Raw genomic sequence first — 72,089 nt, 5'->3', positions numbered from 1 at the left:
CGTGTTTAATCTTGGTGTGCAAATATAGAATTAGAAAGTCGAAAGTCTTTTTACCCCATGGGTAGTCTATGTATTTTCCCATTTCAACTAATTCAAAGTATCTGCTATCAATTACAATAGTTGTTGGTTCTTTAGAAAGGATAAACGAATGTAAGTAGAATAATATTGTCACGCTCCGAGCTACACCCTGGACGTGCCCAACATTCAATGACCATGACTGCCTTGAACGGATCCTTGACCTGACTTGCTTAACTCAGCGGAAGACCTAACTCAATATAATAAGACATTCTCATAAAGTAACTCGAATTAAATAACATGTCCAATATGACACTAAAGTCTCATAGCAAACTATCTGCAATACAAAGAAGAAACTCAAAACTAAACTGTCTGACTGTCTAACTGTCTATGAAGACTTTATAATACTAAGATGGATGTTGGAGCAGACCCCACAACATCCTATAAAAGAAAGATTGAAAAGCATGTAAATGTGTCCTCCAAAATGCAAGGAGTCTCACCACTGACTCCGAGTGCTCAGCTGGATCAACGAGGCGCTGGATAATGCTGATCCTAGTTACCTGCGTATGCATCATGATACGATGCAGGCCAACTGACATCAGTATATTGAATGAACGAGTATGCGAGTTGGAATGCTAACAACAACTTGAGCTTGAAACACTATTTGTTGCTCGACTCATGAATAACTTGACTTAATATAAAACAATAAAACATATGCAATATATAAAAGCTTGTAAAAACAATGACAAACACTTAGTTCATTAAAGAAATGCAATAACAAATTTACTTTACTTATATATGAAGTAAATATAGTTTATGTGGGAGATTCTCTAACCAATAACCACCACTATGAGCCTAAGTGGTGATACAATGTCTTACCCACGCTGTCAAAACGATCATTATACTTTGTTGTTGCATAGAACTACATAACTTACTGGATCCACTAGCTTAACTTACGTGATCATCTAAAAAGTATGACCCATTAATACCCATGATGACTACATGATTTTCCTGGAGACTTGAGTTAATATGAACTATCATCCCCAAATTGGTGCTCAATACACTTCCAAAATGTACTTTAGCTCATGTGTTTTTAAAACAACTTCTTTCCTTGGGTCGAGATAATTGCTCAACACTTAGCTTTAAAAAGCTCTCTTGGAACCAGTGTTCCCTTTTTATTATTCAAAACTCTTTAGGAACTCTTAGTTTCCTCTTAACTTAAATGTCAAAATATTTATAAACTCTTAGGGAATACTTATTTCCCTTATAACTTTTGAGAAATGAACTCAAATATTAGGGAATAGTTAGTTCTCTTACATTTCTTTTAGGGAAGATCTTCAACTCTTTGCTCTTTACTTAACTCAAAACTTGAGCCTTAAAACAACTCTTAAAACGTTTATTAAAGACTCTTGAATTTAAGAACTTTGCTTTGACTTACTTCTTAACTTCTAGACTTAACTCTTAACTCCTTTAAATTTAATATTAACTTTCCTTGAATAAAATTATGAATTCAAAGTTATGATGCATGTTTTTGGTGATTCCTAGGTGTTTAGAAACCATTTGAAGCAATTAGAATCACTAGGGAGTGTTAATATACCGTAGAAGGATTTAAAAAGGCTAAACTAGAAAGCTGGACGAAAAATGTTGATTTAGGTGCATCCGGGGTGCGCCGCGCTAGCCCCAAATGATTGGGGCTCATTTTGGGCGCACTGCACGTGCCCTTCCTAGCCTTCCTGGCGGTATGGGGGGCACCTGGTGAGTTTCAACTCATCTTCTAGTCTTAAATCCTGTAAACCTCCATAGTTCTTTTCACAAACTCTTAGTATCATTAATACATCCAATACTTAATATACTTAACTCGAAAATTACGAATCAACTTCAATGGACATTCAAACAACTCATCCAACAGGAATTCAACAAAACTCACTTCTTAACATGTAAACAATTCTAACACCTAAGAACTGAAGCAAGTTTGTTGTGTGGATGAATTAACCCAACAGAAAAGATCTCACATAACTCAATAGGGATCACCCCCAACGAATTCTACTTGCAAATCATTGGTGTTCTTGGTGAATCCTTTACTTTTCTCCCTTTTCTTCTCCTTTTCTCTCTTCACGAAGCCCTAAGCATAAAGTTTAATTATCTAATTTGAACTAAAACTTGTTTCAAACCAAATAAGTTCCTAAAATGAAATAGGAAATTAATTAGTTAAAAGAGTAGTCTTCCCTTTCTTAAATTCGGATTGGGACCTTTCTCAATCCAATAGCCCAACTTTCGATAGGCATATATCCCTCATACCATATCGAAAATGCGCAAACTCAGTGGCATTGGAAAGATCTCTCCAATTACTTCCCAACCATATCAAGAATTACCTCTAACTCATATAGGAGTTATGGCTGTTTGAAAATGACCAAAACTCACTTTCTTAACGTAGGAATTTTTTTTTGATTTTTCCATTTCTTTCCAAAAGTGATTATTTTTAGTTTCTTAGATTATTCAGAATAGGGCCTAAAATTCCCTCGAAGTTGGAAATTGTACAAAATTATACTCCATCCACCTATTGGCTCCAAATGTAACGACCTGTTTAGTCGTTTTGAGCAACAGATGTTATTTCTGGAAAACTGGTGAGATGACGGATCCCACGACGGACCGTCATGGGCACGACGGACCGTCGAGGGGGTCTCGTATCAAAACACTTAGAAATTCTGAAAAATGGGTAATGAAATCGACTCTCTGAACTTCGTAACGGAATGGCAGGACGGACCGTCACAGACTCTTCAGAGAATTGAGTCTCTGAACTTTGTGACGGAGCAGCAGGACGGACCGTTGCAGGCACGACGGGCTGTCACAGGCTGCATAATCCCAGGCTGGGTCGGATTTCTTTAAATGTTTTAAGGGACGTTTTTGACTATTCCTGCTTTAATTATAAAGTTAGTGGGTTAATGTTAATAAGTCTAATTACTTGGGGGTTAAAAGAGGTAACCTTAAGTTAATTAGTGGGTTATTATTGCCATCTTTTATTCTTAATTATATGCTAATTAGGATAAAAGAAGGAGGGTTTTGAATAAGAAAAATAGAAAGAGCAAAGATAGAGAGAGAGGATCGAATGAGAAGAGGAAAACACAAAGCTTTGGGGAATTTGCTTGCTTGATCACTAATCTTAGGTGGAGGTAGGTTATGGTTTTTATACTATTCGTAGTAAACTCTTAATAGCGAATGATATGTATGGGTAGTATTGTAAACCCTTCTATATGCTTAATTGTATGCTTTCCTGAATGTGATTATGTAATTGTGATAAAATAAGCATGATGAAGCTATTGAATCCTAAATCTTGAGAAACCCTGATCTACTTTGTTAATGATGATGCCTTAGTGTAAAAGAAGTCTTGATGAACGAAAGTTGTGAGATTAGGGGATCGGGTGCCACGTTCCGGTACCAGGATAGTATATGAGGATCGGAGTGTCACGTTCCGACACCAGGATAGAATATGGATCGGGTGCCACGTTCCGGTACCAGGATAGTATATGAGGATCGGAGTGTCACGTCCGACACCAGGATAGTATATGGATCGGGTGCCACGTTCCGGTACCAGGATAGTATATGAGGATCAGAATGTCACGTTCCGACACCAGGATAGTATATGGATCGGGTGCCATGTTCCGGTACCAGGATAGAATATGGATCGTGTGTCACGTTCTGACACCAGGATAGAATGAGGATCGGAGTGTCACGTCCCGACACCAGGATAGTATATGAGGAGCGGAGTGTCACGTACCGACACGAGAGGAATAAAGATAATGAATCTTGAAAGATGTAATATACTCAATCTAATGAACCTAATTCCCAAATGAGTATGATGAGGAGGCGTGAGTCCTCATTGATGTGCTTGGTGTTGTAACCAAGGGTTATGGTAATTGTAAATGCTGCATGCTAAGGATATTAGTTGATTTTATGATGTTACCTGATATATACTGTTTTCTATTTTGAGTTGTCCAATGATACCTACTCAGTACTTGTGTTTGTACTGACCCCTACTTGTATTTATTTTCTTTGTTAATTGTGGAGTGCAGCAAACGTACCGTCGTCTTCAACTCAACCGCAACTCTAGCCAGTCTTCATTACCCCGGATTTCAGGGTGAGCTAACGCTTCTAGCTTGGACTGGATCTTCTTCTTCATGTCTTGATGCCTTGAAGTTCCGGCATGGACTAGCTGTTTATGTATTTTAGCTTCTTAGATACTCTTAGATTTAGTAATTTGAAGTAGATGTTCTTGTGATGATGACTTCCAGATTTTGGGGATAATAATAGTTGTTGAGTTTTTAGAAGTTATTGAATTGGTTTTTATTAATGAGTTTAAGTCTTCCGCATTACTTTCTGTTGATATTATTTTGAAATGTTAAGGTTTAGATTGGTTGGTTCGCTCACATAGGAGGATAAGTGTGGGTGCCAGTCGCGGCTCGATTTGGGTCGTAACAAACTTGGTATCAGAGCATTAGATTCGTTGGTCTCATCACACAAGAAAGAGTCTAGTAGAGTCTTAAGGAACGGTAGGGGGACGCCTTTACTTTTCTTTGAGAGGCTATAAGGCTTTAGGAAAATTCCATTCTTCTTTCTTTCTTTCGTGCTATTACTTGGATCCAATTGGTATCTAGGTGATACAAATTGGTATCTGACCATCTTCACTCTATTTCGCAGATGGTTAGAACTAGAGCAACAACCGCGCCAACATCAACATCAGCAAGACAAGATGCCTCTGAGCAAGACACTGAGACTGTAGCTCGAAGAGGAGCAGTGGCAAGAGGCCGCGGTAGAGGTTGCGGGAGGACGTCCTCTAGAGGAAGAGGACGAGCACCTAGCCCATCTGGTACTAGGGCGGTGACTCCTCCACCGACTGAGGAAGTAGTAAGAGAGGGTGAGGAAGGGGAGAATGAACAAGTGCAGAATGAGGAAATGCCACCCCAACCTACCCCAGAGATGATCAATCAGGTTCTTGCTTATCTTAGCGGGTTATCTGATCAAGGCCAAGCACCTCCAGTGTTTTCTGCACCAGTACCTCAGGCTTCGGAGGTACAACATGCGGTTACTGTGGCTCCCCGCATGAATGCCTCATTGGGAATAGGCACGTTTCCTCGTCTGACTACAGGGCCTATAATGACAAATGATCAACATGAACTTTTCAGTAAGTTCTTGAAATTGAAACCTCCAGTCTTCAAGGGTGCTGAATCTGAGGATGCCTATGATTTTCTGGTTGACTGTCATGAGCTACTACACAAGATGGGTATAGTAGAATGGTTTGGTGTTGAGTTTGTGACTTATCAGTTTCAAGGGAACGCCAAAATATGGTGGCAGTCGCATGTTGAGTGTCAACCAACAGAGGCACCACCTATGACTTGGGCATCATTCTCTAGCTTGTTTATGGAGAAGTATATCCCCCGGACTTTGAGGGATAGGAAAAGAGATGAATTCTTGAGCCTAGAGCAAGGTAGGATGTCGGTTACTTCATATGAGGCTAAGTTTCGTGCACTTTCCACATATGCCACTCAGCTTTGTTTCAGTACACAAGAGCGGATTTGCCGTTTTGTGAAGGGGTTGAGATCAGAGTTGCGAATTTCAGCCTTACAGGTAGCGGCTACAGCGAAATCCTTTCAAGAAGTGGTAGACTTCGTGATAGAGGTGGAGGGAGTGAAGCCAGATGACTTCACCATGGCATCGACATCAAAAAGGTTTCGAAAGGGAGGTGAGTTTAATGGTTCTTACTCTAGAGGACAGGGTTCAGGAGGTTACTCAGTCCGACCAATTCAGTCTTCACTACAGACTGTAGTTGGGGGTCCACCTCAGACCGGTCAACACTTCTCTGAGAGACCTATGCTTGAATCCAGAGAGTGTTATGGATGTGGGGAGATTGGACACATTATGAGGTATTGTCCAAAACAGAGCTACAGACCTCCAAATGTTAGAGGTAGAGGTGGTTATGGAAGAGGCCGTCATTTTGGAGGACGCGGTGGTCGAGGTAATGGTGGTCACCAAAATGGCCGGGGTGATAAGCAAAATGGATCCACTACATCACAACATGGTAGGGGCAACAGACAGACAGGTGAGAGGGCCCATTGTTACGCTTTCCCTGGGCGATCTGAGGCGGAGACATCGGATGCTGTCATCACAGGTAATCTTTCAGTTTGTGATTGCATGGCTTCTGTATTGTTTGATCCTGGATCCACATTTTCTTGTGTATCTTCCTCATTTGCTAATGATCTTAATTTACCTTGTGAATTGCTTGACATGCCTATTCGAGTTTCTACCCTGGTGGGTGAGTCTGTGATAGTTGAAAAAGTATATAGGTCTTGTTTGGTGACTTTTGTGGGGAGTAATACTTATGTAGACTTGGTTATCTTAGAAATGGTTGATTTTGATGTAATTCTGGGTATGACTTGGCTTTCCCCAAATTTTGCGATCTTGGATTGTAATGCTAAAACTGTGACGTTAGACAAGCCTGGGACAGATCCGTTAGTGTGGGAGGGCGACTACACTTCCAATACGGTTCGTGTCATCTCCTTTTTTCGTGCTAAGAAAATGATTAGTAAAGGTTGTTTAGCGTTCTTGGCACATCTCAGGGATGATACTACCCAAGTACCTCCAATTGAGTCGGTTTCGATAGTTCGTGAGTTTTTAGATGTGTTTCCTGCAGACCTTCTTGGTATGCCACCGGATAGAGATATTGACTTCTGCATTGATCTTGAATCGGGTTCTCGCCCCATTTCTATACCCCCTTATAGAATGGCTCCCGCGGAGTTAAGAGAGTTAAAGGCCCAACTTCAAGAGTTGCTAAGCAAAGGCTTTATTAGACCAAGTGCATCTCCTTGGGGTGCTCCGGTATTATTTGTGAAGAAAAAGGATGGGAGTTTTCGGATGTGCATAGACTACAGACAGTTGAACAAGGTAACTATAAAGAACAAATATCCCATTCCTCGCATCGATGATTTGTTCGACCAGTTACAAGGTGCTTGTGTTTTCTCTAAGATTGACTTGAGATCCGGTTATCATCAATTGAAAATACGAGCAACGGATGTGCCAAAGACTGCTTTTCAGACCAGGTATGGGCATTACGAATTTGTAGTGATGTCTTTTGGTCTTACGAATGCCCCTGCTGCTTTCATGAGCTTGATGAACGAGATTTTTAAACCATATCTGGATCTCTTTGTGATCGTATTTATTGATGATATACTGATATACTCAAAGAGCAAGAAAGAACACGAGGAGCATTTGAGAATGGTATTGGAAATGTTGAGGGAGAAAAAGCTTTATGCCAAATTCTCCAAGTGTGAGTTTTGGCTAGATTCAGTGTCCTTCTTGGGGCACGTGGTGTCTAAGGATGGAGTGATGGTGGATCCTTCTAAGATTGAGACAGTGAAGAATTGGGTAAGACCTACTAATGTGTCAGAAATAAGGAGCTTTGTTGGTTTAGCGAGCTATTACCGCCGATTTTTCAAGGGATTCTCTTCCATTGCTTCCCAATTGACGAACTTGACTAAGCAGAATGTTCCATTTGTATGGTCAGACGAGTGACTCATCATCTATACGGTGATTTGGAACACTTCTCAAGAATGAGGTGAATCTATCCCAAAAACTACTAACTGACTCTCCTAGTTGTGCCACAAAGTTGTTCACTCTGTCTTTGTGGTTTAATTTCTTGGAGACCGGATAGTAGCGTGCTAAGAAGACATCCCTTAGTTAGTGCCAAGTGACGATTCAGTTGTATGGGAGATCAGTGAACCACATAGCAGCCTCTCCCATCAGTGAGATAGGAAACACTCTGAGACCTATTACATCTAAATCCAAATCAGGCCTCCCTATACAACTTTTACACACTGCCCTTACCTTAGTTATATGTGCATGTGGATCCTCAGAAGGTAGCCCAAAAACAAACCTCTGGCAGTGAGCATTTGCATCAGGCTACTAGTTACCACAATGGTGTGTCCTGTGGGTAGAGGGGGCAAGACAAGTGGCCTATTCGAGTCTGCTATGTTATCATACCCTCTATAGTATGCTTGGGGCCATGGAACGGGATTTTTTCCCCTCTGTTGATGTTCACCCGGAGCATCGGGTAACATCTGACCATGAACATCAATCGGAGCTGCGATGTTCTGGTTCGGATCCGCATCATTTATTCCAAAGTTTCAATTCATATTACGCAGTGTACGCTCTAACTCGTGATCGTAGGGAAAAAAGGGTTCTCTTCCTCTTCGTGTATTTGGCATACAAGGAGGATAGTTCTGAAATGAAATAAAAAACAATAAAACAAAGTAAAATTAAGAAAATATCAACTAAACTATAGTAATAAGTTCAAGTTAATCTAAAAGCTAGATTCCCCGGCAGCGGCGCCAAAATTTGATATGCTCAAACTTACTTCTCAAATAAGAAGTAAAGCGGTTGTGTCAAGTAAATAACCCAACTAGTGAGGTTGGGATCGTTCCCACGAGGAAAATAGTCTAGACTTAACTTCAACCTGTTATTACTATTGTTTGGTCAATGAATTCCTTGGAAACTAAAAACAATAAAGGGGGGTTTCTATTTCTAAATGAGTAAAATTAATTAACAAACTTGACAAAGACACTAAACAACTTTGAATGTTGGATTTTAATCAATTAATCAAAGTAACTAGGGTTTACGTGTTCCCCACAGGTTCATAACTTGATAACTCCAACTATAACAATTCTTTCCTATTATCTTGCATGCAAAGTGATAAGTTATGTATTTCTAAATCCTTGGTCCGGCATCTAGAAAATCTCACTCCGCACCTTGGTCCGGCTACGTGTGTTGCTTTCCTAACCCTTATCCTTACCTCATATTAAGCATCGTATTCGATATTTGACTAAGTTCTTACCTCGTACCAATCAATACTAGCCTATTAGATAGTATACACTAAATCTATGTTAATAATTCTTTTCCTATTATCTACCTCTTTGGTCCGGCAAGTAGCATTAAGGCTTGTTCTAACGTTGGTCATCCGTTAAAAGGACTTCTAAGCGGAAGAATTATTAATACATGCAAGACACTATTCTAGAATTGTTATTTTAGTTAGGATTTATCTCATTATTTGCCTATGGTTCCCACAACCCTAGTTATGGAGTTTAGTTACTCATAGCCATAAACACAATATTCAAATATAGTAGATAAGAATTCATGTACTTACTTCATTAGCAACACACGTAGCCAAAGTTTGCTTGATTAATCTCCAAAAATCACTTGCAAGAATCTCAAAGTAATCAATAATCTCACAAAAAGTTAATGATTATCAAGAATCTCACAATACAATGTTTACCACTACGGAGTTTAACAATCTAAGAGTCTTACAATACGGAGTCTAACAATAAGGAGTCTAACCTCAAAAACGAGGTTTTTCGAACTATTTATAAAAAAACAAAAACCTAATTAAATAAGGATTCTAATTGCTGGAAATCTGCCAAAACGCGGCTGGGTCGACGGACCTCGCGACGGACCGTTGTGGTCACGACGGACCGTCATGAAATCCGTCGTCCCATACTTGTGCAATTTCTTCTGCTGCTCTCTTCATTCCCCTCGACGGCAAGTATGAAGGACCGTCATAGGCACAACTGTCCGTCGAGGGTTTTTGTTCCAAAACACTTCAACTCTTGGAATTTGGGTACTGGGATCACTTCTCTGAACTTCATGACGAACCTGTAGGACGGACCGTTATAGACACGACGGACCGTCACAAGCTCCGTAACCCCACACTTGGTCAGACTTCCCCATCTTCCTTCAGCAGCTGCACTACGCTGCCACCTACGGACCGTTGCAAGCACGACGGACCGTCATAAGCTCCGTAGGTGGTCTCTTCTGCATTTCTTCGCTCAAAATCTCCACATTCAGCTTTGGACAGATTTCCTGCAAAACAAAGAGAAACTTATATAAAAATAGCACAAAAAGACTTTCGGACACACTAAACTTGAGGACAAAGTATTAATTATACCGTGAAACCACGGTATATCAGTGACTTACACTATTCCTTAATCATGAAGTTTTACAAAATGACATAAAAGCATGACTTTCAACAAAAGCGTCCCTTTCAGCATGTTTTTCCATGGTCATTATACTTAGTGTTTAATTCTACTAATACCATCTTCTTCATATTTTTACTACAAGTGTAGGTTGAGGTTGCTAGGTGCATTATCTAGTTGAAGGCTTAGAATTCTGATCCCCGAGACTTAGTACGTCCTCATGGATTTGAAGACAAAGAACTGTTACATTTCTCTTTGTTATGTAATAGACTCTTAGTAGTTTATTTGGATTATAAAGGGTCGTGTATGATGTTGATATGGTGTCTAAGAAAACTATGTTGAGACTTCGTATTTCTTCATTGTATAAATCAGTATTCGATTATTGGCTTTATTGAGAAATATTTAGTTCCACATTATTTTTACTACCTATGTGATGAATGAACGCTAAGAGGCTTGTACAAGACCCCTTCCAGGTCAAGTACGCCGTGTCATGACTCGAGTGTGCTCTCGGATCGTGACAATTATATATGTTGTTTAACACTTTAATAATTATACAAACCAAATTATACAATGTATATTTATACAAACTGTATAAATCTAGGTGTATGTGTTAGTAGTATTATTTAACTTACAACTATCTAAGACATTGAGAGGCTGCCTGACAGTATGGAGTACTGACCACACCAAGGGACAGGCCCTGAAGCAAAGGACGGGAATGAGTGGAATCAATGTGTTCCAATTTCTAGCCTTGAGCTGACTGTGGGAGCTATGGAATAGGAGAAAGAAAAGAATGTATGGTGGTAATATCTCCTTGAACAGGCAAATTTTTCAGGTTTCAGCAACAATGTACAATTTACTGAACTTGAAACTGGAGCCTTAAAATAAAGTTAAAACATTTAATTAAGACCCTTGGAAACTTTAAGAAACTTTACTTTAACTTGCTTCATAGATTTAGACTTGACTTCTTAACTTCCTTGACTTTGATCCTAACTTTTATTGAATTTAATTATGGATTCAAGGTTCATGATTCATGTTAATAGATGATTTCATGATGTTTAGATTATACCTTATAGTATTAGAATTGACTAAGAATTGTAGGTACATCACTTAGGAGCTAGTACGGAAAGATAGGGAAAGAACGAGGTCTCTATGTGACCATGGCTCTAAGAGGCGTGGAGCGCCAGAGCCCAACGGACAGACTCTGGTCTGAGGTGCTCTGGATGGAGCAGCGCGCTAGAGTCTTTCATACAGAGGTTGTCCGGAGGGGCTCTGGTAGGCGCGGCACCCTCGGGCCTTTCATAAAGGATCTATGACTTTTCTTCTCTATTTTTCATCTCTAAGCCTTATAAACTTCCACGGATCTCACCCTAATCAGTTGGGGTCACTAATAACCTCAATAACCAATAGATTAGACCCAAAAAAAAGAACCGAAAAACATGGATCCAATCAACTAGAACATGCTACAACTCAACCAACAAGAATTCAATAAATGTTCATCAAGAACTTCAATATTCATCAACCAATCTATTCAAAAATCATTTAATTAAACATGTTGGTATGTGGGTGAATGAACCCAACACATAAAGATCTCACACGCCTTTTTAGGTATCACCCCTGACGAATTTTACAAGCCGAACTTCGACGATCATGAAGTTCTTGCTTCCTTTTCTCCTTCTCCTATTTTCTCTTATTTTCTCTTCTCTCAAAATCCTAACTTGTTTTCTAAAACCCTGAATTGAATAAAATTAGTTTAGACCCCAATTTAGTACATAAAATGACATAAAATAATTGGATAAGGAAAAGACAACTTTATCCTTCCCAAATCCGGATTACACTATCACTCATTTAACAACCCATCTTTCAAAAGGCATAACTCAGTCATACAAAATCAAAATCGCGTAAACTCGGCGACATTAAAAAGATCTATCCAAGGGCTTCGCAACCATATCAAGAAATACCTCTAACTCATCTTGAGCTAGAAGTTATGGACGTTTGAAGGTGACAAAAATCTCACTTCATCCTAACTTAAGAAAATTTCCAGATTTTAATTCTTCTCAAAACTTACTATTTCTACTTCTAAGCTTCTTCCTAATTATCTCAATTTGCGAGATGTTACAAAAATAGGTTGTTATGCTTATACAATCATTCATAAAGTATAAATATACAAACCAATTTATACAATGTATGTTAATACGTTTAAATCTAGTAGTATGTTTTTTGTTGAATATACACATATTCAGTGTTAGGCTTATAGAATCGTCCATAAAGTACAAATATACAAACCACTTAAGTAACAACATATATTTATACATTGATTGTATAAATCACTCCAGTTTAAAAAAATTTATGGTCAAAGAGGGAAAAATATTTCAATAGAACTAATACAAATAAAATACAAATATATAGTTCAATATAACATATACATATACTATTCAATAGTCAGCTTATACAAATATAATAAAATGTTCATTTTAACTTATACATATAAAATTTCTTTATATGATGGACAATATATACGACAATGATAACTCGTACTATATACAAGAACATGAATACGACAATGGTAACTCGTACTATATACAAGAACATGAATACAAATTGAAGAACAAAAGTGATCACTATTAATATGAAATAACAATTTTATTCCATCATCAACATTCCAACCTGTAACACACCGTAGCCAAAACAGACCAAAAATTAGTTTTTCAAAAAAATCTGCAGGTGCTACCAACGGTAGCATCGACGGACCGTAGCCTGAACCACAGTCCGTCCTGCACAACCGTCGACGGGATCAGAAACTCCCAAAAATTTCAGCCTAGAAAAATTGGTTAAGTCTTGGACGACGGACGGACTTACGGTTCGTAGGTCAAACGACGGTCCATATTCCGTGACCGTCGATCAAGACTCCTTTCAATCACTCTCTGACAAGTCTATGAATGACCAACATGGTTCGTAGGTGGACCTACGGTCCATAGGTGGAAAATTTGCATCCAGTTAAGGGGAAATGCAGTTGGGTCAACTTAAAATGATCATAACTCTTAGCACAAAATGAATTAGGTCTCCCCTGACCTACCCACAGATAAATAATTGAATTATCTTTCCTTATCCACCAACCTTTCTAAAATAAAACCTCAGAGTAAAAATTTATGCCTATTTTAGTAAAGGACTGTCGAACAGGCCCTCACGACGGACCCAATGACGGGGCGTTGGGCGCGCGACGGACCGTCAGTCCTGGCCGTCGTGAGGCCCGACAGCAACCTTCCCAGGGGTCTTTTTGACCTTTCCCACTCCGTTTAAACCCTAAGTTACGATGTTTTGACCCTAAATCATCATATTTTAGTTAGTTTAAGCCTAGAAACATGATTAAAACATATCCAAGTCAAATCATTACATCAAAACTTAGAAATTTAGAAGCAAGAAAGGAAAAAAAATCTCAAGAACCCTAGTTCAAGAACGCCACAAGCTCCAGCAGTTCCAGCACCGAAACTTAAGTATTGTTCCGTAGATTTCATCACTAGGTATGTGGGATTTCACTAGTTGGTTCCTTTCACCCATAGGGTCCTTAATTTCAGTCAGTTCTTGATTCTCTTATCATGATTAAACCTAGAATTTCTAGAACTTTGATATAACTTCATGAATTTATTATATATATGTTCCAAATCAGATTATCATGTTATTACTCAGATTATCATATGAATTTCAAAACCCTAGCTTTGTATTTCTTTAGTTATTGAATTATACATGCTAGGTCATATATTTTAGACACTTTAGATAACATGCCTCGGTTATAAATGCATAATTACCAAATTAATTGTTGCATTCTCAGTTTGCATGTCCAGTTTTGAGCTATTCAGTATTTACAAAAAAACCAAATCAGTTAATTTACAAAATTCATTGGGAGTAGCATAATACCGAGTTGGACTAGGGTTTAGAGTACCCAATAGTCCCAGAACTATTAGCCGAGTAGGTTGTAAGTACCCTCTGTGGGCAATCAGTTTAGTTATCATGTCAGCATGCATTTATACCTTTGGTAGGATATATTAGGTCCTCTCGATGGGGCATATACATCGAACTCCACATTTAGCTCATGTGGTTTTATTATCGGTTATTAGTAGCTCCCACAGTTCAGTCAGAGTCTCTGCATTGACCATTTATCAGTATATTCAGTATTCAGTTTCAGCATGTTATAAATTGGTCATTGCATCTAGTTAGCTCAGAAATCAGCACATCACGTTCATATTATTATACTTGTTTTTGTGCTTGTTCTGTTATGTTTTATTTTAGATTACTCTATCCTACATGCTCATTAACTTTCAAGTACTGACGCATATGTACACTACATCTTCTTGTGATGTAGGTTCAAGTTCTCAGCATCCAGATCATGCATAGATTGATTGCTCGATCTCCAGTGCAACAGATTCAGTGGTGAGTCATCATGCTCCGAGGACAACAGTCATGAGTTTCATTTCAGTCTTTAGTCATTTAGTTTTAGTTTTTACTAGATTTAGTTGGGGCTTGTCTAAGTATTTCTAGTCTAGTTTAGAGGCTATTTTCAGACATAGTTAGATTCAGCTTAGTATTGAGTTAATATTCTTTTGTTTTAAACTCATTGTTTTCAAATATCTCAGTTATAGAATATGGGTGTTCCCCATATTTTCATTTTAAGTATGATTTAGCTTCTGCAATAGTTTATTATCTTTAGTATGCTCATGATCATGCCAACAGGGTTAGCTTGGGATCACTTGTGGTCCTAGGTTCCGTGTTCGCGTCTCAAGGGTAGCTCGGGGCGTGACACAACTCATATAGTTTAAACACAAAATTAGTTGACAATTGCATTCAAGTATCCATAAAATTCAATATTACACTCCAATATAATCTAAAGAGCTCATAAACTTCTTCAAGCGTGTTTCTACAAAAATGCTTGTTGTGACCTGTAACTCCACATGTTCTACTTGTATGTTTCCTTTTGAGACCAAACGTTTTGTTTTTTAACGAGGTTTATATTTTGGCCTTCCTGGAGGTCTTTTGAGTTTTGGAGGCCAAACTTTATCACATTATGTATTCATGTATCACCCATTCTGCTACATTAAGCAATGAATAAATCATTATCTCATAAATCTTCAAAACCGTCTTTTGTTTATACGAATCCAAGCAATATCTATCAACTACTAGACTTTTCCGCTTCAGTATAACCCAAGGATGTTTACTGGTATTTCTTCGTATTAAAACTTTCCAAAGCTGCACATTTTATTTTTTAAACATACCACAAAAATTCTACCATCATCGACCACATTGTACATATATTCAGTCGACGACACAACCTGTTTCATACAAAAAGATTTATGTATAAGTATATGCAATTGTTTATGTATTAATTCCAACTGTGTGCATAACTGTCTTTATGCAATTTTAAAATAATTAATGACTAATTAATCAATATTTTGAAATAATTAATAACGATTAATCAGTATCACATATACATAAAACATACCTCCATTCATGTGCTCATTGCTTCATTTTCCACTAGAAAATTCTGAAATATTTCAATCAGCAGAGTAAATGTGCAGGCTGCCTCATGTTTGTTGTCATAATTCCTTCTCCCAAACATCAATCTAACCTCTTTCAGAAAATCAATATTTATAATTCCCGTGCAGAGTCTCAGCAATGTTAGACATCATAGCGCAATCCTGATGAGTATTTGCATGACACTTTGACACATATCATATTCAGTTAGCTCTATATACTCTTTAACACCTACATCAATCTTTTCTACAATATTCAAAAGCCTATCAAACTCAACTTTGTTTCAAGTATTTCCATTGTATAAAATACATGACTTAGCTCCTTGGACACTATCCTAAATTTTTTTCTATATTACCCCCACAAGTGCCAATACAAGCATAATGTGGCCCCTTTTTATATACTTTTGCCACTGCCTTTATAATGCTCTCATTTTTATCATAGACCATACATATTACTTATTTCCTCATACGCCTCCCTTAGTTGTACAAAAAATAAAGTCCAAGATGGACATCATTTTTGTGGCGTCATCTTTTCACGCTCGGAGCCTACACCCAAGACGTGGCCAGCATCCAACGACCATTGCTGGCCTTGAGTGAACACTTGGTCTGGCTTACTTAACTCAGCGGAAGACGTAACTTAATTCAATTATAAAGCAGGAACATTCTTATGAGAAATACTTTAAATAATAGTCTTGGCTAAAATGACACTTAAGTGTAACGACCTGTTTAGTCGTTTTGAGCAGCAGATTTTATTTCTGGAAAAACAGGCTAAGACGACGGAACCCACGACGGAACGTCATGGGCACGACGGACCGTCGAGGGTGTCTCGTCCCAAAACACTTAGAAATTCTGAAATTTGGGTGCTGAAATTGACTCTCTGAACTCTGTGACGGACCCGCAGGACGGACCGTCGCAGGCACGACGAACCGTCGTGATCCACCGTTTCAAAACACTTCAACTCTTGAGAATTTGGTACAGGGAACGATTCTCTGAACGTCGTGACGGAAGTGCAGGACGGACCGTCACAGATTATTCAGTGGAAATTGAGTCTCTGACCCTTGCGACGACCTGCAGGACGGACCGTCGCAGGCACGACGGGACGTCACAGGCACGACGGGACGTCACAGGTTGCGTAATCCCAGTGGAAGTCGGAATTCTGGTTAAGTTTTAAAGGGGCGTTTTGGACTATTCCTGCTATAATTATATATTTCGTGGGTCTATATTAATAACTCAATTTCTTGGGGGATAAAAGAGGTAACCTTAAGTTAATTAGTGGGCTATTATTGTCATCTTTTATTCTTAATTATATACTAATTAGGGTAAAAGAAAGAGGGTTTGAATAAAGAAAATAGAAAGAACAAGAGAAAGAGAGAGAAGGGAATCGATAGAGAGAGAGACGATCGAGAAGGGGAAAAACACAAAGCTTTGGGAAAATTTGCTTGCTTGATCACGAATCTTCGGTAGAGGTAGGTTATGGTTTTCATGCTTTCATAGTAAACTCTTAATAGAGAATGATATGTAGTGGTAGTATTGTAAACCCTTCTATGTGCTTAATTGTATGCCTGCATGAACGTGATTATATAATTGTGATTATATTAAGCATGATGAAGTTATTGAATCCCAAATCTTGATAAAAACCTAATCTCTTTTTAATGATGATGCCTTGGTAAGGGAGAAGGCTTGATGAACTAAAGTAATGAGATTGATGATGCCTTGGTAAGAAAGAAGGCTTGATGAATTGATGGAAGGAGATTAGGGGATCGGGTGTCACGAACCGACACGTAGAATTAGGGGATCGGGTGTCACGAACCGACACGTAGAATTAGGGGATCGGGTGTCACGAACCGACACGTAGTATTAGGGGATCGGGTGTCACGAACCGACACGTAGAATTAGGGGATTGGGTGTCACGAACCAACACGTAGTATTAGGGGATCGAGTGTCACGAACCGACACGTAGATTTAGGGGATCGGGTGTCACGAACCGACACATAGATTTAGGGGATCGGGTGTCACGAACCGACACATAGATTTAGGGAATCGGAGTGTCACGTACCGACACAAGAGGATTAATGAATATTGAGGGAGCGGAGTGTCACGTACCGACACAAGAGAAATAAAGATAATGAATCTTGAAAGATGTTAATATACTCAATCTAATGAACATGATTCCCAAATGAGTATGGTATCGAGGCTTGAGTCCTCATGTGTGAACTTGACGGTAATTGTTAATGATATAGTATTTGTTGTTGCTACATGTTGAGTATCATAGTTGATTTTATGATATTACTTGGTATATATTGATTTCTATTTTGAGTTGGCCGATGATATCTACTCAGTACCCGTGTTTTGTACTGACCCCTACTTTTATGTTCTCTTCTTGTTTATTTGTGGAGTGCAGCAAACGTGCCATCGTCTTCAACTCAACAGTAATTCAAGCCAGTCTTACTACATCGGAAATTCAGGGTGAGCTAATGCTTCTAGCTTGGACTGGATCTTCTTCTTCAAGTCTTGATGCCTTGAACTTCCGGCATGGACTAGCTTCTTATGTATTTTTAGCTTTTAGAATACTCTTAGTTTAGTCGTTTGATCGTAGATGTTCTTGTGATGATGACTTCCAGATTTTGGGGAATAATAGATGTTGAATTTTAGAAGTTAATGAACCGCATTACTTTCTGTTGATATTATATTGAAATGTTAAGGTTAGATTGGTTGGTTCGCTCACATAGGAGGGTAAGTGTGGGTGCTAGTCGCAACCCGGTTTGGGTCGTGACATTAAGTCTCAAAACAATAGTAAATAAAGAGAGACCCAAAACTCACTGTCTGACTAGTTATTTGTCTATGAAGCCTTTACTAATACTAAGATGAATGTTGGGACAAATCCCAAAACATTCTATAAAGGAAATACGCAAAGACATTAAAGAGTCCTCCGGAATGCAAGGAGGCTCACCACTAACTCTGAATGCTCAAACTGGATCAACGAGGTGATGGATGCTGATCCTTGTACCTGCATATGCATCATAAGACGATACAAACCAACTGATATCACTACATTGAATGTACTAGTATACGAGTTGTAATGCTAAACAACACCTATAAGCTTGAAAGAATTAAGAATGAACTTACTTTGGCTCTGCTCAACTCAAGAAATAATAACTCAATATAAAGCAGTAAAGACACATGCAATATATATAAAGCTTGTAAAACACTTAGTTCATTAGAGGTAACACAATAATAAACTCGACTTTACTTATATATGAAAGTAATATAGTTTGTTTGGAAGATTCTAACAGACAACCATCACTATGAGTCTAAGTGATGGTACAACATCTTACCTCACGTTGCAAGAACTACTAAGTGGATCCACTAGTCTAAACTAAAAAGTAAGATCCTTTATCTGTCCATGCTGGCTACATGGTTTATGGAGACTTGAGCTGATATGAACTCGCGTTCTCATATCAGTACTCAATACTATTCCCACAATACTTAGCTCATATGTTTTTAAAATTACTTTTTCTTTGGTTTGAGGTAATTGCTCAAACTTAGCTTTTGAACCTCTCTTGGAAATCATAGTTCCCATTTTCTAAAACTAGTCAAAGGATCTGTGGAAGTCTAGCTTCCTTTCTTTCTCAAAATGTAAAAACATTCGTAACTCTTACGGACTATTTAGTTCCCTTCTAGCTTTTTAGAAATGAACGCACTCTTTGCTCTTTTCTTTACTTGAAACTTAACTCTTAGATAATACTAGTTCCTTTATAGCTTTTGAGATTTAGACTCAACTCATTACTTATTGCTCAAATTGTAGCTTGAGCCTTAAAACAAAATAAAAATGTTTGTTTAAGACTCTTGAAAACTTTAAGAACTCACTTTAACTTTCTTCTTAACTTTTAGACTTGACTCTTAACTTCTTTGACTTTGATCTTAACTTTCCTTGAATTGGATTATGGATTCAAGGACCATGATCTAATGTTTATGGATGATTTCATGATGTTTAGATGTACTTTAGAATATTGGAATCAACTAGAAATTATAGGTACATCACTTTGGAACTAGTATGAAAAGATGGGGGAAATGAGATCTCCAGGTGACCCTAACGCTCTGAGAGGCGCGGGATGCCAGAGCCTGACGAATAGAGACTATCTTGATAGGCTCTATCAAATAGAGCCTACCCTGAGGGGCTCTTGCAGGCGGGGCGCCCTAGGGCTTGTCAGATGGAATTTCCGACTTTTTTTCTCCAATTTTTAATTCTAAACCTTCTAAACTTTTCTCGATCTCATCCTAAACACTTAGGATCACTAAAATTCTCAATAACCAATAGTTTAGACTCATAAAACAGCCCATAAACACTAATCAAACAACCAAAGACATACCACAACTCAACCAACAAGAATTCAATGGGTTTTCATCAAGACCTTTAATGTTCATCATACAATCTACTCTAATTGCGCTGAATTAAACATACTATGTTGTGGCTGGATGAATGCAACGCAGAAAGATCTCACATACCTTAAAGGGATCACCCCCAATGAGATTCACTCAAGGATCTTGGCGTTCTTTGCAAAATCTTGGTCTTTTCTCCTTTCTCCTTCTTCTCTTGTCTTTTCTCCCAATCACTAAGCTTCAATATTCTAAAAACTGACTCAAAGCATAATTTTACCCCTAATAAATTGTTAAAACAAATTAGGAAATAGTAGGGTGAGAAGACTACTTTACCCTTACTAAAATTCGGATTGAATTTTCCTCAATCCAACAACCCAACTTTCGATAGGCATATCTCCCTCATACGATATCGAAATTACGCAAACTCGGTGGCGTTGGAAATTCAAGATCTTTCAAACCATATAAAGGATTATCCCTAACTCATCCTAAGCTAGAAGTTATGGTCGTTTGAAAATGACCAAAAACTTACTTTTACACTTAGGAAATTTTCCAGATTTCTCCTATTCTTTCAAAAAATAATTATTCTTAGTTTCTTTGTCTAATCCTAGCAATTCGATTCACGGAATGTTACAATTTTCCAAATCAATGACACCATATGTCAGTGGTAAAATATGTCTGACATTTTTATTAATAAACATAAATAAAAAAAATACACATTCAAAAACACAATGAAACATACTTGCTACATTCATTGTACTTATAGCCACAAATGTCCCATTATACAGTTCTCGTAGGTGACTTCCATCAACAATGATTACAGTCATGCAATGATAAAAGCCCTTTATGAAAAACTATTCAATGTAACAAAAAGACAAGAACTCATTTTTATCTATTTTATTTAGACGTATATGCGAGCCTGGATATGTAATATTCATCATCTCTAAGTATGCTGGAAGTTTGTTGTATATGGTGCCCCTCAATGAAATTAAAGCTTTTTCTTTAGCCCTCCAAGCCAACGAGTAATTTACATCAACTCTCAAATATATTTTCACATCACTCTGAATATTAACTCTCAGATATAATTTCACATCACTCTTAATATCAAAATGTGTATATTTTCTCTTCTGATCAACAAGCCTAGGATTAACAATCCCACTAATCAGCATGCTTGTGGCTTGTTTTGGTTAATACACTTTGTCCTTTAAAGGACAACTATGATCTGTATCAAATGCTCGAATTCTAAACATGCTATGCTTTCATTAACCACTATCATTCATCAGAAATACATTTTCTAGTATAACTACATCAGCAAATAGAGCATAACACATCAATATACTAATAACCAAAACAACATATAAAGTAATGTATTTGTATGTACAAACTAGTTATTTGATTTCATTTGACTTCGTTGTTCTATATTAAGATCTCCTTTCAATTGCATATTTTTCCACCAAGATTTCAAAGTGGCTTTATTCTTATAAACTTAGTAAACCTTCACGTACCTATTACAAGGATCTGAAATTACTCCATCACAGCTCCCTAACCCCCAAACACAAAGTGGTTTACCAATTCACCAATTGTAAGCTGCCTAGTCTCAAATTCAGCAATACCATCATTAAAAAAAGATGTAACCATATCACTCTCTTGATTAGAACTTTCACACAATTTAGTGACACTACTACTATTATCTAGTTTGCTTATATAAATTGGATACTTGTAGAAGTCATTTGCAACCTTTTTTTAGCATGATATACATCTAACACCCATATCGTTGTGAATCAACATTAGTGTGTTGCTATTTTCAACCTTATACTCAATTTTCAGCTTAATCACATTCATATCAGCATTGGTGTTTTGCTTTCTTCAACCTTGGTGTGTTGCTTTCTTCAACCTTATACTCAATTTTTCAGCTTAATCACATTCATATCAACCACAAGTTGCATTACAATAACATTATACAACTCCTTATACGATGAACTTTTTTAAAAAATCACCCCCTCAATTGTATTATCAACGTAACAATTTTCATTGTCTCATCTACCACACTGCATAGCCAAAACAACTAACGAAGTCATTTTTAAAATTTTTGTATAAAAAAATAAATCATATGTAACATATACATTTACATGATTAAGAATTTCAACAAACAGAACATATATTTATACAAATTATATCAACTTCAAATTTTCAGTTATATATATATTTTTTCATTATACTCGTATCAACATTTTTATACACAAATTAAAGGTTTATACAAATATAGAACTGAAAAACCTAAAATAATTTACATATATATACATATTTCTATTAAATAAGTATGCAGAATCAAATATCCAAAATAAGGATTAACCTGCACTATATAAATATACAAAGTCGAACAAGCAGTCAAAAGTTTCATATACTTATACAGTTCACAACAACACACATACATATATATAACTTACAAATTTCAATAAACAGTGTAGCCCCATTTTTCGCAAAAACGAATTTTGATGCCCGACCTAACAACTTTTTTGGGATTTTAGAATTGAAGAGTCGTCACCTGACGAATTAAGGCGTCTTAGGTCACCTATCTAACCTAACTAAGTCTAACTGAGGTCAACAAGCTAGAGATTAGGGTAAGGGTTCAAAATACCTTGAGGAGAGGTGTTAGGCATCCCTCAAGGTCCACAAATATGGGTCCCGGATGTATCTCATGCAATTTATGTGGGGGTTACAAGTAGCAATTAAAGTTACTTGATTACTATTTAGTTATTTAATTAAACATGCTTACTAAGTGATAATTTAATATTAAACAATAAAAATCACAATAATTAGTTAATTAATTAATTATGCAAGACTACATGACAACATTAATTTTAAGTATAAAGATCACATTTTTATTTTAATTAATTATTTGAACATGCGAGATTAAGTGATAACAATAAATAAAACATTAAATATAAATTAGAGATAACCGAGAGGATAGAAAACAGATAAGTAAAAAATGTTTTGAAAATCGAGCATGTTATAAATAAAAGTTTTTTTTTAAAAAATGTTTGTTTCTTTAATGGATGATACCAAGATATTGTTAATCGCACTCCTCCACCGTAGAAACAATTTGGATTTGAGATCGGTTTTAGAAAAAACTTAATAATAGATTATATTTTTGAAGATGTTTTAAAAGATTTAATTTACGCATAAGCACATAAATATTTAAATATAAATACACATAATCGCTTTTGAAAATCATGTGTAGGTGGTACTCTCGAGGACAATTCGACTTAATTTAAAAATTGGAATTAGACCTCGTAACTTCTTTGACTTTCCGACTAATGATAGGTTAGGAGATAGTGCTATTAATTTTCTTAAAAAATGTCATAATCAACCCAAAGTTTGAAATGAGAATTGAACAATGATTTTGATAAAACAAAATAATCATGTCATAAGACTTTTAAAAAAACATGCAGCACATTAATGTACCCAATAACTTATTAATGAAGAGAATACTATTAAAAAAATTATTTAATGTCAAGAAGTCCTTTGAATGCAACAATATAATATTTCGAACAGATTTCAATAGGAGCAAATTGGTCTCGAAAAACTCAAGTTCATATTTAGAAAATAGTCACATATTATTGTCACGACCCAAACCGGGTTGCGACTGGCACTCACACTTACCCTTCTATGTGAGCGAACCAACCAATCTAACCTTAACATTTCAATATAATATCAACAGAAAGTAATGCGGAAGACTTAAACTCATTAAATAAAGACCAATTCATTAACTTCTAAAATTCAACATCTATTATTCCCCAAAATCTGGAAGTCATCATCACAAGAACATCTACGATCAAACGACTAAACTATGAGTATTCTAAAAGCTAAAAATACATAAGAAGCTAGTCCATGCCGGAAGTTCAAGGCATCGAGACTTGAAGAAGAAGATCCAGTCCAAGCTAGAAGCATTAGCTCACCCTGAATTTCCGATGTAGTAAGACTGGCTTGAATTACTGTTGAGTTGAGGACGATGGCACGTTTGCTGCACTCCACAAATAAACAAGAAGAGAACATAAAAGTAGGGGTCAGTACAAAACACGGGTACTGAGTAGATATCATCGGCCAACTCAAAATAGAAAATCAATATATACCAATAATATCATAAAATCAACCATGATACTCAACATGTAGCAACAACAAGTACTATATCATTAACAATTACCGTCAAGTTTACGCACGAGGACTCAAGCCTCAATGCCATACTCATTTGGGAATTATGTTTATTAGATTGAGTATATTAACATCTTTCAAGATTCATTATCTTTATTTCTCTTGTGTCGGTACGTGACACTCCGCTCCCTCATATTCATTAATCCTCTTGTGTCGGTACGTGACACTCCGATCCCTCATATTCATTAATCCTCTTGTGTCGGCACGTGACACTCCGATCCCCTAAATCTACGTGTCGGTTTGTGACACCCGATCCCCTAAATCTACGTGTCGGTTCATGACACCCGATCCCCTAATTCTACGTGTCGGTTCGTGACACCCGATCCCCTAGTTCTACGTGTCGGTTCGTGACACCCGATCCCCTAATTCTACGTGTCGGTTCGTGACACCCGATCCCCTAATTCTACGTGTCGGTTCGTGACACCCGATCCCCTAAATCTCCTTCCATCAATTCATCAAGCCTTCCTTCTTACCAAGGCATCATCAATCTCATTACTTTAGTTCATCAAGCCTTCTCCCTTACCAAGGCATCATCATTAAAAAGAGATTAGGTTTTTATCAAGATTTGGGATTCAGTAACTTCATCATGCTTAATATAATCACAATTATATAATCACGTTCATGCATGCATACAATTAAGCACATAGCAGGGTTTACAATACTACCAATACATATCATTCTCTATTAAGAGTTTACTATGAAAGCATGAAAACCATAACCTACCTCCACCGAAGATTAGAAATCAAGCAAGCAAATTCCCAAAGCTTTGTGTCCTCTTCGTCTCTCCTCTTTCTCGTTCAACTTTCTCTCTCTTTCTCTTGTTCTTTCTATTTTATTTATTCAAACCCTCTTTCTTTTACCCTAATTAGTATATAATTAAGGATAAAAGATGGCAATAATGCCCCACTAATTAACTTAAGGTTACCTCTTTTAACCCCCAAGTAATTAGACTTATTAACATTAACCCACTAACTTTATAATTAAGCCAAGAATAGTCAAAAACGTCCCTTAAAACGTATCAAGAAATCCGACCCGGACTGGGATTGCGCAACCTGTGACGGGCCGTCGTGCCTGCGACGGTCCGTCCTGCAGGTCGTCGCAAAGTTCAGCACCCAAATTTCAGAATTTCTAAGTTTTTTGGGACGAGACACCCTCGACGGTCCGTCGTGCCCATGACGTTCCGTCGTGGGTTCCGTCGTCTCAGCCTGTTTTTCCAGAAATAAAATCTGTTGCTCAAAATGACTAAATAGGTCGTTACATTAGATACCAATTTACCCATCGTTCATCCCCGAACGATCACAAGAAGGAAAACAAGGGCGAAAAGGAGTACCTGAATCTGTAAACAGATATGGGTATTTTTCTCGCATATCCGCCTCCTTCTCCAAAGTGGCTTCTTCAACCGGTCGATTCTTCCATTGCACCTTGATGGATGCAATCTCTCTTGACCTCAACTTGCGAACTTCTCTATCTAAAATAGCAACAGGCTCCTCCTCATAAGACAAATTCTCATCAATCAAAACTGAATCCCAACGGATGATGTAATTTCCATCCCCATGATATCTTTTCAACATAGACACATGGAATACCGGATGCACTCCGGACAGCCCTGGAGGCAAGGTAACTCATAAGCCACCTCCCCTACTCGCTTAAGTACTTCAAATGGACCAATATACCTTGGGCTAAGTTTACCTCGCTTACCAAATCGCATCACCCCCTTCATTGGCGAAACCTTCAACAAGACTTGTTCACCTTCCATGAACTCTAAGTCTCTAACCTTTCGATCTGCATATTCTTTTTGTCTACTTTGCGCCGCTAGAAGCTTTTCTTGAATAAACTTCACTTTCTCTATCGAATCCCTCAAAAGGTCAGTACCCCAAGGTCTAACCTCGAATGCATCAAATCAACCAATGGGAGACCTACATCTCCTCCCATATAGTGCCTCAAATGGAGCCATATCGATGCTCGAGTGATAGCTATTATTGTATGAAAATTCCGCTAAGGGTAAGAAGCTATCCCAATGGCCACCAAATTTTATCACGAACGCACGAAGCATATCCTTCAACACTTGAATCGTTCGCTCAGACTAACCATCGGTCTGAGGATGGGACGCGGTACTAAGGTCCAACCTAGTACCCAATTCCGCATGCAGTGTTTTCCAAAACTTAGAAGTAAACTGCGTACCTCTATCTGATATGATGGATAGTGGAACCCCATGCAATCGAACGATTTCTGAGATATAGATCTTGGCTAACTTCTCTGCATTGTAAGTCACCTTTACCGGAATGAAATGAGCAGATTTAGTTAACCTATCAACAATCACCCAAATGGAGTCATACTTACCTATTGTCCTTGGAAGACCAACCACAAAGTCCATTGCAATTCTCTCCCACTTCCATTCCGGAATGGGCATTCTCTGAAGTGTTCCTCCGGGCCTTTGGTGTTCATACTTTACTTGTTGATAGTTTGGACACTTGGCAATAAAGTCAACAATATCACGCTTCATTCTACTCCACCAAAAGTGTTGTTTTAGGTCACGATACATCTTGGTTGCACCCGGATGTATAGAATACCGTGAACTATGAGCCTCTGTCAAAATAGGTGTTGATCTAATCATCGACGCGGGGTACACATACCCTTCCCTTGATTCTCAAAACACCTTCCTCATCGATTTGTGCTTCATTAGCCTCCCCTCGCAATACTTTATCTCGGATTCGCCTTAGTTTCTCATCATCAAACTGTTTTCCCTTAATTTTGTCAAGAAAAGAAGATCTTGACTCCACACTAGCCAACAATCCTCCCTTCTCATTTACTTCTAATCTCATCAAGTCATTAGCTAGAGTCTGAACCTCTCTAGCCAATGGGCGTCTAGAAGCTTGCAAGTGAGCTAGACTTCCCATGCTTCCCACCTTTCTACTTAAAGCATCCGCTGCAACATTCGCCTTCCCCGGATGATACAAAATAGTGATGTCGTAGTCCTTCAGTAGTTCCATCCATCTCCTCTGTCTCAAGTTCAAATCTTTCTGAGTAAAGACATACTGTAGGCTACGATGATCCGTATAGATCTCACACTTAACCCCATATAAATAGTGTCTCCATTGCTTTAATGCAAACACCACCGCAGCCAATTCAAAATCATGGGTCGTATAGTTACGTTCATGCACCTTTAGTTGCCTTGAAGCATAAGCAATCACACTCTTCTCTTGCATTAGTACTGCACCCAAACCAGAATAGGATGCATCACAATAAACAATGAAGTTCTTACCCTCTACTGGCAAGGTAAGGATAGGTGCGGTAGTCAACAAAGTCTTGAGCTTCTGAAAGCTTTCCTCACATTCGTCCGACCATACAAATGGAACATTCTGCTTAGTCAAGTTCGTCAATTGGGAAGCAATAGAAGAGAATCCCTTGACAAATCGACGGTAGTAGCTAGCTAACCCAACAAAGCTCCTTATTTCTCACACATTAGTAGGTCTTACCCAATTCTTCGCTGTCTCAATCTTAGAAGGATCCACCATCACTCCATCCTTAGAAACCACGTGCCCCAAGAAGGACACAACATCTAGCCAAAACTCACACTTAGAGAACTTGGCATAAAGCTTTTTCTCCCTCAACATTTCCAATACCATTCTCAAATGCTCTTCATGTTCCTTCTTGCTCTTTGAGTATACCAATATATCATCAATAAATACGATCACGAAGAGGTCCAAATATGGCTTAAAAATCCCGTTCATCAAGCTCATGAACGCAGCAGGGGCATTCGTAAGACCAAAAGACATCACTACAAATTCGTAATGCCCATACCTCGTTCGAAAAGCAGTCTTTGGCACATCCGTTGCCCGTATTTTCAATTGATGATAACCGGATCTCAAGTCAATCTTAGAGAAGACACAAGCACCTTGTAACTGATCGAACAAGTCATCAATGCGGGGAAGAGGATACTTGTTCTTTATGGTTACCTTGTTTAGTTGTCTGTAGTCTATACACATTCGAAAACTCCCACCCTTCTTCTTTACAAACAAAACCGGAGCACCCCAAGGAGATGCACTTGGTCTAATAAAGTCTTTGTTTAACAACTCTTGCAGTTGGGCTTTTAACTCTCTTAACTTCGCGGGAGCCATTCTATAAGGGGGTATAGTAATGGGGCGAGTACCCGGTTAAAGGTCAATACAAAAATCAATATCCCTATCTGGTGGCATACCAGGAAGATCTGCAGGGAACACATCCAGAAACTCACGGACCACCGAAACCGACTCAATCGAGGGTACTTGGGTAGTGTCATCCTTGAGATGTGCCAAGAAAGCTAAACACCCTTTACTATCCATTTTCTTAGCACGAAGAAAAGAGATGATACGCACCGGATTGGAAGTGTAGTCACCCTCCCAAACTAACGGATCTGTCCCAGGCTTGGCTAACGTCACGATTTTAGCATTACAATCCAAGATTGCAAAATTTGGAGAAAGCCAAGTCATGCCCAGAATTACATCAAAATCATCCATTTCCAAGATAACCAAATCTACATAAGTGTTGCTCCCCACAAAGTTCACCAAACAAAACCTATACACCTTTTCAACTACCACAGACTCACCCACCGGAGTAGAAACACGAATAGGCATATCAAGTAATTCACAATGTAAATTTAGACCATTAGCAAATGAGGAAGATACATAAGAAAATGTGGATCCAGGATCAAACAATACAGAAGCCATGCAATCACAAACCAGAAGATTATCTGTGATGACAGCATCAGATGCCTCCGCTTCAGACCGCCCAGGAAAAGCGTAACAATGGGCCCTATCGTTCGTCTGTCCGTTGCCCCTACCATGTTGTGATGTAGTGGCTCCAGTTTGCCCATCACCTCGGCCGTTTTGGTGACCACCATTACCTCGAGCCATTGGGGGTCTATAACTCTGTTTTGGACAATTCCTCCTAATATGCCCAGTCTCCCCACACCCATAACACTCTCTGGAGTCAAGCATATGTCTCTCAGAGAAGTGTTGACCGGTCTGAGGTGGACCCCCAACTACAGTCTGTAGTGAAGACTGAATGGGTCGAACTGAGTAACCTCCGGAACCTTGTCCTCTAGAGTAAGAACCATTAAACTCTCCTCCCTTTCGAAACCTTTTTGATGTCGATGTCGTGGTGAAGTCATCTGGCTTCACTCCTTCCACCTCTATCACGAAGTCTACCACCTCTTGGAAGGATTTTGCCGTAGCCGCTACCTGTAAGGCTGAAATCCGCAACTCTGACCTCAACCCCTTCACAAAACGGCGAATCCGCTCTTGTGGACTGAAACATAGTTGGGTGGCATACCGGGATAATGCACGAAACATAGCCTCATATGCATTGACCGACATCCTACCTTGCTCTAGGCTCAAGAACTCATCCCTTTTCCTATCCCTCAAAGTTCGGGGGATATACTTCTCCATAAACAAGCTAGAGAATGAGGCCCAAGTCATAGGTGGTGCCTCTATTGGTTGACACTCAATATGTGACCGCCACCACATGTTGGCGTTCCCTTGAAACTGAAAAAGTCACAAACTCCACACCAAACCGTTCTACTATACCCATCTTGTGTAGTAGCTCGTGACAGTCAACCAGAAAATCATAAGCATCCTCCGATTCAGCACCCTTAAAGACCGGAGGTTTCAATTTCAAGAACTTACTGAAAAGTTTATGCTGATCATTTGTCATTATAGGCCCAGTAGTCAGACGTGGAAATGTGCCTATGTCCAATGAGGCATCCATACGAGGAGCCATAGTGGCTGCATGTTGTACTTCTGAAACCGGAGGTGTTGGCGCAGAAAACACTGGAGGTGCCTGACCTTGATCAGACAACCCACTGAGATAGGCGAGAACCTGATTGATCATCTCTGGGGTAGGTTGGGGTGGCAATCCCTCATTCTGCACTTGTTCAGTTTCCTCATCCTCCCCTTCTCTTATTACTTCCTCAGTCGGTGGAGGAGTCACTGCCCTAGTATCAGATGGGCTAGGTGCTCGTCCTCTTCCCCTAGAGGACGTCCTCCCACGACCTCTACCACGGCCTCTTGCCGTTGCTCTTCCTCGAGCTACAGCCCCAGTGGCTTGCTCAGACGCACCCTGTCCCGCCGGTGCTGGTGTTGGTGTTGGCGTAGTCGTTGCTCTAGTTCTAACCATCTGCGAAATAGAGTGAAGATGGTCAGATACCAATTTGTATCACCTAGATACCAATTGGATCCAAGTAATAGCACGAAAGAAAGAAAGAAAGAATGGAATTTTCCTAAAGTCTTATAGCCTCTCAAAGAAAAGTAAAGGCGTCCCCCTACCGTTCCTTAAGACTCTACTAGACTCGTTCTTGTGTGATGAGACCAACGAACCTAATGCTCTGATACCAAGTTTGTCACGACCCAAACCGGGTTGCGACTGGCACTCACACTTACCCTTCTATGTGAGCGAACCAACCAATCTAACCTTAACATTTCAATATAATATCAACAGAAAGTAATGCGGAAGACTTAAACTCATTAAATAAAGACCAATTCATTAACTTCTAAAATTCAACATCTATTATTCCCCAAAATCTGGAAGTCATCATCACAAGAACATCTACGATCAAACGACTAAACTATGAGTATTCTAAAAGCTAAAAATACATAAGAAGCTAGTCCATGCCGGAAGTTCAAGGCATCGAGACTTGAAGAAGAAGATCCAGTCCAAGCTAGAAGCATTAGCTCACCCTGAATTTCCGATGTAGTAAGACTGGCTTGAATTACTGTTGAGTTGAGGACGATGGCACGTTTGCTGCACTCCACAAATAAACAAGAAGAGAACATAAAAGTAGGGGTCAGTACAAAACACGGGTACTGAGTAGATATCATCGGCCAACTCAAAATAGAAAATCAATATATACCAATAATATCATAAAATCAACCATGATACTCAACATGTAGCAACAACAAGTACTATATCATTAACAATTACCGTCAAGTTTACGCACGAGGACTCAAGCCTCAATGCCATACTCATTTGGGAATTATGTTTATTAGATTGAGTATATTAACATCTTTCAAGATTCATTATCTTTATTTCTCTTGTGTCGGTACGTGACACTCCGCTCCCTCATATTCATTAATCCTCTTGTGTCGGTACGTGACACTCTGATCCCTCATATTCATTAATCCTCTTGTGTTGGCACGTGACACTCCGATCCCCTAAATCTACGTGTCGGTTCGTGACACCCAATCCCCTAAATCTACGTGTCGGTTCGTGACACCCGATCCCCTAATTCTACGTGTCGGTTCGTGACACCCGATCCCCTAATTCTACGTGTCGGTTCGTGACACTCGATCCCCTAATTCTGCGTGTCGGTTCGTGACACCCGATCCCCTAATTCTACGTGTCGGTTCGTGACACCCGATCCCCTAAATATCCTTCCATCAATTCATCAAGCCTTCTTTCTTACCAAGGCATCATCAATCTCATTACTTTAGTTCATCAAGCCTTCTCCCTTACCAAGGCATCATCATTAAAAAGAGATTAGGTTTTTATCAAGATTTGGGATTCAGTAACTTCATCATGCTTAATATAATCACAATTATATAATCACGTTCATGCATGCATACAATTAAGCACATAGCAGGATTTACAATACTACCAATACATATCATTCTCTATTAAGAGTTTACTATGAAAGCATGAAAACCATAACCTACCTCCACCGAAGATTAGAAATCAAGCAAGCAAATTCCCAAAGCTTTGTGTCCTCTTCGTCTCTCCTCTTTCTCGTTCAACTTTCTCTCTCTTTCTCTTGTTCTTTCTATTTTCTTTATTCAAACCCTCTTTCTTTTACCCTAATTAGTATATAATTAAGGATAAAAGATGGCAATAATGCCCCACTAGTTAACTTAAGGTTACCTCTTTTAACCCCCAAGTAATTAGACTTATTAACATTAACCCACTAACTTTATAATTAAGCCAAGAATAGTCAAAAACGTCCCTTAAAACGTATCAAGAAATCCGACCCGGACTGGGATTGCGCAACCTGTGACGGACCGTCGTGCCTGCGACGGTCCGTCCTGCAGGTCGTCGCAAAGTTCAGAGACCCAAATTTCCACCAAGGGTCTGTGACGGTCCGTCACACCTGTGACGGTCCGTCCTGCCATTTCGTTACAAAGTTCAGAGAGTCGATTTCAGCACCCAAATTTCAGAATTTCTAAGTGTTTTGGGACGAGACACCCTCGACGGTCCGTCGTGCCCATGACGTTCCGTCTGCTGCTCAAAACGACTAAACAGGTCGTTACAATTATTTTATTTCAGGGTAACATACTAAAAATAGTTGAACAATTTTATTTAACAGGCAAAAAAATAATTATGTTGCAAGTAATTACCAAAGAGTCTTACCAGAAAAACTAAATTTGTTTTAATCTCTTGATTTTATTTTTGGTGCAATAAATAAATTCCTAAATGAAGAATTTCTACTCAATTAACATGCTGAAAATTATTGACATACAAAGAATTTATCAACAGCCGACCAATTAACCTACTAAATTATTAAAACCTGATTTTAACATAGAATCTAATTATTTTAAAACTTCTTAACAAATTTAAATTTACTAAATAAAATTATTCAGCATGTTGAAAATTAATATTATTTAGAAAACTCATATCATGATGACTAGTTTATTATTAATCGATTTTCAAAAATAACATAGAAGACAAGATTTTAAGAGTTCGAGATTATGTCAAATTAAACACATATTCACGATAAGTTAATTAATGAAAACATGGTTTCTCAATAATTATAGGCATGATAATTTTATTCGCAATTTAAGATTAAGTAGAATTTGATTAATGAACTAACAAGCTTAAGTTATTGAAACGTGCAAGAATAATTGATTAACCTTGACTTTATTAGTTAAGCCCTATGAGCATGACATCTATGTTTTAAAGGTTTATATGTAGTATAGCACCTATAGGCACGATTACTAACATAATTATTTGAATCTTATAGGCATGGTTTTTAAATAAATAAATAAGTTGTGATAAAGTATATAGTAGCACGTATAGCACCACACCCACTTATACGATACCCCAAATTCATTTTATATATAGAGAGTTAGCGATTTATATAAAGTATTGCAAAACAAAAAATAAAATCGAAAGAGATACATAAATAAGCTAAAATCCATCGATATCTTCTCCAAAGCGACTCTTCAAAACCTTGAACTCTAAGATCAAGATTCTACTAAACAAAAATACTAAAAATAAGAGATCATAACTACATAGATAGAAACAGATATTATTCACGGCCAACACACGAGTTTCAACATATAAGATCACACGTTGAGAGAAAGGATAAGAATACTAACCCGGATGCTTCCTATATCACCATAAACTCACATAAATATGGACGCAAGACTAATATAAATGCTAAATAATGATGCTAACCAGTAAACACAAAAGATTATAAGCAATGAAGTATTTAGTAAGATTGTCAATCCACAACCATTACACAGCAAGAAAGAATGCTCAAAGTTTCCCCAAAATCATCTTCTTTTTTTTGACATGAGAGATTATTATATTTTTAGTGTTCAAGTCAGAGTATTTTATGAGTGTAGCACCGATGAGAATAATGAAAAGAGGAGTCTCTTTATATAGTTTCTAAAAGCTGAGAAAATAAGGAAAGGAACTGATAGGGATTCCTTAAATATTATTTTTTCTTAAATGAATAAAATTCAAAATTAGAATTATGTTAAAAAAAATTTACCAAATATAACAAAGTAAAAAATTTGTCAATTTTAAATAAGGAAAAAGTAATTAATTAATATCTTTTACCTATTTCACAAGAGCAAAAATCAGATTTGTTATTTTCCTTTTACAAATAGAGATATTTACCAAACTAATAAAGATTTTTTCAAAAATAAACAAGAAATAATAAGACTCACATACAACTTATATTAAAGTATTAAAAAATCAAGCAAGAGCTTCAATTATTTAAGGAAACAAATAATTATTAACCAAGTCAAGTGCCAAACACAATCTATGTACTAATTATTAAGCAATTAGCATTAGTATAGCATACTCTATGAAAAGGAAGTAATCGATTCACGGATTAAAACCAGTAAATGGTCCACCTTGATTAATAATAACACAACCAATTACTCGCATTGGCATTTTACCCCAAGAACTGAAGTATCGACCTTACCATAAGCTAGAAGAATCAAAATCCAATCATACTACTAAAAATAATATAACAACCAATTAAACGAGTCCAATAATGGATCAAATTAACTGTAATGAAGCCACTTTCTACTAATCAGCTACTTATTTCAGCCAATTTCTGAAATCAAGAATATCATTTAACCAATTAATTTATCGTTTAAATAAGAATTAGAATTTATTAGCGGGGAGGAATTTAACGGTCCACTACCAAAAGTGAATGTAGAGCAATGATCAGTCAACATACGAATAGCCAAAGCGCAGTAATCCATTTAGCGCACATAATAACAGAGTTTCTCAAAGCTAGATTATTTAAAGATTTGCAAAATTTGATCTTATGCAAAACAGGAAATGGACATTAGAAACACACACCTAGACGGATCCAATAAAATCTTTGGAAAACTTATCGAAATTGGTTCGGGTTCGAAGTTCTCGTCGTTGTTGTTCGGTTACCTTATTCTCGTGGCTGCTAGTTGGAGCTTGCTTCCTAAAACTCCCCGGCTGGAGCTGTGTGTTATCGTCGTGCGCTGCTGCTGTTTTTGCTGCTGGAGCTGCTGGACCGAGCACCTGTTGTTCGCGAAGTGAGGAGAGAAATCGAGGAGAGAGAGACGGGGAAGAGAAAGCAGCGCCACGCCTCTTGGCAGTGACGTCTTCACCCGATCACAGAGAGAGGGAGGGAGGGTGGTAGCATGGAGAGAGAGGAGAGACAGTTGGAGAGGAAGGAGATAGAAGGGATAAAATAAGGGTTTTGGTCTTTTTGATATTAAAAGGAATAGTTTGGTAAATTTAGACCCTTGAATCTATTGAGATGTAGGGTTACGATTTGATCTTGGATTTGATTATTTAAACAGATGGATGAGTCTAACATATGAAATCTTAAAATTAGATTGGATAAGATTTGGAATGGCTAAAATTGAAATAAAATTGGTTAGAATTGAATTGAAAGGATGACTATAATTGGAATTGTAGTGGTTAGAATTGAAAAAAATTGAAATAAAGTAAGCTATCTTAAAAATAATTTGGAGAAAACTTAAAGAAATGTTATTCAATTAAAATACTATCAATATTATAATATATTTTATATAATTAAAATAACTTCAATTTTAAAACATTCAAATAAACTAATTATTTTGAGTTTTTCTAATAACTTTTAAAATATTTTAATAATATTTACAATAATTTTATAAAAGGTAAGCATACTAAAATATATTATTTTATACAAAATCGTCTAAAATTTTAAACTTTAAAAAATATTTATTTAATCCAATAGCATCACTAAAAATGTTTAAAGGTCGGTCAATATTGGGTGTCAACAAACAATCAACAATTTCATATACTTATACATGTCACAACAACACCAATATGTATATGTATATGATGTACATGTACTTTAGTTTTTCATTAATATACACATTCTGAATATACACTTATATAAACGATTACATACACAACTTACGTATTATACTCATATTTACAGTTTCATGCAATATAGATTTTTACATTTGTATAAGAACCGTATTTCCAAAATTAGGATGAAGTTGCACTGTATAAAACAATTAGATAATAGTTTTACATACGAATTATACATATCTTATTGTATTATATCTTAACACCTATACGTATAAATTGTAAGCAAATCATAATACAATTTCATCTTTATGCATATTTTCGACATCAAACATACAAATCCAAACACAAATATTACCGTGAAATGAACGGATCTCCGATCACAAATTCAAAATAATCAACAATTTCATATAGAAAATTTTCAAACACAAATTTTATTAGATTTCAAATTAAATATACGAATCATAAGTGTTAAACTCTATTACGAACAAAATAGACCTCTGAATATATATTCAACATAAATTGATGAAATTCAAAAAGTAAATTTGATTTCGAATACACGTTGAACACCATTTTTTATCAGAAAAAATAAAATTAAAGTATGTTTTCGTCATGAAATTACCTCCTGTTGTTATATCTAAAATAAATATGATCTCCATTGTTTTTATACTACCGTCAACAACTTGATCGATATTCTGAACTGAGTTACAATGGAGTTCTTACTGTTGAAGAAGACGTAAAAGGAATGAAATTCGATTGACACAGGATGTGCGTGACTTCAACAATTTTTTCCTTTTTTTTCTAACTGAAATTAACGGCTATTTATTTAAAAATTCCAAACAATGAAAATGTATATTAAATAAAAGGTATACGATATATACAGAAAGACAATAAATACTAAAATTAGTTATGAAGTGTAATTATATAAGCAATAGCATACAATTATGATTTTTATATTTATTATATGTAAAATTTACTCATGTTTATTTGGTAAGTATTTGACACAATATGTTATAAGTGCATTTAAATGCATGATAAATATATTCTTCATAAATAAAACTTATATTATATGTATTTTATAAATTGCTCTCCATATATTAAAATTATAATTTCAATGTTTAAATAAAAAATATGTTATTGCTATAAATGATAAATACTTTTTAAATATTTTAGGGAAAATGCCCAAATACCCCCTCAATCTATTCCCAAAATCCCAAGGATACACTTATAATATACTAAGGTCCTATTACCCCCTGAACTTACTTTATAAGTAATTTTCTACCCCTTTTCAGCCTACGTGGCACTAGTTTGAAAAAAAAGTCAATCATCGTTTTACCCACAAGACAGTGCCACGTAGATCAAAAAGGAGCAGAAAATTATTAGTAAAATAGGTCCAGGGGTAGGATCTTAGGATCTTAGTAAAGTATAAGTCTGTCTCTGCGATTTCGTGCATAGATTGAGGGGGTACTTGTGCATTATCTCAATATTTTATATAAGTTTCCGAAATAACAAATAGTTGACTTGAATGATATTAGTCAAAAACAAAGAAGAAAAAAACAAAGTTAAGTCTAAAATGAAAAGAAGACAAAAAATATCTCATTCAAAATGTTTAGATGACCCCTTTACCACTCTTAAGGGTCATTTGGTGTGAAGGATAAACACAAATAAACCGAGATAAAGATTTAGTAGAACTTAATTTAGTGTTTGGTTGGAAAGTTTGGAATAACTTTCCCCGCGGTTATTAGATAGTATCGGGATAAGTTATTCCTCCAAAAGGGTGGTATAATAATCCCATCACAATTTTTGATGGGTTCAACTTATTAAATGAAAACATTACCCTTTTAGAATTAGAGGATTCTCCAAACACAATTACATCCTGTTGGTGCCGTTTCTCTGCATCAATTGAAAGAATGTTTCTCTGCATCAGTTGAAAGGATGTTTATTTGGCTGCATTTCTTAGCAAAAATATGCTACTTAATGCTGGAAAATGCCATAACTTAAAGGTCAAATGTTTGTTGTTTTTTGGATAACTTTTTGAGGCTAAAAATGAGAAAATTTAGTATAATTGTTGCTGCATTTTGTGGAGAATACAGTTCTTTCTTAAGAATGGAGAATGCATTTTATGGGTTATAATATCTACTTATTTTGTTTATTGATTTAATCGTTAATCCATTAAGAATTATCAATTATTTATATTATTTTTAGGTTCGATTCGACGAGATTTTAGATCATAATAAAGCAAATTTTTGAGATGCTTCTATCTTTGATGGATTAGTAGTTAAATTAGGTTTTAACTAAAACTCTATCAAAATAGTACATACAAAAATCTAGATAAGAGGGTATATTTGTAATCAAACCACTTATTTTTAAGAGTATGTAATGGTTCGTAACGACCATCAAAATGAATTAGATTGAACTAGAGCTTCACTTGTGTTTTAAGTGTTGTTAACCAGTTAATTTAATGCATAAATGAGTTTTTAGGTCAGTTTGGGTGAGTTTGAAGTCAAACTTCAAGGAATAACCAAGACATTCGATGACTAGTCATCTATGTGCTTTTGTGTTTTCTAGTGTGCCTTGCATGTTTCATGAGTTGTTTGGTGTCTAAAATAACTGTAGAGGATACTAAGAACTAGATGAACATGTTTAGGGGTTCAAATTCAGTGTAGGACTCCACCAAGGATCCACGAGGGGCCCTAGAGGAGGACCCCAGCTCTTAGCGAAGATGCCGCCAGGTAGTCTCAAACGACGACCACAAGGGACGGCCAGTGGTTCAATCGATAGCTTGTCAACCTTGGGCGTCGATTAGACCTGAAAGGCCTTCACATTTTTAGTCTCTATCCCAAACGACGGAACACCACCGAAGGGGCGTCGATCAATTGATGGCCAGTAAATTTGGGCCTGCAAATTTTTGTTGCAACTCGGCCAAACTATGGGGGATATGGTAAATTCACCCCAAGCATATTGAAGTGAATGGAAATTTTATTTAGGTGAATTTATGTACTTTAAGAGTATTTAAGTAATTCAATCCTCTCTTATACCCTAACACCTAAATAAAAACACTTGCCTCCCAAAGTTCTCTCCAAATAAAAACCCCATGGAAGCTCAAGGCCAAGATGGAGCTAGGATGGTGGATTCTAATGGCTTTATTCTTCAATTCTCTTTGGATTTCTTATAATAAGGTATGGGAGTTCTTTATCTAAGGCTTTATATCCCCTCAAATCCAATTTCAAAGTGATATCCAGAAGATCTCAAAGTTTATGAAAAAATCCAATTTTCACTCTGTCATGGGTTCTTGCATGAAACATTTTCAAATAATTAGATAATAAATTATTGATGTTAAATTGATGCTTTACAATAAAAATCTCCCTTGATCTTCTCAAAATCTCTAAATTTGTCTTACGAAGGGGTTAATTTCTTATGATCTAATGATGATAGAATTGAGTTTGGATTATGTTGTAATATTGATTTCTATGGTCAATTATGCTATTATAATGTAAATTGTTGGAGATGTTAATTAATGGTGATCTTGGCTATTAGAAGAAGGTAAGTTGACCTAATTCCCTTAGTAAATGTAGAATTGATATAGAATTGTTATTGATTGGTATGGTCCACTAATGGTGGAGGTTCTAAAGTGTTGTATATGATGATGATCATGGCCTTATCAGCATTATTATGTGAACTACAGATGATGATCATGGCCTTGTCGGCATTATTATGTGAATTGTAGTAGTATCATATGAATGTATAATGTGAAGTTGGTTATGAAGTAATGTGACTATGTGCAAGGTGTTATGGGTTAAATTAATATATAAAGTGAAGGATGATGTGATATATGTGTGATCTTATATAATGTGAATGTATTGAGTGAAGGTGCTCATTTGATGTCTATATGATCTTGATTGAGTGCTGACATGATATGATTTTTCTCTAATTGATGTTATATTGTAATGAAGGACTAAGAAGTGTCCTTATAGAATGATGTTGTATCTTGTATGGGTATACTTAGTTGCCCCTAGATGGTACTTGAATGATATAAGATAAATGATAATGATGATGATGTGCCTTGATTGGTAGATTTAGGTCCCTCTTCTTTATACATGAAAGTTAGTTTAATATGTGATCTATTGACTTGGTAGGCTTAGGCACCCTTGTTAAGTATGAATGAATGTAAGAATGAATGGAAGTATAGGATCGGTAATCCTAAAGTTGGTGCCCTTTCTTGAATGATTAAATGAGGTATTCTAGATTATGCCTTGAATGATTCCCTTTCTTGATGAGTTTAGAACCTTAAGAGAGTGTGGAACCTTGAATAAGAAAAGAAGGTTAAGAATGTAAAACCTTAAATATGAAAAGAAGGTTGAGAATTTGAAACCTTGAATATGAAAAGAAAGTTAATAAGAAGCCTTAAAGGAACGGACCTATATTATGCCTCCTTCTTAAGTGGAATGATGGACTTAGATATAGGTTGCCCGAAATGGCATGCGACCATCTTTAATAAAGTCATAAGAGCTATCCTAATAGACCTTGGTTGGTTACTCTAGTGGACAAGAAAAAGTATTATGAGTTGGTAGGTCTAAGTGATGGTACCTTCTCTAATACACCTAGGGCATGAATTACTCTATGATAACAAAGGCAAAATACCGAGTGGATATGCTTGTGATAGTAGCTCTATTTGAGTATAAGACTAGAGTACAAAGAAGCCATTGATATCCCTAAACCATGTGCCAACATGGGAAGTGTCCTAGTTCTACCCTTGGAAAGTAGAACACCCTCCATGGAGTAGGGTAGACTCAGGATTCCATACCTAGCTAGTATGGCTTATATCGGTTAGTGTCTATTCTCATCATATGGAATGTACACTCTAGCTATTTGATAGAATCTATAACGTGTGGGTAGTGGAATAGGACGCTATCTACACATTGCACGAGTAGTCTTTGAAGATGCTAGAGTGAGTTCCCTAGGTCCTCCAAGACCATTATGTGAAGTCCCCTAATTGATTACTTGTCTATTAAATGGCTTTAATGAATAATGTCGACTTAGTAAAAGCATGTTGAATAGAAAGGCTCTTATCTAGGGTAGCTTTAAGAATCACTTAGATGTGTTTGAAGAGGGTGTATGGGCGGTCTCTTTATGTCGTACCTAGTTGAGTCTTAAAGTAACCTTAGGTAGAGAGTATAAATGATGTAAAGGAAGGTTTGATGAATATGGAACTAAGATTTATTTGATGGAAAGGAATCACCTAGGTGTGTGTAAAGGGGGTTGTATGGACGGCCGCTTCATATCTTACTTAGGTGGGGCTTAGGATAACCTTTAGTAGGGGATCTAAATGCTTAAATGGATTCTAAGTGATCATGGTCATATCTTGTAGATTATCTGGGTATTTTCTTATATGTGATTATTGACTTGTATTATATCTCTTAAACTCTTATGATGAAGATTTTTATCAAAATGTCATGAAAGTATATTTCTATACTAAATGTTCCTTTTTGTATTATTTTTGCATGACTTCCATATTTAGCGCATTATATGTGTAAATTTTTCTGTCAAACTTAAATATTTGACTCTCAAAAAATGAAAAATATCTCGTAAATTGAGACTGAAGTATTTAATTCACCATGATTACTTAATGAGAATTGAGGCAAGTAAAAATAATAATTTAGTATGTTATATGGAAATCACCAAGATCACAAAGGTGAAATATCACGACTTACACCTCTACAAAATTTGTCCCAAACTTTACTAAATCAACAAGTTTCAACAGAATTCGGATTACTTTTCTCGCAACAATAGGAACTAATCCTAATTCCCAAACTTCAGCAATTGATTAAATCATCGAATCCATTTCAAATTACCCATTGAAGCTAGCTTATTAAACACATATTTAGAAAATCAATAAGTTACGATTCAATTGAACTTCCTAGTTTGCAGTAAATAAACTAGAAGACTATAAAATATATGATCCTTTGCAACAATGCACTTCTTTTTGACTTAGTATGAGTGTATCAGTGTTTGGATTGACTTAAAAGTTGGTCAAATGTATGTTTAAGTTATTTTTTAACTTCTGAAGTGTTTGATAAATATAAAAAGAGTAACTTAAAATAATTCATAAATAACTTAAAAGAAGTTATGAAGTGTTAGACAAGATGAAGAATGAGTTAAAATAAGTATAAAATGATTTAAAATAAGTCGAGAATCAAAAATATGTCTCTCCTTACTTTTTATTTTTGGGAAAAAAACAAATATACCCTCGAACTATCGTTAGTAATATGCAAATATTCTCTGTCATACTTTTCGGACATTGGCGCCCCTACAGTTCAAAAACTAGAGCATATATGTCCTTTACTCTAAAACAAGACTAAATAGGGACGTGTGACACAATTTTATCCGTCGATTTGATATTCAATAAATGTCAGGTTGGTTGATAAGATTTTTACATGTGTATGTCCGTTAGTATAAAGTGTATATATGCTCTAGTTTTTGGACGGCATGGGCACCAATGTTCCAAAAGTATGACGGGGGCATTTGCATATAATTTTTGATAGTTCGAGGTGTATTTGTCCTTTTTCCCTTTAGTTTTTTACTTGAAAATTATTTCAGTTTTACTTTTTAATTTTAATTTAAAGACTAATTTTTTTAAGTCAAATCAAACGAGCTCTAACTTGAGAAATCTTTGGACTTAGCTTCTATTTTGGATATTGTCACACCTCTTCCATTTAATTATTCTTTCAATTGTTGAGGATATAACAGGTTTTTAAAAAAATATTATTATTCTTTTAACTTTTAGAGTCGCCACTTGGAATTGAGTATTTTAGGTGTTCCAAGTCACCTGATAATTCTAATTTAATCTCGAGAAGAAGAAAAACTCTTTTATTTTTTGTCTACAAAAACATAGATTGGGTAAAGATTTATATTGACCGGAGGGAAGGTGCGAGGCACCCCCTCAAGTCCTGTGGTTCTAGCACGGTCGCTTTATTAACTTATTTTTGGCTGCAAAAATTTTTTTTTAAAAAATACTGCATTATTTACTATATTTTTTTTGAAAAAAAATGATTGACCTAGGAACGCAACCGCAGACAAGATATTTCTTTAGAAAAAACTATACATCAAGGATCGTAACCGAACACATAATGGTTTTTAATTATTTTTAAAATAAATAAATAAATAATAAAATTTAAAAAAAATAATTCATTAGTCAAAAAAATATTTATTTGTTTTTTAAAAACACAAAATAATGATAAAAATGAATTATGAATATGTTGCAACATAAAGACAACAAGATGATTAGTATGTTTTTTAATTTTTAGTGTTTATATTTTTTTTTACCCAAAAGAAAACAAATAAACAATCAAGTTTTACTACTAAACAGTAACAAAAAAAATTCTCTTACAAAATAGTAATTAAACACACTTTTAAAACTAGAATACCTCATTTAATCATTCAAGAAAGGGCACCAACTTTAGGATTACCGATCCTAGACTTTAATTCATTCTTACATTCATTCATACTTAACAAGGGTGCCTAAGCCTACCAAGTCAAGAGATCACATATTAAACTAACTTTCATGTATTAGAAGAGGGACCTATATCTACCAATCAAGGCACATCATCATGATTATCATTTTTCTTATATCATTCAAGTACCATGTAGGGGCAACTAAGTCTACCCACACAAGATACAACATCATTCTATAAGGACACTTCTTAGTCCTTCATTACAATATAACAACAATTAGAGAAAAATCATAACATGTTAGCATATTGCACAGAATTCAGACTGGAGCGTATTGCTCGAAGCTCTTGCATTGAGACAAGAATGTGAGTAGCATGAGATGAAACCCCAAACATGTGAAAATTTTGAAGAACAATAAATTTTTGTAATGTTATCTTTTTATCTTGAAATCTTCCATTTTCTTTTCTTCCTATGTTGAGCAAATGAAAAAGAAAATTGTTTAGTTTAAAGTGGTGATTGGTTTGTGACCTTGATGCTCCAACGATTTGACCATACTCCCGACCAATTTCTCCAACTCTACTCCAAATCAGAGGCCTTGGTCTTTTTTGTACTACCAAATATCATGGTGCGACTGATGTCCCAAAATATGATAAATTAAGAGACTACATCATGTTTCTTCACGAATTTTCAGTAAAGACCTTAGGTGTTTTTAGTCCTTGCTCAATGGCATGTCAACTCATATACTCAGCTTTACTTTTGGGAACCCATAGTAAGCTTTGCAATCTATACTTTATTTTGTCAAGAGATTATATTGAAAAGACTAGAAAAATATCAAACTTAAGAGTATGAAAGATTGGATCAAGAGGACTATAAACTTAAGGAAGGACATTCCTTTTTAAAGGAAAATGAGAAAGGGAACTAATTTGGAGGTATATGTCGACTTTGACTGAACCATGACATGCACTTGTACTTAACCCCTGATCCGTTTGAGTTCTTTAGTTCTCAAAATTTGAGTCATAATCAATTGATCTATGTGCCCTTCATGCAGAGGTGTCGAGAAATGATTATCTTTGCAAAAAATTTTCAATGATGGTTTCTCCCTTTATATTAAGGTGTCTCTAGGATTTTCACCTATAAGATCTTTTTCTTTGTCATCTTATGGTGCCTATGAAGGTTTTCACCAATAAGACTCTTTTTTTTTTATGATCAAAATCATTCTTAGAATTGATCAAAATGTAGGCTGCTAGAATAAACAGAATTACAATCTGACATTAAAAATGAAAAAAATGCCCCAGTTTTCTATAGATACTGGAAAGCTGATTATTTATTTTGATTATTTTTTGTATGACCAAACCCCGAAGGGGTTGCCTACATATCCTTTCGGAATCAGGTCAAACGTAGTTCAGAAACTTCAATGAGAGGTTTTTTTTGAAGAGGTGCCTTTGTTATTTCAACCCCAAACTTGTTGCAGTACCTTAGAATACGTTAGATGTAGTATCTTTTGACTGAATCTGCATTAACAATTATGCCTGTGATTTTTCCGTCCACATCAATAAGGTGCAAGGCTCCTTTGGACAATACTTCCTTGATAAGATATGAACCTTGTCAATTTGGGGCAAACTTTCCCTTGGCTTCTGCTTGGTGCGGGAGAATGTGCTTTAAGACCAGTTGACCTACTTCAAAGTGTCTTAGGTGCACCTTTTTGTTGTATGCACGAGCCATCCTTGCTTATAAAGCTGACCAAAATAGATAGTTGTCAATCGTTTCTCGTCTATTAATGCAAGTTGCTCTAGTCGGGTTTTGACCCATTCAGTATCTTCAATTTTAGCTTCAACAATAAATCGAAGAGATGGAATTTCAACTTTCGATGGAATCACAGCCTCATTTCTATACACCAATAAATAAGGATTTGCACCAATCGAGGTGCGCACTATTGTGCGATATCTTAAAAGTGCAAAAGTCAACTTCTCATGCCATTGTCTAGTGCCTTAAACAATCCTTCTGAGAATCTTTTTGATATTCTTGTTGGCTGCCTCCACAGCTCCGTTGGCTTTTGGTTGGTATGGATTAGAATTATGGTGCACAATTTTAAACTGCTCGTATACCTCCTTCATCATATTTCTATTGAGGTTTGAGCATTATCTGTGATAATAGCTCTTGGGATACGAAATCGACAAATGATGTTTGAATGGACAAAATCCACGACCGTTTTCTTAGTGACTGCTTTTAAAGTGATCGCCTCCACCCATTTGGTGAAGTAATCAATTGCGGCCAAAATCAATTGACGTTTATTAGAGCCTTTTGGCTCAATTGATCCGATGACATCCATTCCCCATGCAACAAAGGGCCAAGGAGAAGTCATGGGGTGCAACTCTGAATGAGGTGAATGAATGAGATCACCATGAATTTGACATTGGTGAGATTTTTTCACAAAGCGAAATCAATCCCTTTCCATGGTAAGCCAAGAATACCCCGCCCGGAGTATCTTTTTTGCAAGGACAAATCTGTTCATGTGTGGTCCACATACCCCAGTGTACACTTCATTCATGATCTTCTCGTCTTCTTCAGCATCCACACATCTTAAGAAGTTCATATCCGGAGTTCATTTATACAAAACATCTCTGCTCAAAAGGAAACCATTAACCAGACATCTAACAGTTCTTTTTTGGCTTCCAATGGCATGTTCAGGGCATCTCCCTGTCTTCAAAAAATTCTTAATGTTTGAGTACCATAACTCACCATCTGGTTCTGCTTCCACTACATTATAATAGACATGTTGGTCCCGAACTTGAATATCCAATGGGGTGATGTAAGTGTTTCCAAGATATGGAATCATTGAGGCCAACGTAGCCAAGGCATTGGAAATTTATTATGAAACCTGCGGATGTATCTAAACTCGATGGACCTAAACCTTTTGCTAAGATCTTCCACACATTGTATGCATGGAAGAAGTTTGAGGTCTTGAGTTTTCCATTCGCCTTGAGCTGGTCGATATGCAAATCAGAATCTCCCAACACAATCAATTATTGCACACCCAGATCTATTGCCATATTTAGACTCATGAGGAAAGGTTCATACTCAGTCCTATTATTTGTACAAAATAAATGAAGTCGAGCTGTTGCAGGGTAATGGTGCCTTATGGGCGATATTTAAAATTCCCCAATCCCTGTGCCTTTTGCGTTGGTTGCTCCATCAAAGTACAATTGTCAGGCCTGATTTTCATATGAACCTACTTCTTCAATTGAGTTAATCTATTCATCTGGAAAATATGTATCCAATGGTTCGTAATCACCATTGACTGGGTTCTCTTCCAAGTGGTCTGTCAAAGCTTGGGCTTTCATTGCAGTGTGAGTGACATATATAATGTCGAATTAGTGAGCAAAATTTGCCATTTTGCGAGTCTGACAGTTGGCATTGGCTTCTGAAATATATACTTCAAAGGATCCATCCTTGATATGAGGTAAGTTGTGTACGATAAAGAGGTAATGCCTTAACTTTTGAGCTACCTAAGTCAGGGTGAAACACGTCCTACCCAAAGGGGTGTACTTGACCTCATAACTAGTGAATTTCTTGCTCAAGCAGTATATAGTTTGCTCCTTCCTGCCTATGGAATCGTATTGACCAAGAACACACCCAAAGGAATTGTCTGTCACTGAAAGATATAGAAAGAGAGACCTATCAGGTTCTGGCGGGACCAACACGAGAGGGTTGGACAAATACTCCTTGATTGTTTCAAAACCTCGTTGACAATCTTCTATCCATTTGACAGCAGCATCCTTCTTCAAAAGTTTGAAAATTGGGTCACAAGTGGTTGTGAGTTGTGCAATAAACCTGCTGATGTAGTTCAACCTTCGAAATAGACTTATGACTTTAGTTTTATTTTCGGGGGTGGCAAATCCAAAATAGCTTTTATTTTGAAAGGATCCAATTCAATTCCCATTCTACTGATAACAAAACCCAAAAGTTTTCCAGATGGAACTCCAAATGCACATTTTGCTAGATTAAGCTTGAGATCATATCTTTGCCCACTTACCAAGAATTTTCTCAGATCTTGCACATGATTAGCTTGTGTTTTAGACTTGATGATTACGTCGTCGACATATACTTCAATTTCTTTATGCATCATATCATGAAACATGGTGTTCATAGTTCTCATGTAAGTTGCCCCAGCATTTTTAAGACTAATTGGCATGACCCTATAGCAATAAGTCCCCCATGGAGTGGTGAAAGCAGTTTTCTCAGCGTCCTCTTCATCCATCAAAATTTGATGATACCCCGCATAGCAGTCCACAAAAGATTGAATCTCGTATTTTACACAATTATCAACTAGAATGTGGATATTATGCAAGGGAAAGTTGTCCTTTGGACTAGCCTTATTCAAATACCGATAATCAACGCAAACTCTTGTTTTCCATTCTTTTTTTGGCATAGGAACAACATTTCCCAACCAAGTAGTGTAACTAATAGCTTGGATCACATTTGCATTCAGTTGTTTCATGATTTCTTCCTTGATTTTTTACTCACGTCCGGTTTGAATTTCCTTCTTTTATGTTGGATGGGTGGAAAATCAGGATAAGTGGGAAACTTGTGAACCACTAAATCAACACTCAAACCTGGCATGTCATCATAAGACCAAGCAAACACATCTTTGTATTCCAACAAAAGTTGTATTATGGCCTCTCTAATTTCCTGATTGATATGCAAACTTATTTTTATTTTTTTAACATCCTCAGTACTTCCCAAATTGATTGTCTCAGTTTCACTAAGATTAGGCTTAGGTTTGTGCTCAAACTATTTAAGTTCCCTATTAATTTCCCTAAACACCTCTTCTTCTTCATATTCAACCTCTTGACTTGGTGATTCAAGAATAAACAACTCTTTGAAATCTGGAAGTGAATTCCTCATGCATGTCATGCTATCAAAGTTGGCATTTAAAGAACTGAAAAATAGAGAATAAGAATTAACGGAGATAAAAAGACAAAATTTACTATGAAACTGGAAATTCATTTCATTGAAATCAAAAAAGGGACCAAAGGGTTGACAATAACAAAATACTTTGAACTATTCGGATCACAATCCTGACAATAACAAAATACAAAAGAGTAGCAAAACAAACTACCACGACTCCTTCCTTATGGGGTAAGGATTGGCTTTCCAATTGCTTAGCTCAACACCTGAGCCCACGAGCTGTACATCGGCACGACTTGTACCTTCACCAACTTGGACCATATTTATTTCACAAAACAACTGATTGAGTTCCTCAATATCTTCTTCAATGTCTTTAAGAGTGAATGAATCTTTCATTTCAGAACCTTGAGGTTTGATAAAAGAATGAGAAATATGGGGAATCAGTTGCTGAAACGCACAATCAATCCTTTTGTGGTTTTTAGCCTTATCTCTATTTCTCTTGCTTTGTTTGTATACGAGGCCAAAGGTGCCTTGGTTTCCTAAGAGAGTAACGGGATCCACGATTCCATGCGAACATACTCACAAATCTTTACCGGGTAGATAACCATATTTGAGAATTGTTGTTGCTACCATTGAAGCGGAAGAAGAGAGACATGATTGGATGATAGGTTCTCCTTTTTTAAAGTGATTGACTGATATGACCTCAAAAGACTGGTCGACAACGGAATCACATCCTTATTTTGCCTTCTACATATGGGATGGATGGATCTTTGTAAATAGGTGAATCATCTTCCCCATGAACAATGATTTCCTGATGGTTGTATTGAAACTTGACAACTTGATGTAGAGTTGATGGGATGGCCCGAGCCATGTGGATCTATGGCCATCCTAGTAGAAAATTATAAGATGTTTCCATATCCGTTACTTGGAACACAATCATAAAGTCCACTGGCCCAATTGTCATGTTAAACTTTATTTCACCAATGGTATCCCTCCTTGAGCCGTCATAAGCTCGAACAAATACATTACTGGCGAATTCTGTCAAGGTTAACTTTCAAGCTTGTGTCGAAAGAGGGCATATGTCTACCCCTGATCCTCCATCTATCATGACCCTTTTTACATAGTAACCTTCACATTTCACTGTAAGAAGCAAAGCTTTGTTATGTCCAGCTCCCTCCTTGGGCAACTCATCATTAGTGAATGTGATGGTGTTTGACTCAAAGATGCGGTTAGCCATTTTCTCCAATTGATTTATTGTGGTCTCTTTTGGAACATGTGCTTCATTCAAAACCTTATTCAACACACAACGATGTTCTTCTGAGTGCAAAAATAGAGACAACAGTGAAATCTGTACAGGGGTCTTCTTCAAATGTTCCAAAATAGAATAATCTGGAACCTTAAGCTTTTTTAGAAATTTTTCATCTTCTTCCTCAGTAGCTGCTTTCTTTAGTGGTACTTGGATATTTTGAGTCATCTTCCCTTTCCTCAATTCTTATGGAGAAAAACATCTTCTGGAATGCGTCAAACCTCCTACTTCATCAACTTCTTTGACAATCTTTTTTCCTCGATAAACCACCGCGATTTTGTTATAGTTCCAAGAGATAGTGTTTGAATCAGTTACCGGAAGTTGTTGGACGAGCTTAAACAAGAGAGGCTCTTTCTACTTGGTCAATCAACTTTGGTAACGTTATGTTAATGAAAACCCTTTTGATACATACCTTTGGCATAATCGCTTGAAATTCAATCGCCTTAGAAACCCCCGGGACGCACAAGACTTTGGTGCCAAGATTTACACTTTCCACACTCAGAGATGCAGCTAGTTCTAAACTCTTTATCAACTTCTCTTCCTCTCCGATCTTTCTAAACAACTTTCCCATTTTGCGGAGGATTTTGTACTCTTGATCATCACAAACCATACCCACTAAGTTGTTTTGAGCTGGAAATGGGTAATTGGTCACATTGGGAGTGTTTTTATCATCTGCCACAATGACAACTCCATAATCGATTAGTTTCTCTATCGCCCCCTTCAAGGTCTAACAATTATCAATCTTGTGTCTTGGGGCCCCTGAATGGTACTCATATGTTTCATTGGCTTGGAAACCTGGAGCATTTGGATTCAGACGATATGGTGAGATACACTCAATCACTACTATCTTCCTCAACTTTTGAAACAAGCTGCAGTAAGATTCTCCCAATGGAGTGAATTTCCTTTTCTGTGCTTGCTCTTGAGTATATTTTTGCATAAGAGGAAGGTTGTAAGGGACCTGATAGGGCGGTCATTGCGGGCGAAGGTTTCCTTGAGTTGGGGCCCAAAAATGCGGGCGACTGGGAGGATGCACATGAGCATTGAAGACCATGTACGGAATGAAGGAACCGGATACTAAAGAGCATAAAGAGAGTAATGCTAAGGATAGATAGGTTGTCCCTGAACCGCTGGGTAAGGACAATTAGAATTCCTCTGAACACCCCTTGACCCTGATGCTAAAGAAACAACTTCCTCTTCTTTTTTTTTTACGATTTCCAGAACTTGTTGAACCACCTTGAATGGCCTATGTGGTAGATTTGATTGCTGCTTGGCTCACGATCCTTCTTATTTTGAGACCACTTTCAACCATTTCCCCAATTTTGATTATTGTGTGAAACGGTCCTCCTATTGCAGCTATGAGGTGGTGGAAGCAGTCAGGATCTTAAGCTTCTATGAAGATATTAACCAATTCTTGCTCATTTAACGGGGGCTTGACTTGGGCTGCTTGTTCCTCCAGTTGATAGCATATTCTCTGAAGCTTTCACTTGGCTTCTTTCTTGTATTGGAGAGTGTATTGCGAGCTGGCATAATGTCGACATTGTACTGAAATTGTCTAACAAAATATTGAGTCATATCATCCCATATGTGCCTGTGGGTGATATCTTGGTCTATAAACCATTCTGAGGCAACATCAGTAAGTAATTCCTCTTTACCCTCTGCACCCCAAAGTTGGTTGCAGTATCTCTTAAGGTGGGCTATGGGATCACCGTGTCCATCATACTTATCAAACTTAGGGGTTTTGAACCCAGGTGGCAGGTGGACATTTGGGAACACACACAAGTCTTTGAATGTGACACTTTTGTGCCCTCCTAAATCTTGCATGCTCTTCATGTGTTGCTCGATGCTTTTCATTTTTTTTCAACATTTCTTCTTGCTCTGAGCCTGGAGTGGGCCTCTCAACATCAATGGGGGAGCCTAATTGTACAGAGTAAGGGCCCCCAAATGCTATCCCAAGAGTATAATACTGCTCCGGATGAGTGATGAACTGTCTCTCTTGAGCTTCTCTCTGCGTCACAATTGGTTGTGGGAGAGTATACACCGGTGCAGTTGTTGTGCCAGTGGGATTATTCCTGAATGGCATGCCTTGAGGGCGTGTTGTTGATGGCTCGGCCCCACAATTATCAAATGGACCATACCCTGGAGGGAAGAAAGGGTCTATGTTGGGACCTGAGAGGATGAAGATTGAATACTAGTGATCTCAGGAAAACTAGGAATAGACGTTGGTGGTTTTTGTCCATTGTCCCAGGCTTTCCAAAATTGTGTCATAATATGTCTCAATGTCCGATTTTCTTCAACAGTGACTGTCTCTCTTGTCGTTGAATCAATTGGACTATCCACTGGGTTCGCCGCAGTTTTAGTATTGGTTGTCATTGACGCTCTTAGACCTGGTAAAGTACGGGTGTTCTGCCAGTTTACCACAAACCAAGCACCAAAAGCTTACTAAAGTTGAAGTAAAATGAACAAACTTGTTAGGAGTTAGACAATTTTATAAATCAATCACACATTTGTTAATCACCTAGTAACATGGGTTCAAAAGCCATTGTCTCATCCCAGCTTTGCTTTGCTTATTTTCCTTTTTATTATTTTTTATTTATTTTTTTGAAAAAAGAAAAAGTTTTGAAAAAGATCGGACACTTTGGAGGTTGCCTACATATCATGTCGTTGCATGAGTCATGTCATTACGTAGTTCAAAATTTAGACAACTCAACAAGATTAATTTGGAATAGCAAGAAAGAAAACCCTTTCATTCATTTGCCAAAAACTTCAACCAAAACAACAAAACCAATGGATTTAAACAAAACTCGGATCAACATAATATCCTTGAACACCAATTTTTAGACTAAAACACCAAGTCTTTCAACAATACAAAGTGAAACAAACAAAACAAAAACATCCAAACTTCTCTCAATCTTCATCACTTTCCTGGCGCTTTCTTTTTCCTCCCAAAGTCTCATACAAATTCGACAACACCTTCAACAAATGGGGAGCAATAGTCCGTGATTGCTCAGCCACTTCTTGATCATTCATACGGCGATGGTTTTTAATAACATAGAAGGTTTGCTCTTCCAGTTGATGAACTTGATGGCTATACCTTCCCATGTTTTGATGACAGTCATTTAACAAAGCCTGATGATCACTAAGATTGTTTCTCAAGAGGTCCTCTCGCCCTTCTGCTGCTTCAAGTTGATTGCGAAGTGTTGTTCTCTCAATGATCATTTGTCTTTACCCCTCTTCGATATCAACAGAATGACTGGTTTTTCTTTTACATTCTTCTAGCTGATGCATACCAACATGACCTTTCTCGAATTTCTCCTTCTGGCGCTTAAGTTCTCCCTTTTGATGGTGCACAACCTCTTCGGATTCCACTAAGTCCCACTTCAATTGAAAGATATCAAAACTCTACTCCTTTTTAATCTGTCGTGCCAAATGGACTCTACTATCCAATTCTTCCTCTAACCGGGCTAATCTCCCCTCTGCATGTTTCAATTCTCCTTCCATATCATTCAACCCTAACTGGTGATTTCTTCCTCTTTGGACCTGAACTTCTTGCCGAGCAATGGTTGCTTTGGACTTCTCCAACTCTTTTTTTCCAAATGTTTTATAATGCTTTGATCTCTTCTTTTTTTGCTAGATCCTTTGGGAGTTTAACCAAATGTCATTGGATCATGAAACCACGATAGGTACCTTGGAACTACCTTTCCTTTATCTTGCTCCACAACAATTTCACTTAGCTCGGATTTCATACTCATGTACCAAATATTCATAGTATTTTCACAGTTAAATGCAAAACTTGGTGGAGTGTCATATGCAAACCTACTTATATCATCATTGGATGGGATTTTTATACTCTGGCCACGCATAAACCGAAAAGGGGCATAGGGTTGAACATCTCTAAGACCAATCAACACCAAAAATGAGATACCACTAGACATGCAAATGATATCCTTAGCTGGGAACCAGTAATAATTCCACAGTATTTCATCATATATGATCACCAAAAGTTTGTCTTCACATGCTGTGATTCCTTTGGAAAATCAATTTTGGCTTTCCTTTCCTTGTGGGAGGAAACGTAATTACACCAGTCTGGAGTAAACCTGGGCGCACGATCATAGTGATAAAGGTATTCCAAACATCATATTTGGAGCAAAATATTACAGCCTTCAAATTACATTTCCCCACTTAAACATTTAGTCAATGAACGAAACATATCTGTCAGGATCATAGGAGTAATAGTTAGACTTTCCATTATGGTCAACGCCTTCACCACACTAGCCAAACGAATGTCAATATGCTTGTCCCGTTTGTGGAAAACAATGAGCCCTAAAAATGCAACTCTAAAAGCAAAACATCCATTTTCCTTCCAAGCCTCTTCATCCCCTTGGTTGCTCAGCTGGTTTTGATAGTTTTTGAATCCAATCCTTTTGGCCGTACCTCTGGTATAGAAAGTCCAATGAGACCCACCCATTTTTCAAACTCTCTCTCTTTATTTGATTGATCTTGAGGAGTTCTAGGAACTTTTTGGCATCAACATGTTTCGGAATTATAGGTATTTTATTGCGTAGATCAGCACCTCGAACACTATACCCCTTCCCATGAAGCCGGTAGTTCTCCCAAAGTTGGTGTCATTTCGAAGTCAGAAAATCAAAATACATTATTTTTTGGATCCCAAAAAGGAATCAATGCCTCGATCACATTCCTTCTAAGGTCAATCTCCATTAGATGTACTAGATGCCCCAAGTGTTCCTTTACTCTCTTTTGCTCATGACTCCCCATATTTGTCCACCATTTTCATAAATCTTTTGACATGGTGTCAACGATCATGAACTCTGGAATTCCTTCGCTTCTAAGCCTTTTTGAACCCTGTCTTTTAGTCGAAGGTGTCATTTGTACCTAAGAATCCAATAAAAATTTTATGACAAACACTAACTGAGGGGAGAAAGAAAAATAAATAATAATTATTTTTAAAATAAAAAAAATAAAACACTCATTTTTACAAACACCGAACCTAAGAAGGGATGTCTACGTATCTCTTTTTAGTGAGAATCGGGTGTGCGTAGTTCATGAGAGAAAAACTTGCCCTGAGAAGATTACCCCTTATATTTTGACCTTTTTTTTTAAAAAAAAAATTAAAACTCACAAAGCTATTTTGAAGTTGGTCAACAATGTCAAGACCTTCTGAACCAATTATTTTCACATAACACATAAAATGAACATTTTGGTCTAGCATGGGTACCTATCTTAGATTTTGCTAGGTCAAATTTACATGATGCAAAAAAAAAATAACATACAAGAGACAGTTTTTCTAGGTTTAGCATTTACGAAAGGTGTCTAGACTGGCTTACTCAAGCGAATAGCTCGAGCTGAGGAGAGTTAGTGTACCGGTAGCAGAGCTATTCTCACTTAACTGCTGGTCCAATCCCGCCTAACATGCGTGACAACCTAGAATCAGGAGTGTAACCGCACACTAACTCAACCTAGACAGAAATCCTAAGAGCGTATTCCCACACACAGTGTATAACAAAATGCCAGAGACTTAGAGGGAGTGCGAGAGGAAACAATACAATATCAAAATAATGAATTATCAAAATAACACAATTAGTCAACAAACATAAAATTTATACAAATAAAAAAAATAGCCAAAAATAATTAATGTACAAAGCTCGAATTCTAAAAGGGTTTCCCCACCGGAGTCGCAAGATCAGTCACACCTCTTCCGTTTATTTTATTTTTTACAATTGTTGAGGATATGACAGGTTTAAAAAAATAATTTTTTTAATTTTTAGAGTTGTCACTTGGAATTGAGTTTTTTAAATGTTCCAAGTCACCTGATAATTCTAATTTAATCTCGAGAAAAAAAACTCTTTTATTTTTTATCTATGAAAACAGAAATTGGGTAAACAATTCTATTGACCGGAGGGAAGGTGTGAGGCACCCCCCCAAGTCACGTGGTTCTAGCATGGTCGCTTTATTAACTTATTTTTTGCTGTAAAATATTTTTCTTAAAGAAAAATTGCATTATTTACTCATTTTTTTCGAAAAAAATTGATTGACCTATAAGTTTAACCGCACACGAGATCTTTTTAAAAAAAAAATACACATCAAGGATCGTAACTGAACACGTAATGGTATTTAATTATTTTTAAAATAAATAAATAAATAATAAAATTAAAAAAAATTCATTAGTCAAAAAAATATTTATTTATTTTTTAAAAACAAAAAATAATGATAAAAAATGAATTATGAATATGTTGCAACATAAAGACAAGAAGATGATTAGTATTTATTTATTTATTTTTCATTTTTAGTATTGATATTTTTTTAACCAATAGAAAACAAATAAACAATCAAGTTTACTACTAAACAATAACAAAAAAAAATTCTCTTACAAAATAATAATTAAACACCCTTTTAAAACTAGTGAGATACTAGTTTTAATTTTATTTTTTTTATTGACAAAATTTCAGAAATAACAAATTTAGTAAAATTATTTTATACAAAGTCACCACATTGACTTATTTGAAAGAAGATTGCAAATTTTATCAAATTGTTAGACTACTAAGACAAATAACCAAATTAGTGTTTTTATTTTAATAGTCATTTTGTATATTTTTTTAAGAGATTTTTTATTTTATCTTTTTTATCTTTGAAAAAAAACATATTTACATTTTTTTTCTTTATTTTATTTTCAGAAAAACCAGATTTACATTTTTTTCCAGAAATAATCAGATTTATATTTTTTGCAGAAATTACTAGATTTATATTTTTTGCAGACAACCAGATTTATATTTTTTGTAGAAATAATCAGATTTATATTTTTTCAGAAATAACCAGATATATAGTATTATTATTATTTTTATTTTTTTTATTTTTTGTAAAAATGACTAGAATAATCCTTTTTGTAAAGATGACCAGTTTTACATTTTTATTTTATTTTTTAATTTCGTTTTTCAACAAAAGAAAGTGACCATAACATAAAAAATTGTAATTGTTATTTTTTTTAATTTTTTTTTTTTTTGCAAAAAACAAGAGTCTGCTTACTAAAGCTAAAATTTAAACTAAACATGATTAGTAATAAGAATGTATGTATATAATAATAAACAAAATCACATAAGAATCACAATAGACTTAACTAAATCAAAACAAACTTAATACAATCAACTTAAACAAAATATAAAAAGAACATAAACACTAATTCAAGATTACATTGTGAACTGTAAAAAGAAATACGTAAGGTTGATGACAAGCAAAATGTGGCAGCAAACCTATTTGAATTTCAAAGACCACCAAAGATGAAATATGTTGTTTTTTTAAAAAAAAAGAATTCTTTTCTTCTTTAAATAGTTTTCTCTATATAATTTTTGTTGTCCTTGAAATGTAAAAAGAAGAGGGTTTAAATAGATGTTCAACATTAAACCTCCAACTCTTCTTGAAAACTTAAGAGTCAATGCATGCATTGGACTCTTTGTTTTCCCAAAGATCCACCCAAGATCGCCAATGAAATTTCTTCTCTTTTTTCTTTCTTTTTTTTTTTAAAAAAAAAATTGATTAATTGAATGATTCTTTTGTCTTTTTAGATGATTCATTTACTTTATTTGTTAATTGAATATAGGTAATCAGAAAATAATTGGTCCAAATGTCATTTACATGATCCATTTCTTTTACTATGTATGTTATATGTTTTCCAGAATCTTGTATTCTTATTTTTTTCATAAACAATTTGTATTTACATTTTTTGAATACTATATCCTTCCTCAACAAATTTGTTATTTCCACCAAGTATGCTATTTTCCCCCAAAAATCTTGTACCATTTCATAAATCATATTCATACATATTGAGATACGTGTATATATATATATATATATATATATATATATATATATATATATGGTAATCAAGTAATACAATTTTGATCACCGGAATACAATTTGTAGTTTGAAAGAAAAAATAATAATTTTATTTTGAATGGTAAAGTGAGCACATAAAAATGTAAAAAATATTGGTATACAATTAAAATGAAAAAATAACAAAAGAAAATTAATCTAATAGAATGAAAAAGGATTTTTTTTTATATTGTTAATGATGAGAATTTTAAGTGATATGTTCTTCTCTAAAAACTATTATCTCACTTTTTCATCATACTACTTTTTTGTATTTTATATATTATTATATAAAATTATAAATAAAACTAGAATAAATAGAAATACGAATAAAATACATATTGAAATAAATAAGAAATACAAAATTTTCGAAGAAAAAAATAAATACACATAAAAAAATCTATGAATACAAATATGTTTCTTAAATAACTATAAATTCATTTGACATACCTATTGGAATGTCTAATAAAAAAAAGATTAAGATTAAGGGGGGAAAAAAGAACAAAGTTTGAGTTTTATTTGAACATGTAACTAATGAGAAAATTAAGTGATCTTTATCTTTTTTTGAAATATTCTCTCCCTTGATTTTCTCCCTTTTGTTATTAAATAATTCTATTCTTTAAATAAAAACAAATAATAAAAACATAAATAAGATACATAACAAATTAAAATTGCCATTTTTACTAAATATTGAAAGTGTTGCTAATAAGCCCTCTTAAATGTTAAAATATTGACATCTTGAAAAATTTCTCTTTCTTTTAGGAAAAATTATTAAAGTAGTGATTATTCCTAACTTAATTAGTAAAAATATTTACACTTTAAAATATTTAGTCAAAATATCAATATTTTAAAAATAATTTATAAATATTATTATTTGTCTTTTCTTTGATTTCTCAAAACAGCCCAACATTAAATATATTCACTATCCATTTAGACTTCTCTAGACTTTAATACCATTAAATTTATTTCCATTTTTAAGATTTTCAAATTTTTTTTATCTTTTACCATTTTCACCATTATTGTCTCTCATTGTTGAAGAAGAACTAATTATTCAAGTTCATATCAATTTTTTCAGATCTATCGATTAATTCAAGAAATCTCTCAATATATAAAGGTATTTTCGTAATCGTCTTTTATTTTGCGAGATTTCATAAGATTTTGTTTTCAAAATAAAAATTATGTTGAATTTTGGATTGTATGTATTACAATTTTTTCGTCATTTTTTCGATTTTTATATGAGTTTGTAAACATACTCATCAAATATTTATGCATTTCAGAATTTTAGTATTTGAAACACTATTTTTATGATTTTATTTTCATATTTGAGATTTAGTAGATTGTAATTCGTAGTAAGCCACATAAGCATTCATACATAATAGGGATAATGCCCAAGTACCCCCTCAACATATGCCCGAAATCTCAGAGACACACTTATACTATACTAAGGTCCTATTACCCCCCTAACTTATTTTATTAATATTTTTTTACCCCTTTTTAGCTTATGTGGCACTATCTTGTGGGCCCAATGATGGTTGACTTTTTTTCGAACTAGTGCCACGTGGGCTAAAAAGGGGTAGAAAATTACATATAAAATAAGTTCAGGGGGATAATAGGACCTTAGTATAGTATAAGTGTGCCTCTGGATTTCGGGCATAGGTTGAGGGAGTACTTGGGTATTTTCCCTACATAATATATTGTTTTATTTTTTTATATATATATATTCATATTTCATAATTTCGAATTTTGCTTATAGGGTTACTAATTCACAAATAAACACAGATTCATATATGAATTTGGTGAAAAGAATTGGAAAAAGAAACATAGTAGACAAAGAAGAAAGAGAGAGTCAAAGAAGAAGGTTGTGAAATTGTATTCGTATCAGAATAATATTCATATTGTCACGACCCGAATCGGGCCGCGACTGGCACCCACACTTACCCTCCTATGTGAGCGAACCAACCAATCTAAACCTTAACATTTCAATGTAATATCAACATAAAGTAATGCGGAAGACTCAAACTCATTAAATAAAACCAATTCATTAACTTCTAAAATTCAACATCTATTATTCCCCAAAATCTGGAAGTCATCATCACAAGAACATCTATGATCAAATTACTAAACTAAGAGTATTCTAAAAGCTAAAACAAGTAAAAGCTAGTCCATGCCGGAACTTCAAGGCATCAAGACATGAGGAAGAAGATCCAGTCCAAGCTAGAAGCATTAGCTCACCCTGAAGATCTGATGTGACGAAGACTAGCTAGAATTGCGGTTGAGTTGAAGATGACGGTACGTTTGCTGCACTCCACAAATAAACAAGAAGAAAACATAAAAGTAGGGGGTCAGTACAAACACAAGTACTGAGTAGGTATCATCGGCCAACTCAAAATAGAAAACAGTATATATTAAGCAACATCATAAAATCAACTAATATCCTTAGCATGCAGCATTTACAATTACCATAACCCTTGGTTACAACACCAAGCTCATCAATGAGGACTCACGCCTCCTCATCATACTCATTTGGGAATTAGGTTCATTAGATTGAGTATATTAACATCTTTCAAGATTCATTATCTTTATTCCCCTCGTCTCGGTACGTGACACTTCGCTCCTCATATACTATCCTGGTGTCGGACGTGACACTCCGATCCTCATTCTATCCTGGTGTCGGAACGTGACACCCGATCCATATTCTATCCTGGTACCGGAACGTGGCACCCGATCCATATACTATCCTGGTGTCGGAACGTGACACTCCGATCCTCATATACTATCCTGATACCGGAACGTGGCACTCGATCCATATACTATCCTGGTGTTGGAACGTAACACTCCGATCCTCATATACTATCCTGGTACCGGAACGTGGCACCCGATCCATATTCTATCCTGGTGTCGAAACGTGACACTCCGATCCTCATATACTATCCTGGTACCGGAACGTGGCACCCGATCCATATACTATCCTAGTGTCAGACCGTGACACTCCGATCCTCATATACTATCCTGGTACCGGAACGTGGCACCCGATCCCCTAATCTCACTACTTTAGTTCATCAAGCCTTCCTTTATACCAAGGCATCATCATTAACAAAGTAGATTAGGGTTTCTTTTTCAAGATTTAGGATTCAATAGCTTCATCATGCTTATTTTATCACAATTACATAATCACATTCATGCAAGCATACAATTAAGCATATAGAAGGGTTTACAATACTACCCATACATATCATTCGCTATTAAGAGTTTACTACGAATAGTATAAAAACCATAACCTACCTTCATCGAAGACTAGTGATCAAGCAAGAATTTCCCAAAGCCTTGTGTTTTCCTCTTCTCGTTCGATTCTCCCTCTTTCTCTTTGTTCATTCTATTTTCTTATTCAAACCCTCTTTCGTTTACCCTAATTAACATGTAATTAAGTGTAAAAGATGACAATAATAACCCACAATTTAACTCAAGGTTACCTCTTTTATCCCCCAAGAAATTGAGTTATTAATATAAACCCACGAAATATATAATTATAGCAGGAATAGTTCAAAACGCCCCTTTAAAACTTAACCAGAAATCCGACTCCGACTGGGATTACGCAACCTGTGATGGCCCGTCGCGCCTGTGATGGCCCGTCGCGCCTGTGACGGCCCATCGCGCCTGTGACGGCCCGTCGCGCCTGCGACGGTCCGTCCTGCAGGTCGTCGCAAGGTTCAGAGACTCAATTTCCACCAAAGAGTCTGTGACGGTCCGTCACGCCTGTGACGGTCCGTCACGCCTGTGACGGTCCGTCACGCCTGTGACGGTCCGTCCTGCCATTCCGTCATGAAGTTCAGAGAGTCAATTTTCAGTACCCAATTTCAGAATTTCTAAGTGTTTTGAAACGAGACCCCTCGACGGTCCGTCGTTCCATGACGGTCTGTCATGGGTTCCGTCATCTCAGCCTGTTTCTCCAGAAATAAAATCTGCTGTTCAAAACGATTAAACAGGTCGTTATAATAGATACCAATTTACCCATCGTTCGTCCCCAAACGATCACAAGAAGGAAAACAAGGGCGAAAAGGAGTACCTGAATCTGTAAAAAGGTGTGGGTATTTTTCTCGCATATCAGCCTCTTTCTCCCAAGTGGCTTCTTCGACTAGTCGATTCTTCCATTGAACTTTGATGGATGCAATCTCCCTTGATCTCAACTTGCGAATTTCTCTATCTAGAATGGCAACAGGTTCCTCCTCATAAGACAAATTTTCATCAAGCAAAACGGAATCCCAACGGATGATGTAGTTTCCATCCCCGTGGTATCTTTTCAACATAGACACATGAACTCTAAGTCTCTAACCTTTCGATCTGCATATTCTTTTTGCCTACTTTGCGCCGCTAGAAGCTTTTCTTGAATAGATTTCACTTTCTCTATCGAATCCCTCAAAAGATCAGTACCCCAAGGTCTAACCTCGAATGCATCAAACCAACCAATGGGAGACCTACATCTCCTACCATACAATGGTTCAAATAGAGCCATATCAATGCTTGAGTGATAGCTATTGTTGTATGAAAACTCCGCTAAGGGTAAGAAGCTATCCCAATGGCCACCAAACTCTATCACACATGCGCGAAGCATATCCTCTTACACTTGAATCGTTCGCTCAGACTGACCATCGTTCTGAGGATGGAACGCAGTACTAAGGTCCAACCTAGTACCCAATTCCGCATGCAATGTTTTCCAAAACTTAGAAGTAAACTGCGTACCTCTATCTGATATGATGGATAGTGGAACCCCATGCAATCGAACGATTTCTGAGATATAGATCTTGGCTAACTTCTCGGCATTTTAAGTTACCTTAACCGAAATAAAATGAGCAGACTTAGTTAACCTATCAACAATCACCCAAATAGATTCAAACTTCCCCAATGTCTTTGGAAGACCAACCACGAAGCCCATTGCAATTCTTTCCCACTTCCATTCAGGAATAAGCATTCTCTGTAGTGTTCCTCCGGGCCTCTGGTGTTCGTACCTTACTTGCTGACAATTTGGACATTTGGCAACAAAATCAACAATGTCGCGCTTCATTCTACTCCACCAAAAGTGTTGCTTTAGGTAACGGTACATCTTGGTTGCACCCGGATGTATCGAATACCTTGAACTATGAGCCTCTGTCAGAATAGTGTTGATCAAATCATCGACACGGGGTACCCACACCCTTCCCTTAATCCTCAAAACACCTTCCTCATTGATCGTCGCTTCTTTAGCCTCTCCTCGCAATACCTTATCTTGGATTCTGCGCAGTTTCTCATCATCAAACTGTCTTCCCTTAATCTTGTCAAGAAAAGAAGATCTTGCCTCCACACAAGCCAACAATCCTCCCTTCTCATTTACTTCTAACCTCATAAGGTCGTTAGCCAAAGTCTGAACCTCTCTAGCCAATGGACGTCTAGAAACTTGCAAGTGAGCTAGACTTCCCATGCTTCCCACCTTTCTACTTAAAGCATCCGCTACAACATTCGCCTTCCCCGGATGATACAAAATAGTGATGTAGTAGTCCTTCAGTAGTTCCATCCATCTCCTCTGTCTCAAGTTCAAATCTTTCTGAGTAAAGACATACTGTAGGCTACGATGATCCGTATAGACCTCACACTTAACCCCATATAAATAGTGTCTCCATTGCTTTAATGCAAACACTACCGCGGCAATTCCAAATCATGAGTTGGATAGTTACGTTCATGCACTTTTAATTGTCTTGAAGCATAAGCAATCACATTCTTCTCTTGCATTAGCACTGCACCCAAACCCGAATAGGATGCATCACAATAGACAATGAAATTCTTACCTTCCACTGGCAAGGTGAGAATTGGTGCAGTAGTCAACAGAGTCTTGAGCTTCTGAAAGCTTTCCTCACACTCATCCGACCATACAAATGGAACATTTTGCTTAGTCAAGTTCGTCAGTTGGGAAGCAATAGAAGAGAATCCCTTGACAAATCGGTGGTAGTAGCTAGCTAAACCAACAAAGCTCCTTATTTCCAACACATTAGTAGGTCTTACCCAATTCTTCACTGTCTCAATCTTAGAAGGATCCACCATCACTCCATCCATAGAAACCACGTGCCCCAAGAAGGACACTGCATCTAGCCAAAACTCACACTTAGAGAACTTGGCATAAAGCTTTTTCTCCCTCAACATTTCCAATACCATTCTCAAATGCTCCTCATGTTCCTCCTTACTTTTAGAGTATATCAGTATATCATCAATAAATACGATCACAAAGAGATCCAAATATGGCTTAAAAATCCCGTTCATCAAACTCATGAATGCAGCAGGGGCATTCGTAAGACCAAAAGACATCACTACAAATTCGTAATGCCCATACCTGGTTCTAAAAGCAGTCTTTGGCACATCCGTTGCCTGTATTTTCAATTGATGATAACCAGATCTCAAGTCAATCTTAGAGAAGACACAAGCACCTTGTAACTGATCGAACAAGTCATCAATGCGAGGAAGAGGATACTTGTTCTTTATGGTTACCTTGTTCAACTGCCAGTAGTCTATGCACATCCGAAAACTCCCATCCTTCTTCTTCACAAACAAAACCGGAGCACCCCAAGGAGATGCACTTGGTCTAATGAAGCCTTTGCTCAACAACTCTTGAAGTTGGGCTTTTAACTCTCTTAACTCCGCGGGAGCCATTCTATAAGGGGGTATAGAAATGGGGCGAGTACCCGGTTCAAGATCAATACAAAAGTCAATATCCCTATCTGGTTGCATACCAGGAAGATCTGCAGGGAACACATCCAGAAACTCACGGACCACCGAAACTGACTCAATCGAAGGTACTTGGGTAGTTTCATTCTTGAGATGTTCCAAGAAAGCTAAACACCCTTTACTAACCATTTTCTTAGCACGAAGAAAGGAGATGATACGCACCGGATTGGAAGTGTAGTCACCCTCCCACACTAACGGATCTGTCCCAGGCTTGGCTAACGTCACAGTTTTAGCATTACAATCCAAGATCGCAAATTTCGGAGAAAGCCAAGTCATACCCAGAATTACATCAAAATCAACCATTTCTAAGATAACCAAATCTACATAAGTGTTTCTCCCCACAAAGTTCACCAAACAAGACCTATATACCTTTTTAACTACCACAGACTCACCCACCTGAGTAGAAACACGAATAGGCATATCAAGTAATTCACAATGTAAATTTAGACCATTAGCAAATGCGGAAGATACATATGAAAATGTAGAGCCAGGGTCGAATAATACAAAAGCCATGCAATCACAAACTGAAAGATTACCTGTGATGACAGCATCTGATGTCTCCGCCTCCGATCTCCTAGAGAAAGCATAATAATGGGCCGTTTCGTTTGTTTGTCGGTTGCCCCTACCATGTTGTGATGTAGTGGCTCCAGTTTGCCCATCACCCCGGCCGTTTTGGTGACCACCATTACCTCGACCACCGCGTCCTCCAGAATAACGGCCTCTACCATGACCACCTCTACCTCTAGAAATTGGGGGTCTATAACTCTGTTTTGGACAATTACTCCTAATATGTCCAGTCTCTCCACATCCATAACACTCTCTAGAGTCAAGCATAGGTCTCTCAGAGAGGTGTTGACCGGTCTGAGGTGGACCCCCAACTACAGTTTGTAGTGAAGACTGAATGGGTCGAACTGAGTAACCTCCGGAACCCTGTCCTCTAGAGTAAGAACCATTAAACTCATCTCCCTTTCGAAACCTCTTTGATGTCGATGCCATGGTAAATTCATCTGGCTTCATTCCTTCCACCTCTACCACGAAATCTACCAGTTCTTGGAAGGATTTTGCCGTAGCCGCTACCTGTAAGGCTGAAATCTGCAACTCTGACCTCAACCCCTTCACAAAACAATGAATCCACTCTTGTGGACTGAAACAAAGTTGGGTGGCATATCTGGATAGTGCACGAAACTTAGCCTCATATGCATTGACCGACATCCTACCTTGCTCTAGGCTCAAGAACTCATCCCTTTTCCTATCCCTCAAAGTCCGGGGGATATACTTCTCCATAAACAAGCTAGAGAATGAGGCCCAAGTCATAGGTGGTGCCTCTGTTGGTTGACACTCAACATGTGACCGCCACCACATTTTGGCGTTCCCTTGAAACTGATAACTCACGAACTCAACACCAAACCGTTCTACTATACCCATCTTGAGTAGTAAATCATGACAGTCAACCAGAAAATTGTAAGCATCCTCAGATTCAGCACCCTTGAAGACTGGAGGTTTTCAATTTCAAGAACTTACTGAAAAGTTCATGCTGATCATTTGTCATTACAGGCCCTGCAGTCAGACGAGGAAATGTGCCTATTTCCAATGAGGCATCCATGCGGGGAGCCACAGTAGCCGCATGTTGTACCTCCGGAGCCTGAGGTGCTGGTGCAGAAAACACTTGAGGTGTTTGACCTTGATCAGATAACCCACTAAGATAAGAAAGCACCTGATTTATCATCTCTGGGGTAGGCTGGGGTGGCAATCCCTCATTCTGCACTTGTTCATTTTCCCCATCCTCCCCTTCTCTTATTACTTCCTCAGTCGGTGGAGGAGTCACTGCCCTAGTATCAGACGGTCTAGGTGCTCGTCCTCTTCCCCTAGAGGACGTCCTCCCACTACCTCTACCACGGCCTCTTGCCGCTACTCTTCCTCAAGCTACAGCCCCAGTGACTGGCTCAGACGCACCCTGTCCCGCCGGTGCTGGTGTTGGCACAGGCGTTGCTCTAGTTCTAACTATCTGCGAAATAGAGTGAAGATGGTCAGATACCAATTTGTATCACCTAGATACCAATTGGACCCAAGTAATAGCACGAAAGAAAGAAAGAATGGAATTTTTCCTAAAGTCTTATTTATAGCCTCTCAAAGAAAAGTAAAGGCGTCCCCCTACCGTTCCTTAAGACTCTACTAGACTCGTTCTTGTGTGATGAGATCAACGAACCTAATGCTCTGATACCAAGTTTGTCACGACCCAAATCGGGCCGCGACTGGCACCCACACTTACCCTCCTATGTGAGCGAACCAACCAATCTAAACCTTAACATTTCAATGTAATATCAACATAAAGTAATGCGGAAGACTCGAACTCATTAAATAAAACCAATTCATTAACTTCTAAAATTCAACATCTATTATTCCCCAAAATCTGGAAGTCATCATCACAAGAACATCTATGATCAAATTACTAAACTAAGAGTATTCTAAAAGCTAAAACAAGTAAAAGCTAGTCCATGCCGGAACTTCAAGGCATCAAGACATGAGGAAGAAGATCCAGTCCAAGCTAGAAGCATTAGCTCACCCTGAAGATCCGATGTGACGAAGACTGGCTAGAATTGTGGTTGAGTTGAAGATGACGGTACGTTTGCTACACTCCACAAATAAACAAGAAGAAAACATAAAAGTAGGGGGTCAGTACAAACACAAGTACTGAGTAAATATCATCGGCCAACTCAAAATAGAAAATAGTATATATTAAGCAACATCATAAAATCAACTAATATCCTTAGCATGCAGCATTTACAATTACCATAACCCTTGGTTACAATACCAAGTCATCAATGAGGACTCACGCCTCCTCATCATACTCATTTGGGAATTAGGTTCATTAGATTGAGTATATTAACATCTTTCAAGATTCATTATCTTTATTCCTCTCGTGTCGGTACGTGACACTCCGCTCCTCATATACTATCCTGGTGTCGGAACGTGACACTCCGATCCTCATTCTATCCTGGTGTCGGAACGTGACACCCGATCCATATTCTATCCTGGTACCGGAAAACGTGGCACCTGATCCATATACTATCCCGGTGTCGGACTCTGATCCTCACATACTATCCTGGTACCGGAACGTGACACCCGATCTATATACTATCCTGGTGTCGGAACGTGACACTCCGATCCTCATATACTATCCTGGTACCGGAACGTGGCACCCGATCCATATTCTATCCTGGTGTCGGAACGTGACACTCCGATCCTCATATACTATCCTAGTACCGGAACGTGGCAACCGATCCATATTCTATCCTGGTGTCGGAACGTGACACTCCGATCCTCATATACTATCCTGGTACCGGAACGTGGCACCCGATCCTCTAATCTCACTACTTTCGTTCATCAAGCCTTCCTTTATACCAAGGCATCATCATTAACAAAGTAGATTAGGGTTTATTTTTCAAGATTTAGGATTCAATAGCTTCATCATGCTTATTTTATCACAATTACATAATCACATTCATGCAAGCATACAATTAAGCATATAGAAGGGTTTACAATAATACCCATACATATCATTCGCTATTAAGAGTTTACTACGAATAGTATAAAAACCATAACCTACCTCCACTGAAGACTAGTGATCAAGCAAGAATTTCCCAAAGCCTTGTGTTTTCCTCTTCTCGTTCGATTCTCCCTCTTTCTCTTTGTTCTTTCTATTTTATTATTCAAACCCTCTTTCTTTTACCCTAATTAACATGTAATTAAGTGTAAAAGATGACAATAATAACCCACAATTTAACTCAAGGTTACCTCTTTTATCCCCCAAGAAATTGAGTTATTAATATAAACCCACGAAATATATAATTATAGCAGGAATAGTCCAAAACGCCCCTTTAAAACTTAACAAGAAATCTGACTCCGACTGGGATTACGCAACCTGTGACGGCCCGTCGCGCCTGCGACGGTCCGTCCTGCAGGTCGTCGCAAGGTTCAGAGACTCAATTTCTACCAAAAAGTCCATGACGGTCCGTCCTGCCATTCCGTCACGAAGTTCAGAGAGTCGATTTTCAGTACCCAATTTCAGAATTTCTAAGTGTTTTGAAACGAGACCCCTCGACGGTCCGTCGTGCCCATGACGGTCCGTCGTGGATTCCGTCATCTCAGCCTGTTTCTCCAGAAATAAAATCTGCTGTTCAAAACGACTAAACAAGTCGTTACAATTAATTATTATTTGTCAATTATATTTCTTTTACTCATCATTTGTATTTTTATTAAGGATATTGTATTTCTTTTTTATTTGTAGTCATTCAAATGCGTATCTTATATGAATTTTTATTTTTTAAGCATAGAAGTATCCGATTTTTTAAACAGTAGAATATTGTATTCTGATTATATCATTTTCACTATGTATGCTATCTCTTATGAATTTGTATTTCTTAAACATATATGTATCCTGTTTTTCAACAGTTAATTTGTATTTTTTTTAGAATATTGTATATTTATTATATTATTTTACTATGTATGTTGTATGTTTTCTAGAATCTTGTATTCTTATTTCTTTCATAATCAATTTGTATTTATTTTTTTAGAATACTATATCCTTTCTCAACAAATTTATTACCACCAAGTATGCTATTTTTCTCCAAAAATCTTGTACATTTCATAAATCATATTCATACATATTGAAATATATATATATATATATATATATATATATATATATATATATATATGGTAATCAAGTAATACAATTTTGATCACCGGAATACAATTTGCAGTTTGATAGAAAAAAAATAATTTTAATTTGAATGGTAAAGTGAGCACATAAAATGTAAAAAATATTGGTATACAATTAAAATTAAAAAAAAAAAGAAAATTAATCTAATAGAATGAAAAAGTAGTTTTTTTTATATTGTTAATGATGAGAATTTTAAGTGATATGTTCTTCTCTAAAAACTATTATCTCACTTTTTCATCATACTACTTTTTTGTATTTTATATATTATTATACAAAATTATAAATAAAACTAGAATAAATAGAAATACGAATAAAATACATATTGAAATAAATAAGAAATACAAAATTTTCGAAGAAACAAATAAATACACATAAAAAAATATATGAATACAAATATGTTTCTTAAATAACTATAAATTCATTTGACATACCTATTGGAACGACTAATAAAAAAAGATTAAGATTCTGGAGGGAAAAAAGAACAAAGTTTGAGTTTTATTTGAACATGTAACTGATTAGAAAATTAAGTGATCTTTATCTTTTTTTGAAATATTCTCTCCCTTGATTTTCTCCCTTTTGTTATTAAATAATTCTATTCTTTAAATAAAAACAAATAATAAAAACATAAATAAGATATATAACAAATTAAAATTGAAAACTTTACTAAATATTGAAAGTATTGCTAATAAGCCCTCTTAAATGTTAAAATATTGACATTTTGAAAAAATTTCTCAAAGTAGTCATAATTCCTAACTTAAATAGTGAAAACATCCGCACTTTAAAATATTTAGTCAAAATGTCAATTTTTTAAAAATAATTTATAAATATTATTATTTGTCTTTTCTTTTTTTTCTCAAAACAGTCCAACATTAAATATATTCACTATCCATTTAGACTTCTTCTAGACTTTAATACCATTAAATTTATTTCCATTTTTAAGATTTTCAAATTTTTTTTTATCTTTTACTATTTTCACCATTATTGTCTCTCATTGTTGAAGAAGAACTAATTATTCAAGTTCATATCAATTTGTTCAGATGTCACGACCCAAAACCGGGCCGCGACTGGCACCCACACTTACCCTCCTATGTGAGCGAACCAACCAATCTAAACCTTAACATTTCAATGTAATATCAACATAAAGTAATGCGGAAGACTTAACTGATTAATAAAAACCAATTCATTAACTATTATTTCGCAAAATATGGAAGTCATCATCACAAGAACATCTACTTCAAATTGCTAAATCTAAGAGTTTCTAAGAAGCTAAAAATACATAAAAGCTAGTCCATGCCGGAACTTCAAGGCAACAAGACATGAAGAGGAAGATCAAGTCCAAGCTAGAAGCATTAGCTCACCCTGATATCCGGAGTAATGAAGACTGGCTAGAGTTACTGTTGAGTCGAAGATGACGGCACGTTTGCTGCACTCCACAAATAAACAAGAAGAAAACATAAAAGTAGGGGTCAGTACAAAACACGGGTACTGAGTAGATATCATCGGCCAACTCAAAATAGAAATCAATATATACCAAGTAATATCATAAAATCAACTATGATACTCAACATGTAGCAACAGCAAGTACTATATCCTTTACAATTACCGCCAAGTGCACACATGAGGACTCAAGCCTCAATACCATACTCATTTGGGAATTATGTTCATTAGATTGAGTATATTAACATCTTTCAAGATTCATTATCTTTATTTCTCTTGTTTCTGTACGTGACACTCCGCTCTCTCATATTCATTAATTCTCTTGTGTCGGTACGTGACACTCCGATCCCCTACTACTATGTGTCGGAACGTGACACTCCGATCCCCTAAATATACGTGTCGGTTCGTGACACCCGATTCCCTAAATCTACGTGTCGGTTCGTGACACCCGATCCCCTAAATCTACGTGTCGGTTCGTGACACCCGATCCCCTAAATCTACGTGTCGGTTCGTGACACCCGATCCCCTAAATCTACGTGTCGGTTCGTGACACCCGATCCACTAAATCTATGTGTCCGTTCGTGACACCCGATCCCCTAAATCTACGTGTCGGTTCGTGACACCCGATCCCCTAAATCTCCTTCTATCAATTCATCAAACCTTCTTTCTTACCAAGGCATCATCAATCTCATTATTTTAATTCATCACACCTTCTTTTATACCAAGGCCTCATCATTAACAAAGAGATTAAGGTTTTTGCAAGATTTGGGATTCAATAACTTTATCATGCTTATATAATCACAATTATATAATTACATTCATGCAAGCATACAATTAAGCACATAGAAGGGTTTACAATATTATCAATACATATCATTCGCTATTAAGAGTTTACTACGAATATCGTAAGAGAAACCATAACTTACCTCCACCGAAGACTAGTGATCAAGCAAGAATTTCCCAAAGCCTTGTGTTTTTCCTCTTCGTTCGTCTCTCTGTATCGATTCTCCTTCTCTCTCTTTCTGTTCTTTTCTTTTTCTTATTCAAACCCTCTTTCTTTTACCCTAATTAGCATATAATTAAGAATAAAAGATGGCAATAATAACCCACTAATTTACTCAAGGTTACCTCTTTTAACCCCCAAGTAATTAGACTTATTAACATAAACCCACCAACTTTATATTAAAGCCGGAATAGTCCAAAACGTCCCTTAAAACGTGTAAAGAAATCCGACCCAGACTGGGATTACGCAACCTGTGACGGTCCGTCCTGCAGGTCGTCGCAAGGTTCATAGACTCAATTTCCACCAAAGAGTCTGTGGCAGCCCGTCACGCTTGTGACGGCCCGTCACGCCTGTGACAGTCCGTCCTGCCATTCCGTCACGAAGTTCAGAGAGTCGATTTTCAGTACCCAATTTTAGAATTTCTAAGTATTTTGAAACGAGACCCCTCGACGGTCCGTCGTGCTCATGACGGTCCATCGTGGGTTCCGTCGTCTCAGCCTGTTTTTCCAGAAATAAAATCTGCTGCTCAAAACGACTAAACAGGTCGTTACAATAGATACCAATTTACCCATCGTTCGTCCCCGAACGATGACAAGAAGGAAAATAAGGGCGAGAAGGAGTACCTGAATCTTTAAACAGATGTGAGTATCTTTCTTGCATATCTGCCTCCTTCTCCCAAGTGGCTTCTTCAACCGGTCGATTCTTCCATTGCACCTTGATGGATGCAATCTCCCTTGACCTCAACTTGCGAACTTCCCTATCTAAAATAACAACAGGCTCCTCCTCATAAGACAAATTCTCATCAAGCAAAACTGAATCCCAATGGATAATGTAGTTTCCATCCCCATGGTATCTTTTCAACATCGACACATGGAATACCGGATGTACTCCGGACAGCCCTGGAGGCAAGGCTAACTCATAAGCCACCTCCCCTACTCGCTTAAGTACTTCAAAG

The 72,089-nt window shown here is 36.7% G+C and overlaps 2 protein-coding genes across 7 annotated transcripts; both read right to left on the bottom strand.

The window, feature by feature from the left end:
* Nucleotides 1–23,674: 23,674 nt before the first annotated feature.
* Nucleotides 23,675–35,097, bottom strand: LOC101261775 (uncharacterized). Of its 6 annotated transcripts, none has more exons than XR_011212336.1 (4): nt 34,709–35,097; nt 30,855–30,919; nt 24,866–30,295; nt 23,675–23,954 (listed from the first exon to the last, which is right to left on the bottom strand). XR_011212336.1 is itself a non-coding variant. In XM_069291206.1 (4 exons), exons 3-4 carry the CDS (start codon nt 29,644–29,646, stop codon nt 23,886–23,888), a joined length of 855 nt encoding a protein of 284 aa, XP_069147307.1. In that variant the 5' UTR covers nt 29,647–30,295; nt 30,855–30,919; nt 34,790–35,095; the 3' UTR covers nt 23,675–23,885. The 6 variants fall into 6 exon arrangements, 3 of the variants coding, with proteins under 3 accessions (XP_069147307.1, XP_069147308.1, XP_069147306.1); XR_011212334.1 differs by having other exon boundaries at nt 34,790–35,096; XR_011212335.1 differs by having other exon boundaries at nt 25,473–30,295; nt 34,790–35,096.
* Nucleotides 35,098–50,765: 15,668 nt separating this feature from the next.
* Nucleotides 50,766–51,716, bottom strand: LOC138339320 (uncharacterized). Its single transcript, XM_069290912.1, has 3 exons — nt 51,554–51,716; nt 51,271–51,512; nt 50,766–51,170 (listed from the first exon to the last, which is right to left on the bottom strand). The coding sequence occupies exons 1-3, from the start codon at nt 51,714–51,716 to the stop codon at nt 50,766–50,768; spliced, it is 810 nt and encodes a 269-aa protein (XP_069147013.1).
* Between the last annotated feature and the right edge of the window lie 20,373 nt (nt 51,717–72,089).

Source organism: Solanum lycopersicum, chromosome 11 (assembly GCF_036512215.1).
Source record: "Solanum lycopersicum chromosome 11, SLM_r2.1".
NCBI lineage: Eukaryota > Viridiplantae > Streptophyta > Magnoliopsida > Solanales > Solanaceae > Solanum > Solanum lycopersicum.
The sequence above is the reverse complement of the archived record's forward strand: the minus strand, read 5'-3'. Positions and strand labels throughout refer to the sequence as shown.

Coding starts and splice junctions, on each gene's coding strand:
- LOC101261775 (XM_069291205.1), bottom strand. CDS start 29,646: ATGTGGTGGCGGTCACATATTGAGTGTCAACCAATAGAGGCACCACCT.
- LOC138339320 (XM_069290912.1), bottom strand. CDS start 51,716: ATGACAACCAATACTAAAACTGCGGCGAACCCAGTGGATAGTCCAATT. Junction 51,513..51,553: donor ACCACCAACGTCTATTCCTA/GTTTTCCTGAGA, acceptor TCATCCTCTCAG/GTCCCAACATAGACCCTTTC. Junction 51,171..51,270: donor CATTTGGGGGCCCTTACTCT/GTACAATTAGGC, acceptor CAACACATGAAG/AGCATGCAAGATTTAGGAGG.